At 36.8% G+C, this 72,089-nt stretch overlaps 1 protein-coding gene across 3 annotated transcripts; it reads left to right on the top strand.

Annotated features, from left to right (window-relative positions):
- The first annotated feature begins 45,085 nt into the window (after positions 1–45,085).
- sfpq (splicing factor proline/glutamine-rich) lies at positions 45,086–70,679 on the top strand. 3 transcript variants are annotated; one of them, XR_010897316.1, is made up of 12 exons: positions 45,086–45,808; positions 46,196–46,384; positions 46,473–46,774; positions 46,877–46,972; positions 47,293–47,489; positions 47,591–47,675; positions 47,753–47,867; positions 47,956–48,004; positions 50,386–50,495; positions 69,684–69,736; positions 69,821–69,899; positions 70,569–70,679. XR_010897316.1 is itself a non-coding variant. In XM_067411997.1 (10 exons), the coding sequence occupies exons 1-10, from the start codon at positions 45,242–45,244 to the stop codon at positions 54,386–54,388; spliced, it is 1,830 nt and encodes a 609-aa protein (XP_067268098.1). In that variant the 5' UTR covers positions 45,086–45,241; the 3' UTR covers positions 54,389–56,916. The 3 variants fall into 3 exon arrangements, 2 of the variants coding, with proteins under 2 accessions (XP_067268098.1, XP_067268099.1); XM_067411997.1 differs by lacking the exons at positions 69,684–69,736; positions 69,821–69,899; positions 70,569–70,679 and adding an exon at positions 54,269–56,916; XM_067411998.1 differs by lacking the exons at positions 50,386–50,495; positions 69,684–69,736; positions 69,821–69,899; positions 70,569–70,679 and adding an exon at positions 54,269–56,916.
- The last annotated feature ends 1,410 nt before the right edge of the window (positions 70,680–72,089 follow it).

Raw genomic sequence — 72,089 nt, 5'->3', positions numbered from 1 at the left:
CTTCTGCAAGATGTATGGTCTTTATTATTATAAATGAATCTCCCACACTATAAGAAACTTATAATCTGTACGCACTCCCACAGGGAGTGGGAGTGCCTGTTAACCAGCACACTTGAAATGTTCACATCTTTTATTCTTTTTGATTTTTATTAGTTTCTGCCTCAGAAAATTAATGTAATTTTGACTTTTTTTTCTCATAATCATGTTGTTTCTTGTAAATCAGACTTAAATTGATGTCATTAAAGTGAAATTACTGAACCTAAACATACGAGCTTGATAAAAATGCTAATTTTAGAAGAAAATTTCAGATGGCTCTTCATAGTCTTCATATGTATATCTGGTAATCCTTGATCCAGATATGTTGCATTTGTTAATTTGTTATGAGGCATTTATCCTTTATTAATCAGGATGCACATACTATTTAACCAAATACTCCATAAATGAGTTTTACCCTGTATATGAATTATAATAAATGACTTGTCAAGAGGATATAGGTCTCTCAGTCATTATAGGATCGACTGACCGTGAGAGATTAATTAACATTGTACTTATAATTACTCAAAGATCAGCAGGTCTATTGTTTGCAATGACAGCGAAATGTGTTTAGCCTCAGATTTAGGTCAGTGCGTTAAAAAGCATAATTGAGGTGCCAAATGAGCCTAATTAATGAACATACAGTAATTAAAACTCAAGGAAAGGAGAATCCTGTTTCTTGCGAAATGGAATATTGCAAAGGGTACTCGCTTGATCTACACAGCATACAGAGCTGAGATGCACCATTAAGTTAAAAACATATTTATCAAATGCGATCATGAGATCTTATCCCTAAATGTCAATGATTCGCCTGTCTATTAAACCTTTGACAAGTACGATCACAGTGAACATTCAAAACCGCATTGGCGCTGCCATGTATAGGTATAAAACAGCTTCATAAACAGTCTTTTCAACCACAAATTAGGGCTGGGCGATATGACCAAAAATATTATCACAATATTTTTTTTCCAAATCGTACAATATCGATATTTAAATAATAATAATAATAATAATAATAATCCTTACATTTATATAGCGCTTTTCTGGGCACTCAAAGCGCTTTACATATTGAAGGGGGAATCTCCTCAACCACCACCAATGTACAGCATCCACCTGGATCCATTTTATTTTTCCCTAAATTCTGTGATTTCCATTTTATTTTGGGGGGATTCTGTGTTTTATGATTTAACACAAATTTATAGAAACTTTAACAGTTTAATCAGGCTTCTAAAATACAATCACATGAAAATATAACAATGCTGCACAACAGAACTGTTTAAAATATGGATGAAAAAAAAATTCTTCCTTAGAAATAATAGTATTATTATTATTACTTTGAGAAGTACATTTTAGTATACAACAGTGATATATTTATATAGTTAAACTGAACTTTTATTTTGACGGTTTGTCGTGAAGATCTTTCAGTTTTAGTTTCAGTTTCAGTGTATATCAGTGTTGCCAAGTCCACAGTTTTCCCGTGGAATAGGGTTACTTTTATACTGTTGCTACAGGTTGTTTTTCATGTCCGTGAGTTGAAGCAATGCCAAATAACATGATATTTAGCCCCTGGAATACAAATTTTACCAGGGGAACCCCGCCAAATTGCAGATTTTACCCCCCGGAATGCCATTTTTACCGTGGGACCCCTGCGATTGGGCTAGTTTTGGACTAGTTTTGAGTAGCAATTGGGCGGGTTTTGTTGTGAAAACCTGGCAACCCGTAATTTTTTCACAATCTCAATATGTTATCATTAATTGCCCATCCCTACCACACAGTGTCATTATTTCTGTGTTACAATAATTTTAATTATCACAGAAGTAGTGAGAGAAAAGTTTATATTTCAGAAGATGTTTACTGTCAATCAAAATGGATCAAATCACCTTTTGAAAGTTCCTTGACGCCTCAAATAAAGATTGTATCAATTACATCATCACACCTGTAGGCGGCGACAACAAGTGACTGTTAGAAAAATGTATGTGTCATTGAATCATTCATTCAAGACATTCGTTCAAAAATGCTGTTTAGTTGTCTATTCAGAATCATGGGCGAATCATGATCTCTGTTTTCGTGCAGCTCTACTTTCTGTATTTACACTACTCACCCAATCAATATCAAGCCCCTCGCACAGGTAACTGTAGCCCATCTTTCACCGGATGTGATCCAGGTTCCCCAGCAGCGCTGTGAGTAACAATCCTTCATCAGTCTTGCTCTTCAGCACTACCGCAGGGAGGATCCATAATTACAGCATCTCCACTCCGACCTGCAACAACCACCTCATCTACAGTGACAGTAACAAGACGATGGCAGACATAATTTCCTTTGAAATAAATGAATGGTAAATAATTACTACATACCCAGAGAGGTGCTGGATGAGAAGAGGAAGAAAAGAAAGAAATGTGACAAGACAATCTCAACACCTCAAGGGGCAGAGGAGGGCAGGCACAAGGAAGAGATGGAGGAACTCTTTCATGGCCTTCAGGGATGTACATATCTGTTTGGTGTGACTGAACGCTGCTTACTTCTGCACAGAGTTCCACCCCTCTGTCAGCGCTACAATCCTCACTCATTCATCAAGAGAATCAAGAGCAAAGGGCCCGTGTACGCTGCATTAGCATATCAAAGCCTCTCTTAATTCTAATTCCATCTAAAGTAATTTTTAAATGAACATTGTTAACTGCTGACTAGGGCTAGGAAATTGGAGGAAAAAAGTATCTATGTTCAAGAGGAGGTGGCGGTGGTGTGATCAAAGGTATGTTAATAACTGTATAAAACAGCGAGGAGCTTTAACAACACTGAGCAGGAGGCACCAAGTAAAACCTTTTGTGGAACTTTACATATTACAATTGTGGCTTTCTAATTTATATTTATATATATATATATATATATATATATATATATACACAATTGTTTATTTATTTCTTATAATTATGACTTCATATCTCACAGTTGCAACATTATATATGCAACTTTATATTTATATATAGTTAAGACAAAAACTATGATTAACATGGAAAAGATACCTTTTATTGCGTGTCGCGGTGTCGCGTCATGTCTGGTTAGGACACAGTGTAGCGCTTCTTGTGTGTTTTTGACCTACCTGAGCTACTATTTGGATGGTATCCGATGAAAAAATAACATTATAAAAATAAATCACACAAAAAAAACTGCAAAGACTGCTCATTTTAATATCAGTCTCAGGTAAAAGTAAGATGCTTGTCAAGATTTTGCTGCTCACTTATGCAAGTTAAAGGATTAGTTCACTTTCAAATAAAATTTTCCTCATAATTTTCTCACCCCTATGTCATCCAGGATGTCCATGTCCTTCTTTCTTCAGACGAAAAGAAATTAAGGTTTTTGATGAAAACATTCCAGGATTATTCTCCTTATAGTGGACTTCAATGGCCTCCAGACGGTTGAAGGTCAAAATTACAGTTTCAGTGCAGCTTCAAATGGCTTTAAATGATACCAGATGAGGAATAAGGGTCTTATCTAGCAAAACGATTGGTCATTTAAAAAAAAAAAAATTAAATGTATATGCTTTATATAAACAAATGATCGCCTTCCAAGTGGTTCAGCCAAAACCGCACTTTCTTATTCTTCAAAAAGCTTACAATGTATGTCCTACACCTTCCCTATTCAACTTACGGAACGAATGCAGCGCCTGTTCCGTTTTTCCCATATGGGAGGCCTGGCATGCTGTGGTTCATGGGGTCGCAAAGAGTCGGGCACAACTGGGCGACTAAACAACAACAAGAATAGGGAAGGCGTAGGACATACAGCGTAAACTTTTTGAAGAATACGAAAGTGCTTTTTTGGCGGAACTACTTGGAATTTTGACCTTCAACCATTTGGAGGCCACTGAAGTCCACTATAAGGAGAATAATCCTGAAATGTTTTCATCAAAAACCTTAATTTCTTTTCAACTGAAGAAAGAAGGACATGGGGGTGAGTAAATTATGAGGAAAATTTTATTTGAAAGTGGACTAATCCTTTATTTACAAATAGCCACTTCTATAAACTCCCAAAGTTTACTTAAATGGGGTTTTTATAATTTAAATTTAAATTATATTAACAAATAATAAATTAAAAGATAGCCAGTAGCTGGCGATGTCATTTTGTAAAGAAAAACTATGTACTATAGACTGTAAACGTAATACACATGCGCATGACGTCACTGTTTTCACAAATTCACACGTAGACAATAAAGGTATTTTCAAAAACATGCACTTTCAATTTCGTTTTTAAAAGTTTGCATTTTCAGACCCCCTAAACGATGTTGTCATTTAAATGAACAGCCAAAACACATAAAAAGCATTTTTGTTTTTAGTTGAAAACGGTGTCATGTAAACGGCCCCTACTTAACCTCATGCTGTGTGTGCCCACTTCAGCAATCAAGCCATTTAGAGCACTCAATCCACTGACACATTTTTCAATTCTTACCTTTTAATTTAATTAGTCTCAGTGCAAAGACAAGGTCACCTCGGCTGTAGTTATACTGGATGAATTTCTGCTGTGGGTGCTGAAATCCCAAACCGCAGGTTAATGGGTCATTCACACAGGAAGTGTTCTTGTCTTCTGTTTATGCTAGATGTAAACATGCCGTAGCCCCACATTTTTAGGTGTCAAGTTGAAAGTAGTTAAACTATTGAGATGCAGCGCAAACGTAATTTACATATAGACATTTACTTTTCAATAGATTTTTTTAATGCACATAATGTGTAATTGCCTGTAATAGTCTTGATTTAATCAGAGTTGCATATTTAACTTCTGAAGAAAAAAATAAAAAATAAATAATAATAATATATTGTAAATAAAGCAGTGTTTCCAGCCAAGTGTCCAAAAGAAGAAAAATCATGGCAAATTAGCACAAAATAAAATTTGTGGCTTGTTTACTAAATGTTGGTTTGTAGTGCTATCACACATAATTATTCACATCTTAGGCAAAGTCAAGGAATTTATTCAGTAAAAGTAATTCCATTATAGTTCATGTGTATATGCATTCTTGTATTTTACTAGTACATTTTTTTAAACTTTATTTGCATCGGTTTATGCAGTTTCTCCAAAATGTGTGTAAAAATACACAGATGGAAACCTTTAAGGAAACAGCTAATTAATTTATTAAAGAATTACAAGAGAAAAATTTGGTTTGTTATTTGTTATATGACAAACAAATAATAAGATAACTTAAAATGTCAATGAAGTGATAGTTTTGCATAGCCAGACCTTCAGACTGATGGTAGAAGGTCTCCATAACCACTTTCATTAGCCAAGGACCGCCCGTCTGACTGACATGAATAGCAACTAATCATAGTTCGTTTTGTTCCGCGTTATGTTTAGGTGTTATAGAGTTCTTCAGTTTTAATAATAAATCAATAAAGATCAATGATTAATTTCGTCACATGTAGGCTTAAGCCCACTGTACAACATGCTGAAAAAGTTCAACTAAAGCACCAGACCCCAAAAAAGGACTGTAGATGCAATATTAGTTCATAATACACCTCTCCATGGTTTTAACTTTTTTATAGGTCTATAGTGAGTTGATCTAAAGTTATTCTACCCTTAAACCATTTTTTCTTATCTCTTTCATTTTAGCTGTAATCTTTCACATGTACATTATTTAGTACATTGCACAACCAAGAAATGGTAACAGAGGTGTTTCCACTATCCTTGGTCTGAATATCAAACAAACAACAGGGGAAGCCAAGAATAAACAGAAACAAGGTTAAAATTTTCTTTTCAAACACAACTAGAGATGCTCATGTGCTGTACAGTCTGATTAATACATGAGGTGGAATATAGAAACATTTCCGTGGACAGAGAGGTGAATTCAGCAGCCAGGCAGTTCTGTACACTGGCATCTTCACCCATATCACACAGCAAAACAGATGATAATGCAGGCGTCTGAATGAAACTGTTAATTAAAGCTAATCAAATTAGTATAACATTAAATTAAAGTGAAAGATGCCAAGCAGGAGGCTTTGCAGTTCAAAGATTCATTTTGAAGCATGAGAGGTACATTCAACTGAAGGAAAATACAATCACCTGGTTTGACTGTTGATATTTGAAGTCAACCCAAACAAACACACCCCTCCATTCATTGCTCTGACCCTAAAATGCACAAACACACAATGCTTCTTACTACAGTAACGTCAATAATCTCATCCATGAACATCATTTCAGATGATCCTTTTCCACAGACTGTAGACATGAAGACAACACATCCCATAATTTAGCGAAATCAAGGCTTCATCAAGATAAACCTTTATTTTGAATAAGCGCCCTCTAGCGGTGACAATTTACATATTGTGGTTTTAATATGGTTCTGATAACTTTTTTTTTTTTTTTTTTGAGTTTCTGTTGATTAAACAATCACCTTCATTGTATTAACTCAAATGTTTAATTTCAATGAAATTTCTTTTTTACAATGTTGTGGTTCTCGGTCCGATCCACTTTCAACAGTGTTTCTCAAAAATTGCCTATTGCTCCTTTAAGATATTGAATCAGAATCAGTGTTTATTCTTAAAAATTTCATCATAAACACACAAACCACAAGAAAATGACACATAAAGTAAAGCATCGCTTCAAACAACTGAGGAAAGACCTGAAGAGGAAAGAAACAAGGCCAAGAAATGACTGGGGATTATCCATCAACCCTCATCACGCCATGATTGCGCTTTTCTAACAAAGACATTCCCTTTTGAGTTTTATCTGCCAGTGTTGCCACACAGAGCCGGCTGTTTCACTTTTTTATGGTGTCATTTTTTACACATTCTTTTAGTGAGCTAATATAATTTTTTTTCTTCTTGTTCCTAAAAGTCTTTCATCAAGAGGTTTCTTTCTCATCACACCATGAAAGTCAGCAAATAGTACAAAAAAGCAGGAGAGAACAGAGATTGGTAACAAAAATGAGCTAATGGAATTGTTTCATGTTATCAAAGTATATTAGCTTATACAATAATTTAGGTCCAATAATTCACTGTTTGTATTATTAGTAGTGATGGGGATTATTTTTTTTTTTTTCATGTTTTAATCATAAACTCATTTAATTTTGATACATTTTCAGAAAACAAAACTTTGGTCACACTTTAGGGTCCAATTCTCTCTGTTAACTAACTATTTACTATGACTTTTGCCTCAATAAACTCCTAATTACTGCTTATTAATAGCAATTAATTACTGCTTAAATATAGCCATATTTGAAATGCCTCCATGCAGCTATTTCAGGCATCCAAGACCAAGTCCTATCTATCTGAATGGGGGAATCCTGAAATCTCAAAAACTGAACTCGCAATTAAATAACATATTTCAAATCAGCAACAAAATCTGTCCCATAAACGTTGTTTCTTATGCTCAAATAGCGTTAAAAACCTTATTTTCAGGCTAGACGAGCCAATGCACATGTGCAGTCCTAATAAGCGTGGGTTTTAGGTTTCTATGGGAACTGGAGCTTCTAACAGCAGCTGCAGTGACCAATGACTTTATCAATCAGCGATTGGCTCTTTTACTTAGAAGGTGGGACCTATTCCGCCATTCATAACTAATAGGAATGAACCATCTTTCTTAATAGTAAGGTAGTTGTTAAATTTAGGTATTGGATAGGATTAAGGGATGTAGAATAAGGTCATGCAGAATAATGTATTAATATGAATATGTGCTTTATAAGTACTAATAAGCAGCTAATATCATAGTAATATGCAAGCTAATAAGCTCATAATGAGAATTGGACTATAAACTAAAGTGTTACCAAAACTTCCTTTTTTGTTATATATTTTTTGTAGGGTTGTCAAAATAACGCGTTAATTTCGATTAATTAATCTGAGAAAAAATAACGCATAAAAAAAAATAACGCAGATTAATCCATTCCGTATTGACCTTTGAACCTGGAGCCACTCTCTCTGTCTTCAAAGTAAGCACCATCTTTGCACTCTCTCTTCCTCACACATAATAATCTAAATCAACTGACACAGTGCTAAAAGTTCGTAAGACCGAATCCATGTTTCACGAGGCACATTCAGAGTTTTTCCTGAATAACCGCTGGGTGTGAATAGAGCTCAAAAGAACGTCACCTCATCTTCTCTGAAAGGCGCCCTGCATGTGCAGCTGACATAAACCTCACTTTCAGTAAACAAAAAGAAAATCCTATCCAGTGGTGAAGTGTTTTCTGTGTTGACAAATCTTTTGTGATGTCCTAATAACAGTCGCGATTCGCACGCAACGCATCAACGTCCGCTAATGTCCAATTCGCGACCTAATGACTCATTTGAACAGATTCATTTTAATGAACCATGACAACAACTGATCTGTCCACACTGTCTATAATGAATAATTTACTCAAACAACTCTGAAATGAGAACATAAGTGTGCTTACCCCATTTAGCAAGAGTGGTTAGTAAAATTAGCCTTAATAATCCAGAATATTTTCAGGTTATTTAAATGACAATGTGTAGTAAATTAGGCCTGCCTATAAAATCAGTTAGTTTAGACTGGAGTGAGGTGAAACCAGAACAAAGCAAGTTGTTGTTAGCTAGGTGTAATCAATTGTATATGGTAGAAAATTATATTATTAGTTAATATAACTTCTAAATGCTACTTCTTAATACTTTTCAGGTTTAGCAAAAAAGCATCTTTTCTTACAAAGCTATAAAATCACAGGGCAAGAAAAAATTACAGTGAAAGTGATGGGTACTTTATTGTCAGTATCAGGCTCACAGATCACATGGGTAGGGCACTTTTTACTGTTTGTGTGGATGACCATGTCTGTCACCATCGAAGACCATTATTGACCCAGGAAAAACCCTGCACTGATTCATTTGAATTGAAATATTTAATACTTTCACAGCAAAAATTAGATTAATTAATCACAGAGTATGTAATTAATTAGATACAAAATTTTAATCGATTGACAGCCCTAATTTTTTGTTTTTTGGTGTAACCTGACTAAAGACTATTAAAGATCCGATAACCTTGAACAAACATTCTATTAATGTTATTGGAAGAATGTTTGTTCATAACTTTGAGAGAACCTTGCCAGAATGTTAGACAGAAAGTACTCAGAACATTCCCTGTTAGTTGGGTTTATGTCACGATATGGGGCCAGTTGCATAAACCACTTAGACTAGTCTTAAAAGTTAAGACACTAATGTTTTTCTTGAAGAGTGGTCCGTTACATAAAAAGGTGTCATTTGAATTGGAAAAATAACATTGATTACCCCTTGGTTAATTGCAAGTTGGTCAAACTAAGACACAGTCTTAATATAGTGACTAAGTTTATGCAACTGGCCGACGGTCTATATAAAAGAAATCAAATGCTTTCTTTAGTTTCGGTTTGATGTTTTTTCACTTAATGTACTATTTTGAGCTTTTCTATACACGAATAGGTAAGTTTAGTACATCCCTAAGAAGCCCATGAATGGCTGCTCTTAAAACACAGCTATTTCTGTACTCTGTTGTTGTGCTATACTTGAAATATTTATGCCGTCTGATGAAAGTAGCTGAGTAAGGCCCACCGTACGGAAATCAACTGCAAACCAGAATTTGCTTGGCAATCACCCTAAAAAAAAATCTCATGGGCAGGTTGTTTATTTCATATGACAGGATTCCAAATGTGTAGGATGGTAATGTGTTCAATATGAATTTGGGGCAAAGGTACAAAGAGAATGGTAATGAAGAGGGTACTCATCAGGGGCACTGAACATGCAGAAGATCCCTGTAGTTTGGTAAATCGTGTTACCGTGGAAAGGCAACATGTGCTGGGTAATGCGGAAGGCCATGCTAATGCGGCACAATGCACTTCTCATTTCAAGCTCCATTTGCTTGTCTCTGAGAGAGGTAGTGCCTCCTATCACACTTTTGTCTACCGTGGTGACACGGTGGCACAGCTACAGCAACACTGACACTTCAGGGAGATAAATGCCCAGTAAATTAACATATTTTATGATACTGAACTGAAAACTGTTTCGTCTTTTACAGGATTCACATAAACATCTGAAGAAGATAAATATGGTAATGTTGCCAAAGGGTGTCCAGACATGATAAGTAAGCAAACAGCCCCCCACACATGAATGTTTTATTTCATCTACGCTGCCATATGATGTTTTACTAACAATGTTCGGGAGGAGCACGTTCACATAATCTACCCAAGCAGCATGAGTGGAGGTATATAGGCTATATAACCGACTTACCTTACTTACTTCCACAACAGTTTTCCATCATCCTTCCTCCACCCCAACTCCTCGCACTCAATTATTCCTATCCCAGTCAGGGATAGAAGGGGGATTACTCTGGGTTTTGGCCAAATTCCGAGCTTGCAACCCTCTCCTCGGACAGCACGACAAAAATGCATATACAATATCTGATTATATGTAAGTGTGAACGCGTGAAGTTTTGAAGTTACCGTGGCCTACACATAAAGCACTTATAAAGCCACTACATTCTCTTAGAAAAAGAAAAGTTCAATGAGATCTATATAGAACCCTGATGGTTTTGTCTCAAAAGGTTCTATATAAGGAGAAATGTCTTAAATTATTACATAATACTTTCATGTTTAAAGGGTTAGTTCACCCAAAAATGAAATTTCTGTCATAAATTACTCACTCTCATGTCTTCCCAAGACCTTCGTTCATCTTCGGAACTGTCACGATCACCGTCAGTTCCTGTCACTTCCTGGACTACATTCCCCATAATCCTCTCTGCCAATCACCTGCACTCACTCCACCAATCACTACACTAATCACCACACCAAGCTTCCATGCATTACCTGGACTATAATAGGACTCTCATTCACACCATCCAATCGCAAAGTCTTGATTACACAGTGTATCATCTCCGAGCGTTTATATTCCTGTCTGCCTGTCTGTTACCGTTGCTGCCTGTTCCTGTTTCTTGACCCGTTGCTGCCTGTCCTGACCCTTGCCTGGTATAGCGTTCTGTGTATGATATCCACCTGCCTCGATCTACTGCCTGTACCCTGACTACGATACTGCCTGTTCCTTACTGTTCCTGTTTGTTCCTGTTTTGACCCTGCCTGTACGACCACTCTACTTTAATAAAATGCTGCATTTGGATCTCTGCCTCAGTCCCGCTTCGTTACAGAAGACTTCGCCGCAACAACGATCCAGCAGCTTTTCTGGTGAACCCTGGTCTGGTAGGAACACTGCATTATTGTTACTAGGGCTCAAGCAGGGCTCACAATCGCTGGAGGAATATATTGCGAAATATTTGGACATTGCACATTATTCAGACTTGCCGGACTGTGCACTCATTGACTTTTTCTGTGAGGGTGTTAATCAACCTCTCAAAGAACAATTCGTTTGTAATGGACCACGTTTCTCCCTCAGTCATTTCCTGGAGTATGCTTTATGGTCTGTTGGCTCTCCATTTACTGTGGGTGTCGCGGAGAATCATGTAATGGCTGCCACTAAGAAGGACACTCACAAAATGGCGGTCACAACCACAGCAACACCAGTCAACGTCTCCGCTGATCGCCCAGAGTCACGTCACATCTCCGCTGATCGCCCAGAGTCACGTCACATCTCCGCTGATCGCCCAGAGTCACGTCACGTCTCCGCTGATCGCCCAGAGTCACGTCACGTCTCCGCTGATCGCTTCGCTCTCAAGCCAGCCGGACGCTTCGCTCTCAAGCCAGCCGGACGCTTCGCTCTCAAGCCAGCCGGATGCTTCGCTCTCAAGCCAGCCGGACGCTTCGCTCTCAAGCCAGCTGGAAGGTTCGCTCTCAAGCCAGCCGGAAGGTTCGCTCTCAAGCCAGCCGGAAGGTTCGCTCTCAAGCCAGCCGGAAGGTTCGCTCTCAAGCCAGCCGGAAGGTTCGCTCTCAAGCCAGCCGGACGCTTCGCTCTCAAGCTCGTCGGTTGCAACGCTCTCAAGTTTGCTGGTTGCATCGCACTCAAACGCCCCGGATGCGATGGACAAAGTGGCTGCCTTGCCGGTGCCCTCGGGCAAGATGGCCGCCCATGCAATGAGTAAGGATGTAGGGGGCTTTCCAGCCAGTGAGTCCATTCCAGAGGCCGCTCCAGCCAGTGAGTGCACTCCAGAGCAGCCTGCTCTCCTGGTCAGTCCTGTCTTGGCCCAGAGGGCTGGGCTCAATTTTTATGTTTTGGCTGTCCTGCGTGCGTTGAGGATAAACTCAAGCTCTATGGACTTTGGAGCAGTCTGCCAGCCCGAGCAGCCCGCTGTCGTCCCAGAGCAGCCCGAGCCTGCTGCCGTCACAGAGCGGCTCGCTGCCGTTCCAGAACAGCCTGTGCCCATCCCAGAGCTGCTAGCTCTCCCTGACACGGCCACGGAGGCCGTCACCGAGCTGCCCGCTCTCCCTGACACGGCCACGGAGGCCGTCACCGAGCTGTCCGCTCTCACTGACACAGCCACGGAGGCCGTCAGCGAGCTGCCCGCTCTCCCTGACACCACCGCCCAGGCCATTTGTCCTGCCGCTGCCGCTCAGGCCATCTGCACTGCAGGCGCCACCCGAGCTCCTTGCCCATGAACCTGCCAATGCCTCCGTTGATTTCCCCAAGAACTTTTTTGGGGGGGGGCAGTATACCTAGGGGTGGGGAGCTTGTGGGTGGGGACCCTGCTCGGCCACTGCCGTCATCGGCCTTTGAACTATTCTGGTAGTTTATGGACCCTGACCCGCCGTGGTTACCCAAGCCGCCTGACCTGCCGTAGTTACCCAAGCCGCCTGACCTGCCGTGGTTACCCAAGCCGCCTGACCTGCCGTGGTTACCCAAGCCGCCTGACCTGCCGTGGTTACCCAAGCCGCCTGACCTGCCGTGGTTACCCAAGCCGCCTGACCTGCCGTGGTTACCCAGGCCGCCTGACCTGCCGTGGTTACCCAGGCCGCCTGACCTGCCGTGGTTACCCAGGCCGCCTGACCTGCCGTGGCTAACCAGGCCACCTTACCTGCCGTGGCCGCCCGAGCCACCTGACCCGCCATGGCTTTCCGACACTCCGGACTCGCCATGGTTGCCCGAGTTCCTGGACCTGCATTGGGGACCTCGTTCCTGTCTGCATGCAGGTCACCAATGCACCCACCCTCCCTCCCTAGCTGTTCCTTTTATGCCGCGAGGACGCGCCTTCCGGGAGCGGGGCGTTATGTCACGATCACCATCAGTTCCTGTCACTTCCTGGACTACATTCCCCATAATCCTCTCTGCCAATCACCTGCACTCACTCCACCAATCACTACACTAATCACCACACCCAGCTGCCATGCATTACCTGGACTATAATAGGACTCTCATTCACACCATCCAATCGCGAAGTCTTGATTACCCAGTGTATCATCTCCGAGCGTTTATATTCCTGTCTGCCTGTCTGTTACCGTTGCTGCCTGTTCCTGTTTCTTGACCCGTTGCTGCCTGTCCTGACCCTTGCCTGGTATAGCGTTCTGTGTATGATATCCACCTGCCTCGATCTACTGCCTGTACCCTGATTACAATACTGCCTGTTCCTTACTGTTCCTGTTTGTTCCTGTTTTGACCCTGCCTGTACGACCACTCTACTTTAATAAAATGCTGCATTTGGATCTCTGCCTCAGTCCCGCTTCGTTACAGGAACACAAATTAAGATATTTTTTTGATGAAATCCGAAGCTACGTCATTGCACCTTTCAAGGCCCAGAAAGCTAGTAAAGACATTGTTAAAATAGTCCATGTGACTACAGTGGTTCAACCTTAACGATGAGAATACTTTTTGTGCACAAAAACAAAACAAAAACAATGACTTTATTCAATTTCTTCTCTTTCCTGTCAGTCTCCTACACTGTTGACATAGTAAACACAGTGCTGCGCTTCCGTGTTCTATGTCAGAACGCCCACTGCCACCGGACCAAATTCTGCGTTCATGCCATGTCATAATTGCCATAATTTCGAGATGACAACACATGACATTCTACTTGGAGATGTTTACATCGTCGGACTGGGAATTATGCATTTCTCGCAACACTATCAATGTCTAAATGAACTGCAGCAGTCACATGGTACAAGTAGGAGTTCTCAGAAAATTCCCAGTTTACTAGTTATAATTGCAAGCACTATGAGGATGTGAACACTTTTTACAAGTTGAAATCTTGTAATTATAACATGGATATCTAGATATCTAAATGAACCAAAAATAGGATATGATTACCATTACCGTCTCCTTGCAGCAGATCTTGGTTTGAGCAACAGAGAAATTCCTAGGGTTTTTGACTCCTTTACACATTTTACCATCATATGTACTCACATACAACAAGTGCGTTTAGCTCATCAAACAGCATTGTTTAGGATGTTTGGTAACTTCACCCGCAAAATATATGTCATAAATTGTTTATATCTCTTAAGGTTTGGACTTAAAAAATTTTAGTGTGAATTCTAAGCGAACCAGAACTAAATTTATAATTTTCTTTTTTGGTTCAGAATTGGGCCAAACAAACCATTACTGAACTATAAGTGTGAACACACCCCAAAACTTAATCCATAAATTATCCCATGATTGCAACCCCTAAAAGGTTCTTTATATGAAGCACCTGACAGAATCCTTTGAGGTTCTATATAGAACCATTTCTTAAGACTGTAGTCACTACAGCAATAACACCTTGACAGAAAAGATTTTTTGTAGGTATCTGATTTGTTGAGTATCTAATAATAACTTATACTATAGGGGACTGTATCAGAATATGTTGCCAATATGACTTTTAGTGATGTTTAGTGGTAAATATATGTGATGATATGACATGTGCTGAGCTTAGGGTGACAATATTAGACAAATCAGTAGAAAGGCAAACAATATGATCATGATTGTTGCAAGATAATCATTTACTTTTGTTTCTTGCCTATTTCATCAAGCACAAAAACACTCATCTGAAGCACATAACATTCTACACTTACTGACAAAGTTATTTTCTCAGTAAATGGCAACTAAAAAAAGCATTCAGCTAATGATTTCAAAGTGCATTTGAAAACTGTTTTCAGCTTGGTTCTATAAAAGAACACATTGAAAACTCTGTATTCTGTCCTTGCAAACATTGTTCTGGCCTTCAGTTTAACACTTTAATTAGTCTTTTTGTAAATAATATAATGAAAGAACATGTGAGTAATGATTTGACTGTTGGGTTCACAAAAACCTTTCCATTATGTCAAAAAGTTACTTCTACTGGAGGTTTTATGTAGTTTGATTGGTTTAAATCATATGTTGAACATTAAGATAATGGTTCTATTCTCATTTAGCTTCATGTGACGCAATCACATCCAATCAGAACATGCTACATGTACAGTTACAGTATGATTTTACACCAGGCTTTTTCTTTCAAAAACATTTAAAAAAAATCTTACAGACCCCAAACTTTTGAACTACAGTGTATATTAGCATACAAACGTATGTTTGCACAAACAGTACCATGAAAAATAAACTAGTTTTGATTGCTTGTTGCTTTATCGTGACATACCTGGTTAGGACACAATGTAAGATGGGAGGAAAAAGAGGTTCGATCTTTCAGGTAAAAAAGACGCTATTAATCTCTGACAGAGATTCAGTCGAGCACCAGGCGCAAGATGCCATTTGTTTAAACACACAAGCTCACTTTTTGGGGGTTGTGGGTTCAAATCAGGTTAAAGAAAAATACAGTGAGAGAGCACAAGTCCAATGCTGCTTTCATTCCAAGGGCTCATATTTTGCACAGTGCACTAAATATTTAGACATTTTGACAAACAGCCCGTCAGCATAAGTCAGTGGTGAGCTGGCGAGACCCAAAAACAGAGCAGAGGTAAGTCTCTATGTTCCGTCCCACTTCTGTCGAGCCCACGGCCGTTATTAAAGCTGCCCTGAGCAGCACATTCAGCCTCGGCATCAAACGGAGTCTTTGATGGGAAGGGAGGATAGAGCTGGGCTGAATAAGTTGCTAAAATATGAAGGTTTCTCTTGGCAGCTCATTACGGCAGGCTGAATAATTTCCATAGCATTTTCAAGACATTGTTAAGTTTGTATCTATACACAGATGATCTGAATAAATTTAGAGAAGCTTTATATTACAGAAACTTTAAAAAAGGTTTCAGATGTAGCATTCTTTAAAAATACATATACAGAAAACATGAGAAGGCTTTCTGTAAAGAAAAAAAGGGTTTTCTCAAAAGGAAGCCTAAAATGACTTGCCCTAACTTTTTTTCGCAGTATGTTTGCCTGGGATTTCATCACATGAACTCTTAAAGGTAGTTAAGAAAGCATCTGATCATAGAAATGCGGATAGGTTTGCACTTATGCTCTGTCAAGGCACATCATGTTTATTTATATAGCACTTTATACAATAGATTGTTTAAAAGCAAGCAGCTTTACAGTATTAAACATAAAAACTGTGTTAGTGTCTCTTTGAATTACAACTTCACTTTCTACAATAAAGCAGCTCTCCAGTTCGTTTTTATTTTTATTCACTCCTGTCCTCGACAGACTTAACAGAGAAGATTTCCATGTCAATGAAGGCGGAGCCTCAAAGCCACACCCACCTATTACATAATCACCACGGACCAATGGTAGTTTGGAGGCGTTTACCAGCTTTGGCAAGCTGTTCCGAACTCCTGAAACGAATACCAAACAAACTTCATTTTAATTCGAAATGACGTCACACCAATTCGTTCTTCAATTTCGCTTGAAGTATTACTGCGTTCCAGACAACTCAGAATTGTTTTTTTCCCATCTCCTACTTGGAAGTAATGTCTGGAACGCTGCTCGAATTTGGACATCTGACCTGTGAACTCGGGGCCTATCAAATAACCTCAGCGAGACACGTCATTTGACATCACTTCCAAGATGGCGGCAAGTCTTGCTCCGAACAAGCATACCATAGAGCTACATTATGTCAAACATAAAAAAAAAAAAAACTTTATCATTAAGATTATATGATGATACCTTATTTATATTATTATATTATTATCAGCTATAACTGAAAAAAAAAAAAAAAAAATCAAACTTGACTACGGCTATGTCCGAAATTGCCCCTATACCCTTAAACAGGGCATTATTTGAAGGGGACAGCCATTTATTGTGGTGTGCGAAACCATAGTGAATGTTATCGAGTGCACTTATTCAATCCCACAATGCACCACAATAAAGAGTGCACAACTGATGTACACTCAAAGGCAAGAGAATACCCATAATGCACTCTGAGGGTCATGCCAAAAGTATTCTTGCATTTTGTCAGAAGATGTCGCCTGCAGATGAATCATTAGCCGCTTTTCCACTGTCGGGCCAGTGCGAGCCAGGGCTAACAGCGTGCCGGGCTGGGCCTATGGCCACAGACCTTAGGCACCGAGGCCAAAATCAAGTTGCGTTTCCAATGTCGGTCCGCTAGCTCTGCAGCACTGATCTAAAAACCGCCCTTAAAAACACCTCGCTTGATCAAACGTCACACAACCCAACCCATTTCAGCATGTAGACCATCACCTGACTATGATTAGCTCCGCCTTTCACCTCGACCACACCTCAAGCCCAGCTGGCCCGCTTTGGACCAAGGTTTTCGGCGGGCCGAAAAACCCGTGCCTTTGGCACCGAGGAAGCACCGAAGAGGCACGATCAAGCTCCGGAAGTGACAGTGGAAACGCGACCGGCCCTGGCACGCACTAGCACGCCCACCTTTGGCCCGGCAGTGGAAATGCGGCTATTCATCCGTTTTCCAAACCGCTGGTCCAATGTGGCTACAGCGTAACATTATACTTTCTAATTGATTATTAAACTGCTTAATTAAGGTTTATACATGCTAGTTTCCATGACAGAGTTCAAGATCAATTTTTCATTACTGGAACTGCTAGTTTTCTAAGATTCAAATGATTATTAAACAGCAAGCACAAACAAAAGCTTACTGCACACTATCAGTGGAGTAATGTAGGGAATAGTGAATGAGGGTATAGGGGTCAATTTCGAACACAGCTTAGAACTAACTGAGGTCTAAAGTGACATTTCAATTTGGATATTCCCACTTCCAACCTTATCTCAAACGCAGCATATATCAAGCCCTTTATTCTCAATGCAAGGGTTTCTATATAAAATGTTGAAACATTTGGCATTATCTACATTTGGTTAATTTCAGATATAATATTTACTCAAATGTTCTTTTAAATCAAGACATTCGTTTGATATTCGTACAACCCGGACAGGGAGGATTGTAACATGAATTTCCCCCACATTTACTTCTATTGGAAGGCAAGAAACATAAAATTAATATAAGCAAAAAGTGTAACAACCATCTAACTAACACAGGTGCACAACAAAAAATATAATAAAAATGAATAAATAAAGTAAAAAGTTGGCGCAAAGACATTGATCAAAAAAACAACTTGAAAATGAAGAAAAAAAAAGTATGTACTGCTACAGATGTCATAAATATTACATGTGGATATACTGTATTGAGAAAATGTTCATCCCTGTTGAGTTCATGTACTCCAGTGACAGAATATGATGAAATATGTGGCTGTATTTTGCTGGAGAACTAAAAATAGGTTAGTTGCACTGAGGTTCAGCCTTTGACCCCTGCAAATTTCCTTATGTGTCAATTACCAGCCGGATTGATCTTGATCATCTTCTCCAGTTGGCCTTTGTGCAAATCTAAGAATAAATGAATGCAGCTTTGCAACGAAATGTACATGCTTTTCCAGTTATATGAGGATAAAGATCTTATGGAATGGTATTATCATCACATTTAAATTACACAGATCTAGTTGCCTAGGCTACACAAACTGTATTTTATTTAACTTAAGTTCCCTAACTTTTGTGACCTTTCTGTATGCATTCTAATTAGAAAAAAAAAAAAAAAAGAAAAAAAGTAAAACTTTGCAGACTTTTTTTTTTTCAGATTTTTCCCTGTTTTATCTGGACTGGTGGTTTGTAAATGATCATGGTCTGACAGTGATTTGTTAGCTCTAATTGACTGTCAGATAAACTCAGAGATTTATTTCTGGCAGAGGTGACATACTAAGAATGATGTGCAATCCAGCGCTCTTGGTGCTGAAATAGTACTGAGAGAGAATGAGAACAATGCCTCAATCTCAGCCATTCTCACCCATTGAAATCCAACAAGGGACAAAGAAAAGAAAAAAGATATGAACATTGTGACTAATGGAATTGGTACATGGCCACAGGCTAAAGGAACAAAAGTGTAAATCGAAGCTGACAGATGCACAGAAGAATTATGCAGATGTGCTTATGACTCAAGATTTAGGGAAGCTGAGAACAGACACATGCATGTATGGTAACAAAACAAATCAAAAGTATAAGATTGCATAACTGTAAAAAGGAAGTGTATAACCTAAACAAATGTACATTCAGATATTGGGAAAATACAAAGCATTGTTTTTTTTTAGCATAATGAAATTTTCGGTAACACTTTATTTTAGGGTTTTTTAAATAGTTGCTTATTAGCGTGCATATTACTAGAATATTGGCTGTTTATTAGTAATTATTAAGTACATATTAATGCCTTCTGCATGACCTTATTCTACATTCTTAATCTTACCCAATACTACCTTACTAACTATTAATAAGTTGTAAATTAGGAGTTTATTGAGGGAAAAGTCATAGTTAATAGTGAATACATGTTCCCTATACTAAAGTGTTACCAAAATTTCTATATCTCCTGCTTTAAGTGGCACTGAGGAATGTGTCGCTTATGAAGTTCAATCCGTTAATATTAGTTAATGCATCTTTTACAGCATCAATGCAACTATTTTACCAGTATTAATATAGGTTAATGTAAATTTATAAATACACTTTTTATTCAAAGTACATTAACAAACTAATGTTAATTTATACAATGTAATATGTTAAAAATGTAGTAGTATTTTTAAACATCAACCAATAAATGCATTATAATGAAAGATTAAAAAAGTAGTTCATTGCTAATTCAAACTAATTGAACCTTATTGTACAGTTATTTATGTTTTTTTATGTAAGTTTCATACATAATGACATGTTGAGATCACATGACCAGCCAAAAACTATTAATTTGATCTTATTCTCTCAGAAAAAAAATGCATTTCAAAAAACTTTCCTTTTATATGTACCACTCAAGATATCTACCATTTCAACAAGGGCAACATGTTGGACAAGAATCTGAAATTTTATTGGTTAAATAAATAACATTTTTACAATTTCATTTGTTAATTTTAGCCCTGTTCTGCTAGGGGGAAATATACAATTTTAAAAGCCTTGAAACTAGTCAGTCATACCAACATTCTGTGAGGACTGGATGACATTTTCTTTGTGCTTTCAGGAGACGAAAAAAATAAATCCATGTGCTGCCATCAAGCAAAAGCCATGCCAAGAATTATATTAGCTGATACATCATCATTTTCAGCCTCAAGACATAATGTGCTCATGCCTGTGAGGTAGCTTACAGTATTGTGGACGCCATCAGCCAATGCCATTCAACATATTTCCCTCCACTCTCTCCATCAAAATATGCAGAGTGATAATGATGGACATTTCTGTAGGCAGCAGCACAATATAAACAAAGAGTCATTAACACAAAGGAATTGCCATAAATCTCTACATTGTAAACAAGGTCAGAAAAAAAAATTTTTGTACATTTTCTCTGCTAAATTTCAACAAAACTTGTGTGGCTATGAATAACATCACACTGAGTTAACATCAGGATGGAAGTCTGCAGGGTTACTTCAGGTTTTAAATGATGATAGTTATCCGCATTTGCACCAAACCCACCACTTCAGCAGGGCCGTGAGACAGCGTGGGCTTAGTTAAGCACTAGCTGACCCACTGTTGGCCATGAATCTTTCAACAGAACTATATTACACTTCCACAGTTGATGTGCTCGATCTGTGTGCTGAGCCATCCCTGTGCTGTATCCATTATTAAACACAGCATGGAAACCCACAGGGAGGGGGGGGGCAGCAGAGAGGTATTTGGGGTGCAGTACTCATCTTGACTGAAAGGAAAGGTTAGGAGCACAAAAAAACACCACCTGTTGTGAAACTAACCATACATTCTAACTATACATATTTATACATATTTATATAGTAGTGGCCAAAAGTGTGTGGGGGGGTTGGAGCTATTTGTTTTTAATGACACTACAAGTTGAATTAAACCATCAAAATATGAGGAAAATATTTTATCGTTTTTAAATATTTTAAATATGAGGGAAGAACAAACCACTTAACTTGGTTAAGGTATTTATCTGACAAAATTATTTGGCAAAAAAGGCAAACTACAGCTACAGGTTTTATTTTACTACGCACATAAATGCATACAAAACTCAGTAAAAAGCATACATTGAACTACAGCATAATCATTTATCATTTATTAACATTTTGTTGATTCTCTCTTGTTTTTGCATGTGTTCATAATTTCTTTGGCAGCTTGGCCAAAAATGATGGCCACACAATTTGGCATGTTTCAGCTATGCAATATGCTTACAAAATCTTTAACACATTTTAATAATATTTGAATAAAGGTTGAAGATGTCAATTTTCCTATACCGGACTTCACTTTTGGCCACTGATGTTTATTCAAACTATACATATTCAGTATATTTTTAAATGAATAGCAATAATAAATTTACAACAATAATAAAGTTATTTTTAAAGTATTCATCAGTGTTATAAGTAATATACTTTTTTACTCGGAATACATTAAATATTGTTAATTTATTTTAATTAATTAATTTAGTTTGTGAAACCTAATATAATTAAACACAAATTAATAAATATAGATGGAATTTTAACCTCTCTGTTTACTGTATGAGGCTAGGAATCTTATTATACATCTAAATGACATTTACACATTTAAATGAACAAAAAACTTCTTTAAAAATAAAACTGCATATTTTTTCTCTTTTTCCTTGCACACTAAACAAAAACCGTATCACTAGACAGTCTTATCTTGGACTTTCACAATGAACTGTTAAGTGTTTTTGTTTGTTAAGTGATAAATCCTTTTGCATAAAAAGCCAGGGTATTAATACACATGAGTGTGAAGCCTCTGAACGAAGGTATGGGGGGAAAAAACAAAAGACTGGGACCAGAGCCCATGATCAGACAGTTTTTCACAAGTGCTGATTGACGAGCTCTATTGAAATGCAAATGTTTCTACAAGCTTTTACTTTTACACTGGTGCAAGAGCTCCATACGCTTCCTTAAGCATTAACCTCTACTTCCATTTTTGTACATCCACAAATGACACCGATGACCTTTCAAGGATTTGACTGAGAAGCGAAATGTGAAGTGGCAGGTAATTACTCATGTGTGATGGCTGCCAGTCAATCTTGTTTCCCTAAGCCATTGTTATTTCAGCCCATTGCACTTCATGTACCTTCCTTGATGTATACAATTCTTTATGGTTTGAAATCCCGCTCCTTTGTCCTGTTAGCAGACAACAGCTCAATACTATTGAAAAACACAGCAGCTCACTTGAGCCATGAAGATAAATGCGACTAATGCAAGTAGGGTTTATGTAACCCCTTAGGTCCTATTCGCCCCGCTCTGTGCGGGCCTCGAACCCAGGTCTCTGGCAGGGGAGGCGGGCGCGCTAACAAGGAGGCTAAAGAACGCAGCCTCTAGCGTCAGTTGCCTCTTGAGGCCAGGGGAGTGAGTTTTAATCACACTGCGATTACTTGCTAGCCTTTGTTACACACACACACCCCCCCCCTAAACCTCACTCCCATCCGGGTCACAGCACCAATGAGATTTACTCACACAGTGACTATTCCTGGCCTCCGTTAGCATGATTTTTCCCCCCAAACCAGTTCAGCATAAATCCCTCCCTGCAACCAATTTCATTGACTGAGGTTATAGTGACGGGTAGGTTTAGGGATCAGTGTTTGGTGTAGGCAATCGTCACTGTGATTGACATGGCCAATGAAATCTTCAGAATCGGCTCCGGGGCGGGATTTCTGCTGAACTGGTTTGGGGGGGGAAATCACGCCCTCCGTTACACACACCCCTCGGAACCTCACTCCAATCCAGGTCACAGCATCAATGTAACCCCTTAGGTCCGACCTGCCCTGCCCTGCTCTGGCATCGAACCCGGGTCTACGCCGTGGGAGACGGGCACACTAACAAGGAGGCTAAAGACCGCAGTCTCTAGTGATAGTTGCTAGTGCACCTCTTGAGGCCAGGAGAGTGAGGTTTACACACACAGCAACACACACAACACTCATCCCCCTAAACCTCACTCCCATCCCGGTCACAGCACCAATGAGATTTACTCACACAGTGACTATTACTGGCCTCCATTAGCATGATTTTTTCCCCCCAAACCAGTTCAGCGGAAATCCCGCCCTGCAACCAATTTCATTGACTGAGGTTACAGTGACGGGTAGGTTTAGGGATCAGTGTTTGGTGTAGGCAATCGTCACTGTGATTGACATGGCCAATGAAATCTTCAGAATCGGCTCCAGGGCGGGATTTCTGCTGAATTGGTTTGGGGGAGAAAATCACGCCCTCCGTTACACTCACCCCTCTAAACCTCACTCCAATCCAGGTCACAGCATCAATAGCCGCTTTTCCACTGTCGGGCCAGTGCAAGCCAGGGCTAACAGCGTGCCGGACTGGGCCTATGGCCACAGACCTTAGACACCGAGGCCAAAATCAAGTTGCGTTTCCACTGTCGGTCCGCTAGCTCCACAGCGCTGATCTAAAAACCGCCCTTAAACACACCTTCCTTGATCAAACATCACACAACCCAACCCATTTCAGCGTGTAGACCATCACCTGACTACGATTAGCTCGCCTTTCACCTCGACCGTGCCTCAAGCCCCAGCTGGCCCGCTTTGGACCAAGAATTTGCCTTTCTTGGCACCGAGGAAGCACCGAAGAGGCACGATCAAGCCCCGGAAGTGACAGTAGAAACGCGACCGGCCCTGGCACGCACTAGCACGCCCACCTTTGGCCCAGCAGTGGGAACGCGGCTAGTGTAACCCCTTAGGTCCTACTTGCCATGCTCTGTGTGGGCATCGAACCCGGGTCTACGCCGTGGGAGACGGGCACACTAACAAGGAGGCTAAAGACCGCAGTCTCTAGTGATAGTTGCTAGTGCACCTCTTGAGGCCAGGAGAGTGAGGTTTACACAAACAGCAACACACACAGCACTCATCCCCCTAAACCTCACTCCCATCCCGGTCACAGCACCAATGAGATTTACTCGCACAGTGACTATTGCTGGCCTCCGTTACATTTACATGTACAGTAAAAAAGAAAAGATAAAGTTTAAAGACTGCAACACCTTATCCTTTAACCTTCAAAGGAAATTTTCAGCCTCGTAATGAACTTGCAAAAAAACACGTTCTGTATATTCCAGCTAAGCCCTTTTAACTTTTTGTCAACATAACTGTTCGTCGTCCCCAATGGGCGCTCAAGTCTTCGTCTCCGCTACAAAGGCAGAAATTTGCAAATGTAAAGAGTGCCTCTCCCCAGGGCACCAATTAAATCTTCCTTTGGCTGAACGACAGCATGAATTCCATCTTTTGGTTGCTTTTTCTCCATATTCTAAACTTGTAACAAACTCTTGAAATCTGCACAATAGAAGGCTATTAAAAACAAGAGCCCTGGTGATAGAGATGGAGGAAGATGCGATTAGTCACGCATTAGGCTTAAATTATAGAATCATTTCTGAATGCATAATCAAATATCTGGCACTGAGAAATCATTATCATATGCTTTGCATGAACTCGGGTTGTAGTGTATCCAGTGGACAGAGGCTCGGGAATGCAAACCAGATGACTTTCATACATGTCTTCCATCTGTGCACCAGAAATTAGTTTACCACGCTGGGCCACAGGTTGGGATAAAAATGAATATGCCGTATTTGTATTTACATTTACACCAGGAAGACCAATATGTCTCAGAGTACAAAAAGAGGCAGATGTATCACTCTACTCAAGCTGTTTTGTTTGTCGCCACTGCCTACAATCTGAAGAAGGCAAATATGAGATGGCAGCAGGTGGCTCTGGAGCATTGTGTTAGCATTCAGTTGAGAGACTAAATCCTGTCATTGAGACAAAGCGACAAAACTCATGACACTGATGCTTCTTCAGCATAGTTGTTTCACAGCATCAATCTGCCTTCTGGACGTCCATCTGTTTGTATGCTACAAGAAATTCGGATTATCCATGATGAAGTGCTTGAGGGTCAATGAAACATTTGACGCATAATTGCAGATGCTGATTGTTTGGATACAAATTAATGGACAAATTTACGAGAGGCTGTTTGTTGGCGCTGCCCGTGGCAAAAGCAAATAAACAATTCATTCAGTAACATTATGCAAATCACGTTTTCATTTCTTTTCTTTATGTTAAACATCTCTGAACAGTGTCAGCCTTGGAATTTTATATAATAAAAGGTGTGTGGTGATGTGTTGCTTTCATAAAATTCACAGCTTTAAAATTTTCTTGGCCAACGCCTATAACTATAATTGGTCTCCCATGTCTGAAACAAGGATTAATTTATCTAGCAAACTAAAAAGCTGTGGACACTGAATGGCTTTTCTTAGGTAAATGTTCTATGTGACGTTGTATAAAAGCTGTTTTATTCACATTTATTTAAACAGATTGAGCAATTACACAAGATATGATACCTTTCAGTAATTTGTACTGTATCTTTCAACATACCTTCAAATGTTCATTCATGTTTATTCTGTATCTAGTAGTGAAGTGGAAGGGATGATCACGGTCGCTGCCGCTTGAAATGAGGTGCCTTTACAGCGTCTGTTACACCACATCAAAAAATGTCAAAATGGCATAATTGTTTGAAAATTCAGGATAAAACAGACAGAATTTGAAAGATGACACTTTGTTTCCTAACGAAATTAACAAAACACAGAGCTTATTGCGATTATTGGTGGTCAATCCTGGTTAAAAGTGCTGGTTAACCGTTTGGGACTAATACATGACAATCCTCCAGCTCCTGCAGATTCTTCAGTTTTTAAGCATTTTTGCATATTCAAACCCTTTCCAGCAGTGAATTTAGGATTTTGAGATCCATCTTTTCACACTGAGGACAATTGACGGACTCAAACTCAACTATTAAAAAAGGTTCAAACATTCACTGATGCTCCAGAAGGAAATACGATGCATTAAGAGCCGAGGGGTGAAAACTTTTGAATTCAAATATCAAAGTAAATTGTACTTAATTTTTCTGCCGGGAAACATGCAAGTATCTTCTGTTGCTTCCGAAGGGCAGTACTAAATGAAAAACAATGATATTTAAACAAAATAAGAAAAATTGTGACATCTTCATCCTGTTCAAAAGTCTCTTAACTCTTAATGCATCGTGTTTCCTTCTGGAGCATCAGTGAATGTTTGAACCTTTTTTAATAGTTGAGTTTGAGTCCCTCAATTGTCCTCAGTGTGAAAACACAGATCTCAAAATCATTCAGTCACTGCTGGAAAGGGTTCAAATATGCAAAAATGCTTGAAAACTGATGAATCTGCAGGAGCTGGAGGATTTTTCTGAAGAACAGAGCTCAGTTTAACTGCTCAGGACAAACAAGAGACTCATGAACAACCATCACAAAAAAAAAAAACAGTCGTGGATCATCAGGTAACCACACAGTATTGAGAATCAATGGTTCATATACTTATGAATGGGGTTATTTTAATAAATTCAGCTATTGTTTTGTCTTGTGAACTAAATGTAAACATCTTTTATGTAAAATATCTTACTCAGGACAGTACTGAACACAAAATAACATGCATTTTTTTATTATCCCTCTTATTTTATTAAAATAATTCTCATTTTCACAGATTCTGCAAGGTGTTCACATACTTTTTCATGCCACTGTATATCATGTATTATGTTTTGATAATAAAATATTTATTATTATTATTATTATTATTATTATTTCACTTATTTTTTATTACTTATATTAATAGTTTGAATCAAATATGTGTCCCATTCCAGTCCAAAAAGTCTGGACTGGATAATTTATAGCCCAACAGACAAGTAAAAAAAAAAAAAAAAAAAAAAAAAAAAATAGAAGGTCATCTGTTCATCCAGTGAAGTGCTGAACAAAGAAAGAGAGAAAGAAGTCTTTAAATCCTTTTTGGATCACACGATAAGGAATAGTAGATCTTGGCTGTTGTTCGAAGCAGTGGGAAACCATGACCTTGCTTGAACCAAACTCCTTCTGCCTGAACACACTCTGTCCCAAGTGATCAATTTCGATTCATGCTTGTTCTGCAACATCATCTCAACAAAAGGAAAACATCTTGTATCCACAGTGTATACAGTTTATAAAATCTGCAGTGCACAAAAGTTTAATGTTAAAAGAATGAAAAGGAAAATATATTAGAGCCAGCATGGCTGCAGTCAATAAATATCACAGACAAGTTTGCTATTTGTTTTTCGTCAGACAGATTATAAATTCGGTCTGGGGATTGTGCTACAATATCAGGATTTAGCTGATATATAATCCTTCTTAGAACAGCAGCAGTTCAATGTAGATGCCTGATAGAGTCTATCAAAATGCCATCAGATGAGGTTTAAAAACAATGCAGAGTCACCAATAAATCAAGGCATTAATCTGACTACAACGCTCTATGAAGCTTGGGAAAATATTGATTATTATAAGTGGTCAAACCTCAAGTATAAGGACACATACTGTAGTTACTTCGTACTTATGTAAAGTCGACATGAAATTGAAGATGCAATCGTCTTTTCTTCACTATTGTGATTTATATCTGGGTGAAATGGCTTCTCGAACAAGAAAAAATGTAGGGCGGGATATGATTTTGTCCATTGGGAATTGATTGAATGGTTGTGGTTTGCTATTGGTCAACCTAATGTGAGTGACAGGTTGCCCCACCCTTGCACCAGTAAACATGTCATCAGAGAAGAGATATTGCTGCAAGAAGGAGGGAAAGATATTTTGATTGAAGATTAAGAAGGCACATGAATCGTAAATATTTAAAAAATAATGGGCAAGGATAAATCATTTACGCAAAATACTGCAATATTCCATTTAAAAAAATTATTTCATGGTGACTTTAACATCAAAATCTCTTTCTCTTCTTTTCTGTATTTCACCTAGCTTATTTATTAATCTTTTTTTTTTTTTTTTTTTTTTTTACTGTAGACAGATTGCTTGTGATGTTTGTCATTTGTTGCTTTGGATAAAATTGTCGTAAAATCACAAGAGCAGTTGCAATATGCAAATTCTGCCAGTGGATCCTGCCATTTCCATATATCACAGTCACCTTGTAAGCTTCATTCAGAAACCCTTGTTATTAGCCACACCGGTGGTCATTAAGTGGACTGCAGCAAATTATTGCTTGTGCCCAACAGTACAAGAGAATGAATGTGATTTAAGGCCCCAATATACTAACGGTGAAGTTATTGTTCGTTCTTTGCTTAGAAGTAAAAAGTTGGAAATACCTTTGCAGCAACTATTCTACGGCTTAAAAAGACAATAATATTGCTTTGTATAAAGCGTGTATCAACAGATAAAATTAAATGAAGTGATAAGAAAACTAAATAAATTAAAATGCATTGCCATGAAACTAAAAAAAAGAAGCTACATAAGAATCAAAATGAGTTAATAAAGTTAAACCAAGCACAAATCCTCAGGATAAGACAGTTCATATGACACACACACTTAAAAACAGCCATCAGCATCTCCTACATGGTCCCCGTGGTCTTCTAGAGTTTCAAATATCTCAAATTCTTCCCCCTTGTGACCTCAGAGAGAAAATTGCCTCCTACATCATTATCATCTATGCCAGTCGGCATGCAGGGAAGGTCAGACTCAAGGGGAAATGCACAACGTTTATATGAGAGTACATCTGCATGACTGCCACCGTTTATCTTTCCCCAGCACCTTAGAACTAATCCTCGCTGTTCACACCATATGAGAGGCAGGGTGAGCCACAGGGCAGGACCGTATTACCCCAAAGACATTTGCAAAATCTGAAAAGGAAATTCAGAGAATCGGAATGACTGAGATGTCTGACTGATGCAGCCCACCTGTTACAGATCTTCATAAAGTGTCTTAAAGCCATTGATTGCTGATATCAACAATCACTGAATATGTGAATGAAAATGTTCGTAACTGGAAAGAATTGTTGATAATCTAGAAGTTTGCTTGTATGTTAAACTTTCGGCTTAAAGCATTAGTTCACTTTAAAATAAAAATTACCCCATGATTTACTCACCCTCAAGCCACCCTAGTTGTATAACTTTTCAGATGAATACAATCAGAGTTATATTAATAATCACCCTGATGCTCCTATATAGCTTTATAATGGCAGTGCATGGATATCACCTGTTTGAAACTCAAGAAAGTGCATTCATCCATCATAAACGTACTCCACATGGCTCCGGGCGGTTAATAAAGGCCTTCTAAAGCAAAGCGATGCATTTGTGTAAGAAAAATATCCATATTTAACACATTATAAAGTAAAATAACTAGCTTCCACCAGACCGCCTTCCATATTCAACTTACGAAAAAAAAAAAAAACGTTACCTTGTTTTTATAAGATGAATACAGAAGGCATACGACGTAGCGTAAGCGTTTTGAACTGCGAGAGGTGTTACACTTTCTTGTGTAACAAGTGCACTAAAATAAAGTGTTAATGCATTTTTTTTTTTTTACAAGAAATCATTAAGGATTTAAGCTGAAATTGTCCAAAGCCCCATTTTAAAACCTAGGGCATTTTGGAGTGATTGTATATTTCATTTTAACATAATGACTGCATCTAGGCTTCAAAAGCTTCAAAGTTTTTATAAGCAGCTCACAGCATGAGAAAACTGACACATTTGTGAACTAAACTTGTCAAGCTCTCTGATTGATCAGAATTAGGCAACTGGGGGAAATGCTTGCCTTCCCAGTGATGGGTGCAGGGCGGTTCACTAAAGCATTTCAATAAACCTCAATAAATTCTGAAAAGTTTGTTAGAAGATGGAAATGTGCGATAACTCCCCTTGAGACATTCATTATTTTCTCTTGGGTGAATGTGCACATTTCATCAAGAAATAAACATAGTGATCAAAACCACTTTAATCTTTCAGACTTCTGCATTTCATAAGATTTTGGAGGAGTGTGCATTAGCATCATGCTTCTGTGTGCACATTTTCAGAGCAGTGCTCCATTAATGCAGCATTTAATGTGCTCTTTTGAATCATTTCAATTGCATTGAGACTTTACATAGTGCCCAAGTTCAGCATAGTATATTACGATTAACAAAATATAACTGTAATATAATTACAATGGTAAAGCGTTGAGACCAAAAATAAGGCATATCCACCTCTCTCAACATTTGTGTGTTTTAATATCCAAGGTTAGATGGCTCTTGACGTAATGATTGCTCTGATCTCTTGTTATCGTTCTCTGCTCACTCCCTTTTATCCTCTAATTGACTCACTTAAGGGCCATGTTGCGTTATTCAACTGTAGGAATAAATAGCACTTTGATCCCCCAACAATGAGCCCATGATCTTGAGGATAATACACCCATCATTCAGCTCGAGCATCTCCTCTTTTTCTCTAAAGATACCCACTCGACTATGTGGGCACACTCAATACTGTGGGTGCTCGAAGCCAATGACCTTCAACCAGTGCATTATCATTGACGTCTCACTGCTTACTTTGTACATCTCTCAATACGCTATAGATTAGCCATCTGTAAAATGTAAAACGAAGCTATTCAAAAGATTCCTTGGCAGCGTTCTGTGGAAGTGAGCTTTGATAAAGCAGATGTTAATTTAAAGCTTAGCTCTTGACACAGAGATTGTTTGCAGACCTTATAACCTCCAGAGACCAAACTATTTTGTGACTTCAGGGGACATTTAGCAAGGTGAAGCAGATGAAATTACACACATGAATTTCCTGTACCCCTAAACAAAGAACGAAAAAGAATTTTGATGTGAGAATATTGGGGCCTTAACACCTTCATTGAAAGGAGAAGAAGAAAAGATCAAAATGGGTATGCAGGCTTGAATCTGGATGTGCAGCTCCCCTTTTTTCCCCTTAGCAAATTCTGCTGTTGCTTTATCAACAAACAATCAGGCTGACAATATCATTCAATCTAAAGGAATATTAGAGTTGGAAACTGTTGTGAAGCCAGAACAGCAGCAAAGCAACAGACCCTGGTTTGATATCTTCTGCAACCCTAAAATTATAGATGACCTTGCCTCTTTAATGATATTTTTAATTGCAGTGCAAATCCCAACATGTTATGAGTCTGTTGTCATTATTTCTGTGCCTGCAGAGTTAATCACTTCCTGTGTCATTTGGGTTTTGACCTTAGCAATTAACAAACTACAAAGCTGATGTTTGAATTTCAAAGATGGTGGCAGTCCTTGAAGGTATAGTTCATCCAAAAAATTCACACCAAAACTTTGATCACCACTAACTGTTATTGAAGACATTTTGCTATAAATTTCTCACCTTGTGTTCTAAGAACAGAATAAAGTCTTAGAGGTTTCTGAAAGACGTGAGTACAATGGTGAGAAACTTCATTTTGGAGTGAACTATTTCTTTAAGTTTCTTTTCCTCTAAAATAAAAAAAAAAAAACAGTACTGTATCAAGACTTTACTAAGACTCTAAAGAACATACACCAGAGACTCTTTTTCCTATTTTAGCTCAAAATGACGGGGTGTAGACGTGAGTTCTGTAGTTCTACAGGAGAGTGTGCTACATGTTTTCCCCTCCATCACTGCATGGTTGGTTACACAACTCAGCAGCAGAGAAACTGGATTGTGCGCTCAGCCTCAAAATCATGGGCTGCCACATTCTAAAATAAAATCTTAAAAATATTCCCTCAGTACCTCAGTTGTGTCTTATAACCTCTGCCCCCAGTAACTCAAGGTGATTAAAATGACAACCTTTAATTTTCTCAATAGTAGGCTATAGTTACTGTAAGACTTCCCAACAATTGATTTTCATCTGCAATTATTCTTCAAGTTTTTGGCATTACGTGTCTCTAGCGACCTCGCATGGATTTTAAACTCCTCCTCCTTGGAGAATGAATTACTTAGCAAGACCGGATGACTTACAGTAGCCTATCCCCTAGTAGTTTTTTTTTTATTATTATTTTACCTGTATAGCGTAACTTTTCGCGTTCCACTGCACTGCTTTTCCATTGTTTGTCTATGTAAACATGAGGTGTTTGATTGTCTCACGCATGTCACTGTGCTTTAAAAACGTGGAACTTAAGTTAAAAGAAGCTAAACTTTCAAAAGCCCTTTCCTTTTTTCCGTTCCATGTTGATTTAAATGCAAAAACGCATTCAGCTTGAATGGTCTCTTCGATGTACAAAAATCACCATTACAGTCGAATCAGTAACAAGAGGTTCATTGTGACAATAAAGGGGTCATTCACACACAGAACATGTTTTTATGGTTAAAAATGTGAGACAGAGGGCAGTGGAACAGAAAAAAGCAAGGTCCAGAGATGTGTCATGCACAAGACGCTGTAAAAGACGCAAGACGTGAATACATCAATATGGAATGCAGCCAGTTCAAATATATGCAAATGTTCACATCGCCGATGTGTTTACGTGTGAAAATTTGCATATATTTGAACTGACTGCTGTTCCATATGCAGCCATTCAAGATCGTCTAGTGCGTTTACATTGAAAAACAATAGAAAAGTACACTTTAAAAAATAATGTGTTGGCTCAACAACAGCAACAAAAATAAAGCGACAGTTTGCATCTTTGGAGTTATGACAACTTTAAGTGAATTTACATTCAACCAACAAGCTACACTGAGTTAGAGGGACTTAATAATTTGTAGCATAACACACAAATTTTAAGTTGATTACTCAAAAAAATTAAGTTGCTCCAACTACCAGAGTTGTATCCCTGGAACTAATTAATCTTATCTATTCAGTTAAAATCAACAGCTAACATAGCACATGCTAACATAACTTATTTAACATTATTAATGAACAAGTAAGATATTACTTGACACTGGCATTAGCACAGTCATATAGAGTCAATGTATCTACTCTTCATGACAATGATAACCACAAAAACTTCAAGATTACAGAAACTCTTTTAAATGTCAAACATAACAGCATTAAACACTATAACAGGTCTTTCCCTTAACTAAAAACAAATAAATTAACACTTAATTTCAACATTTATTCTCCTTATCCAGTCCTATGCAAGTTTTTTGCAGTGGGATGGAAAAACGTGTTCCGCATGTCATGCACAACAAGTCATTCAAAAGTTGTGAGTTGCCAGCTCAACGATCAAACATGTCTGTCTCACACATGTTTACATAGAAAAACAATAGAAAACAGGTGCAGAGGAATGGAAAAACGTGTTCTGTGTGAAGGACCCTTACAGTAATATTAATACTGAGGTCATTACTACAAACCCGATTCCAAAAAAATTGGGACACTGTACAAATTGTGAATAAAAACAGAATACAATGATGTGGAAGTTTCAAATTTCAATATTTTATTCAGAATACAACATAGATGACATATCAAATGTTTAAACTGAGAAAATGTATAATTTTAAGGGAAAAATAAGTTGATTTTATATTTCATGGCATCAACACATCTCAAAAACGTTGGGACAAGGCCATGTTTACCACTGTGTGGCATCCCCTCTTCTTTTTATAACAGCCTGCAAATGTCTGGGGACTGAGGAGACAAGTTGCTCTAGTTTAGGAATAAGAATGTTGTCCCATTCTTGTCTAATACAGGCTTCTAGTTGCTCAACTGTCTTAGGTCTTCTTAGTCGCATCTTCCCCGGATCCTTCTTCTACGCAGCCATGATGTTATAATTGATGCAGAATGTGGTCTGGCATTGTCATGTTGGAAAATGCAATGTCTTCCCTGAAAGAGACGACGTCTAGATGGGAGCATATGTTGTTCAAGAACTTGGATATACCTTTCAGCATTGATGTTGCCTTTCCAGATGTGTAAGCTGCCCATGCCACACGCACTCATGCAAACTTATACCATCAGAGATGCAGGCTTCTGAACTGAGCGCTGATAACAACTTGGGTTGTCCTTGTCCTCTTTAATCTGGATGACATGGCGTCCCAGTTTTCCAAAAAGAACTTCAAACTTTGGTGATCCTCTGCCCATCTTGACTTCTGAGAGTCACTGCCACTCTGAGAGGCTCTTTTTATCATGTTGCCAATCGACCTAATAAGTTGCAAATTGGTCCTCCAGCTGTTGCTTATATGTACATTTAACTTTTCCGGCCTCTTATTGCTACCTGTCCAGACTTTTTTGGAATGTGTAGCTCTCATGAAATCCAAAATGAGCCAATATTTGGCATGACATTTCAAAATGTCTCACTTTCAATGTTTGATATGTTATCTATATTCTATTGTGAATAAAATATAAGTTTATGAGATTTGTAAATTATTGCATTCCTTTTTTATTCACAATTTGTACAGTGTCCCAGCTTTTTTGGAATCGGGTTTGTACATTGGATGGAACATGGAACTGAGACCCAAGATTACACCAGATCTAGTCGAATGAAACAAAAGAGCCAGAGACTGCGGTGTGATAAGTGCGAAAGTAGCAGGATGATGTAGAATATCTGGCCACTGAATATCGCGACTGACAAATCAGAATAAAGTATTCCAGACAGCCATGTAAAAAAAGACTGATCAAAAGACCCCCCGCCCTCATCAGCTTATACATGTGCTATAAAGAGTGTTCTGACAAACAACATTACTGTCTGCTATGGACGCTCTGACAGGAAGGTCTTGAAGAGCATGTTAAAAAGTGCCCAGTGGGCAGTTTTTACTATAACTAGTGACCACCTCCCTGCCATTGAAGACATCTACACTGTGTGGAGCAAAAGGAAGTCTACTTTCATCAGGAAGAACCTCACTCATCCTTCACACAGCTTGTGCACTCAACTACCCTCAGGATGGAGGGTAAGGATCTACCTAAACAACACAAAGACCTTTCTTTCTCTCTTTTATACATACACGACATTCCCATACAGACTAATCTGGATTATATGGGCCAGTAAATTCCACATCACATCATATTCATTGCACAGTCACAAAGTCACATTTAATAATTTATCTCTTTCAAGCAGCTTTACAAATTATTACACTCACTATAAAAGACAAGCAATTGATTTTTATATTGTAACAGGATATTGCTCTAGCTGATTTATGCTTACTTTGCCTATTGTTTGTATATAATCTGTATGTAGTGTGCCTCATGTCTATCTGTCTGTTGTTTCTAAATGCTAAATGTTTGCTCCAAGTTGTCCTGTCAACTACATTTGGTTTTCTCGCTGACTTGCCAAGGGAAAAAAAGACAATAAAATTGATTGCGCAAAGGTTAAGCTGCAATGGCATTCTATCTTGAGATGAAAACAAAACAAAGTGTAAATGTTGGTCTATTTGATTAAACCTTAATTAATGATAAAACAGTAAGTTTCCATATTTACAAACGATACTTTGCGATACTTTAAGAACTTTCTAAGCAAGGTAAAGTTAATGTTTTCCTCCATATTCAATGATTTTTGCTGAACATTTATATTAGTCTTCTTGTCAGACTGATAATAATAGGGACCATATATATAAATTCTCTGTGTTATTCAGTGTTATTTACTGTCTAGCAGTTATAGTAATAGCAGTTAATAGCCCTAATAGTCAGATTATTAATCACAATTATCATAATTCTTTATTGCCTGATCTCTCAGAAATTTGTTTTGTTCCAGTCACCACCATCAAGCACACCAATAAGACTATGACAATACTATATTATAATAGTAACCAAACAGAGGCATCAAATAACATGAGAACACACAGTAACAAAACAAGCACATCATCTAATTACATAAGAAACTGAATACATCCAAACCTATTTTGATGGCTTTTAAATGGTAAGATAAAGTGTATTTCTCTTGGGTATTTTACATGCTACGTTCATTTAGTGTCTCCTTGAAGCTGTGACTCAATATATCTGGCCCTAAATCTATCCTTGATGGTGCAGCACTAGAGCCATCAAGTGGCTGATAAGTCTTTAATATACAAACATAGTCTTTATATATGTATATATATATATATATATGGTTCAGTGGGATTATATAGAACCCTAGGGTTCTTGACTTGACTTGACAAAAAGGTTCAAGAAAAATGTCTTAATGATTGCACAATTCTTTCATGTTTAACAGGTTATTTCATTTATTTTTTCTTTTTTTTTCTTTTCTAGTGATAAATTATGTTTACAAGCTGTTCATAAAATTAATTAATTCATTCATAAAATTTAATTAAAAGTAAGAATGTATTAAAAATAAATCCATAAAATGATCCCATGATGGAACGCCTAAAAGGTTCTATGAAGCACCTGACAGAACCCTTTAAGGTTCTAATATAGAACCTTTTCTTCTAAGATAAGGGCTACTGATCTTTGCCCTTTTCAGCTCCTTAAAACTATGGGAATATCTGTTTGCAAATGATTCAAGAAATACAGTTTTTTCCATTACTGTCTTGTTCAAACACCAGCAATGTGTGCATTCATTTTTACATTAATATTCTGGACAAAATCTTGTTTTTAATGTAACAGCTGGTTGGCTGGGAGTGTAACTAGTCTATAATGTGAATGCACTTATGGTAATTGAAGTGATCCAGGAGTAAGTGAGCGAGAGTAAGTGTTTAAGGGCAGGGAAGGTACTTGAATTTGAATTGTAAGTGTTCATTAATGTTTGGTATAATGTACTTGCATGTCCTTGAAATATAAGTGTATCAGAAAAGTAGGTTTCTTTAAGAGTATTTGAAAAGCAGACAAAAGCAGAAATGTACTGTTAGTGCTCAGTACAAGTGTATTAAATGAGTGTATTGAGTTTGCACTGAAAGTACATTCAAATTGAAACAGACAATGTCACAATGAGGGTCAGCAACTAGACGCCGCAAACTTCAGTTTAAAGTAGAATAACTGCTTAAAGACATAAACCTAAAGATGAAAAGGCATCTTCAGGGCATGTTTAGCTTCAAGCTAACAAACTTTTGTTTGAAGATGTGTCAGATGTGAATGTTTAGATAAAGAAACTCATAATAATGAGCTAAACTGAACTTGTCACACTGAAGTAATTAACAAAAAAAAAAAGATAATTTAAATTGACAGTGCTGAGACTTAAAGATGCTGACACCCTCTTTTAAATTGAGTGGTTTTGCTCTGAAGCACCAACAAATGAATGTGTTCTCATCACTCTGGGAATTAACTCAGAGTGCACTGAGCAGAAACAATTGTTCAAAACAGACTAATTGATGTATGTGTTTAACATATATTTATTCATGTATTAGTTACTAATGGCAGTAATCATGTTTGTTTGATTTTCTCAAATGTGTCAGAAGCAATCAAATATTTCAGGCAAAACTCATTAGTAACCTAGAGCACATTCTTGTCATTTTTAAATGGTTAGACTTAATAACAGTAATAACAGTTGCCTTCGTTTCATAGGTTTCTTATGGTATTTCATGAAAGATGCAATGGAATGAAATGACCAACATAAATGCTGCGATCCACACAAAATTCTGCATAATTTTTCTTTTAGAAAAAAAGGGACAGGAAAAGGAGATCACCTCACCCCATGTTTAATAGCCTATTATCTTGTCTTTTATGTATTTAATTGTTTTATGCATTAATGCACCATTCAATTAGGTAAAAACATCTTGCTCTGTTAAAGCATTAAGCATAACCTGATGAAATGAAAAACCTTTCCTGAAATGTTAATAAAACAAAAAACAATTATGTATAAATAAATAGATCATCGCTGAAAGCGGAGGCCAGAGAAAACTGAAGTTCTTATGGGCTGATACTGTCCTCTAGTGTAAAGAAAAAATAATGCAGCTGCAGAAAGTTCACGTTTATGATTTTGTTAGACTAAACAAACACACCACAAACCCAGGTACAACGGAACTGATTTTATCTTTAAAGTTGAGAAAGTGTTTAGTACTATAGTGCCCAAAAATTTTCCAAAGTAAATGGGTCATTGACAAATAAAGCTTCAAAAAAGTTATTTTAAAAACTAATGCATTGCTTATTTTTGAGTCATGAACAATGTGTTTAAACAAGTTTCAGTTGATCAATAACATTTCAAAGTGTTTAAAATCATTTTTTTACTGTTTTTATGTCAAGTGGTACAACCAAATAGTTGTAAGTGGGTCATTGACGAATAAGGTTTTTAAAGTTTTGAATTTTTTTTTTTAAGTGTTAACAATGAGATTGTGTTTTTTTATAATCAATTAACGCTGCTTTTTAAAAGATGAAAATTTGTCACCAAAAAAGTCATTCGGTTTAACCAAAATTTCGGGTTTTGTTATAGCAAATTATGATATTTTCAAACAATGCTAACAGGTTGATATCTAGCTAGCTAGCTTGCAAAAGGACAATCGAAAATTTTATATTTAGTACAAGTTTTTAAAATATTACAGTATTTTCCATGTTTTATAGCGGTTGAATGACCTGATGTTTCGGGACATGCGTATGAGCAAGTGAAAACATTAATTTTTCAAATAGTTAAAAGAGAGTTAGTTACTTTGCTTCATGACCATGTGATCCTTTGCAGGTGTCTGAATGATGTCACATCTTGTCACATGATATTGACTGCATGACTTGATCCAGAATGGTCCCTTTATATTGGTTACTCTAAATGACATCAATGAAATTCATTTTTCCGGACATTCTTTCTCATAACAAAGCAAAGACTTTTACATATAATTTTAATACCATTTTGCACTGTTGATATATGATGTTATAAAATCATGCCAGAATAAAAAAAAAAAAAAAATATATATATATATATAAAACACAAATGAAATGTCTGTATTGGCCTTTGGATGGTTAAACCGAATGACCTTTTGGCACTACAAAATCTCCAAAATACCTTATATGTAGCAAAATATAATTAAAACCTGTAGGATTCAATAAAAGATATCTAGTTGTACTACCTTACATACTTTGGATGTCATATCTTTGTTTTTTATTATTATTAAGGCCTTTGGACAAAAAAAAAAAAACTCATCACATCATTGACCCATGAATACTGTAGTTGTACCACCTGACATGGAAAGTGTACCAACCTACCCATACTTGAAATAAGCAGTTTTTACCAGTAGATTTGAGAGAGATTTACAAAACTTTTCACTCAGCCACAAGGATCAGTTGGGGTCCTATATGATTTATCATGTTTACTGTTAATACCTTGTCGATTCATAAAAGTGCCATGTTTGCAGTTGTGCCACCTTGACATTCAAATTGCTGAACAAAAGTTGTTCAGTTATCTCAATATTTATAAAATTTGTTTATATGAAGGGTTTCAAACTTAAAATGATCCCATAGTCTTTAGTTTTTAATTTTTTATTACGCCATTTTAAATAGTTTTCTCGTCTGTTCATTTGTTCAGACAGTTACACCACCTGACATTTTGAGGGTTTAAGATAGCAAAATATAAAATAATATGTTTTATTTAAATGTACTAAAAATGAATTCAAACTAAATAGGTTTTATAGAATAAAGTGTATGTGTAATATTTTCGCCTTACCTTTCCTTGTTTCAGTCTGCATCTAGTCAAAAAGAGTTAGTATGTCAGTTCTTCCTAGCATTACTAGTATATAAAATTAAGTAGACTAATAAAAAAGTTTAAAAGTTTAAACTACAGCTTATGTAATTCTGTAGTGCTTGTTTTATGTTTGTTCTGAGACCACATGACTTTCTTTTACTCACCGGAATTCCTCCACGGCAATAAATACTAAAGCCTGTCAATCAACATTAGAGCTCTACCCTCAGGCTGAACAATGCAAGGACATTAGACCTCTGCCAAAAGTGTGACTCCATGTATTCATCGATTAGAATATAAAGCTTACAAAATGTTTATCACAAAATAGCGCTAAGACCTATACCTCCCAGACCTCCCTCAACTGAAATCGCAGGAAGTGGGAGTGTAACAGGTCTATAATTTGAACGTAGGCTACTTATGGTAAATGAAGTGATCCAGATGTGACTGAGTTAGAGTGTTTCTCAACCAGGGGTCCATGGACCCCTAGTGGTCCTTGAGATAATGCCAGAGGGTCCTTATAAAATATCTGAATATTATTTTTTGTATATTTTGACATTTCCCATAAAATAAGAAGATAATACATGTATAATATAACTGACAATATGACTAAATATATGTAGTAGTAAATTATACTTGACATAGACATTAATGCTACCACTGAGCCAATTTTATTCTGGGGTCCTTGAGGATGGTTCCAAATATGACAGGGGTCCATTACTGAAAAAAGCCATTCAACTCGTAATCTTAATGATGTTGTATTTACGCGAGCATGTCTATTATTACTGGTTTCAATTTTTATTGTAGCCTACCATCTCATTTTGTATTTTGGATACATGAGTCATTTCTGTTACAAACATGATATTGCATTTACTGTCTTATAAACAAAGAAAAGATAACCCTTCTTGGTAAATGCCTTCTCAGCACGGCAGTCAAGAGCCCCAAACCACACTGAGCAATTTACAGAATTTACAGAGCAGCAGATTTTAATACCAAGTTTAAACAGTGCATAAGTGTTTTAGAGCAGGCAAGGTACTTGAAGTTGAATTGTGGGACATTCTGCCAGAAACGTATCTGTCCTTGAATTGTTACAGTGAATAAAAAGTATTTCATCCAAAAATGTCTAAAACTGACTGATTCATTAGGTTCTTAGATATTTTTTTCTTTATTAAAAACACTTGAAAATTCCTGTCCTTGTCCTCAGCCAAACTGGAGCACTAGCTTTCATAGTTTTGTTATGATAAAAACTGTTATTTTGAAGAAAAAAACAACTTTAATAACAAGTTATCATTCACACCAATTGATTAAAAATGAAATTGAAATTATACATAAAAAATGAAATTATACATAAACTCTACAAATAAATACTATTTTACAATGGTCCCCTTGTTTTTGGTCACGTTTACATAAAATTTGAGGGTATGACTCAGAGGAAGTGACATCATTTGACTGAGGTGAAAGGTGAGTTATGTCATTGAATTGTATGATTTTAAGGTTTTTTGTTTGTTTGTTTGTTTTGAGGAGGAGGAGGAGGACGAGCTAAAGGGTCAGGCTCTGTCACGGTGAAACATCCCAGAAAATAATGAAACCGTTTTAAATCCAAAACATGTCTAAAAAGGTTATTGAAATTCCTTGCTTGCATGTTTTTATAGCAGGCTGAGTAATGGCAGTTTAAAATGGCCGACCGTCAGGCTCTGTCATATCCCTGCCTGACAGTCCTGTCATGGCCTTACAAATGAATGGCATTGTTCTTTTTTATTACCTTCATTGCATATAATATGGATTTAACACATGCCATAGTAAAACATTATTTGAATAAGTAGACATTACACTGTAAATTTGAAGCTTTTTATGCTCATCAGCAATTTTTTTTTAATTGTGCCTATGCCTATGTAGCACGGCTTTTGAGGTTGTACTTTGTATATTAATAATATTTAAATACATATATGTGTAACCCCTCTACCCAGGTCCTGCTTGCCCCGCTCTGCATGGGCCTCGAACCTGGGTCTCCAGCATGGGAGTCAGAAGCTCTAATGAGGAGCAACTGCTAGCTGGCCTCCATTACATATGGATATAATTGTCATTTATATTAGCTTTGAGTAATGATGACTGTAATTATTCAAATTCATACAGATTGTGGTTAGATGGCTCCAGTTGGTGCAGCTGAGAGACAAAGGCAATGTCAGGCATGACTAAATGCAGACCCTGAGAGAAAAGAGAAACATCTTCAGAAAGAAAGGGAGAGATTGAGGCAGAAAAAGGAAAGAAGGAAAAGTATTCACGAGTTGAATGAACGAGACCAAAGACATAGGCACAAATTATAGAGAGCGCAACAGAAAACATCTAGGCTTAAGAGAAAGGCCACAGTTCCAGGGTTAGAAAGGGCTACCATCATATATTACATCTTGGTAATAACAGGGCAATACCATGGTAATATCTACATTATTACCAAGGAAATTAAATGCAGTTTCCGTTATTACCATGTAATTTCCTAAGTAATAATGTAGATTTACCATCGTATTACTAAGCCGTAATATGATGTAGCACCAGTCACTTTACATTGTGCTATTCAGTTAAATGTCTATTGATTACATTTGCTGTGTCGTAAAATATACTTTATATATTATGAAGATATATTACACAGTGATAGAATAGAGTACGACTGTTAAATCATGTGACAGTATGTGTGATGTATGTTGTAGGCAAAAGAGAGAGGGTTGAAAGAAAGGAAGAAGCTCAAGGACAAAGTGAAAGAGCTACAAGGGGCCTTAGCAGCTGAAAAAAGATTAAAAGAGTGATATAAAAAAAATCAACGGGTGCTGAAAAACTTAATGCTTATCAAAACTTAAATAAAGAACACAAAACATAACTTTTTCTGCATCAACGAAATCCATAAAGTCAGTCCTGACACACAGAAAATTATGATATAAAAATGTATTTGAGGAAATATTGATGAATTAATCTCGTTAACTTTGTAGATGACGTTGTGGGAGTATATATCCACTATGTTTTTGTAAAAATCTCCTATGTAAAGGTAGTTCTTTTACAACTAATACCTGGCAGGTATTCTATGATATCGTTGTATTGATAAAGTTGCTTACATTACTTATAGGAATTACAAAACCATGTTAGATACAATCAGGGACATAAGACCAATAAGAAAATGCTATTTGTATCAAAGAATATGAGGTGATAAAAAACACCAGGGGTGAAATGCATATAAAAATGTATTTTATTCAATCATAAATACATGCTGAGATGGCATGATATGTGTTTCTCATAGTCCTCAATATGACTCAACGTTCAGATTTAAGAATAAGATCTTTTTCCCCCAAGATTTTTAATAAGTGGAAATGTACGTTTCTGGTAGAATGTCCCTTGTAAGTGTTCATTAAGGTTTGGCATAATTTACTTAATTGTGTGTCCTTGAAGACTGTATCAGAAGAGTATGTTACTTTAAGAGTATTTGAAAAGCAGACAGTGTACTTGAAATGCATTGGTTGTGCTCAGTACAAGTGTATTGAGTTTGCACTGAGAGTTCATTCAAAATTGAAACAGACAATGTCAGCAACTAGCCGCCACACAATTCTGTTTAAAGTAGAATAACTGTTTAAAGTCAAAAACCTAAAGTTGAAAAGCTTCAGGGCATGTAGTTTCAGGCTAACAAACTTTTGTTTGAAGATGTGTCAAAAAACTAAATTGGATTGTTGAGACAATAATGAGCTTAAACTACTGAAGTAGTTAACAAAAAAATGATCATTTCAATTGACAGTGCTGAGACTTACATATGCTGAAATCTTTTAAATTGAGTGATTTTGCTCTGAAGCACCAACAAATGAATGTGTTCTCATCACAATCAGAGTTGGTATAATGCATTAACACAGCAATTACAGCTGTATTCTTTGATACTACAGGCTGAGGCATAATTGAGTATAGCTTTTTTGTTGCATTGCATGTTTACGTTTAATTTTGAGAATGCACAGAGCAACTAATCTAATGAACTAAACTGTATGGTTCAGACTGAGAGGTACCCAGACTGCATGGGACTGCACTGTATAAATCTCTATTATCTGTAAACAATAAGATACGAGAGGCCGTGCTGTATTGTGAATACAGCAATCAAGACCGAAGAGCATTGTTAAGCACGATACAAATTGGAACATGCATAGGCTACAGCACACCTCGAGTACCTTATTGCTTTTTATAAAATGGATACCACACAATACAAACATTAAAGCCATGAATATAAATGTATAGTAGTAAAATCATTAAATGCCATTCTTCCACTAAAAAATAATCCCTGACATTGACAGTAAACTGCAAGCAAATGTCCCTATGTGTAACATAGGCCTACCTGATATCTGATGGAGCTTAAATTAAAACAGAGACTATGAACTGTTGTCATTTGTTGTGTCATTTATTTTTTTTATTTTTTACACAATTGATAAGCCCTTTTCCTCACAAACATACATCTGCTTATCTTTTAGCATGAGAAAATATCTCTTGCATTAAATAAAATGAATGGTGTGTGAATTAGGATGCTATTTTTTTTTTTTTTTTTTTTTTTTTTTTTTACCTGCTAAATAAATAAATTAACCTGGCTACTTTTGCTTAATCTCATCTTGAAGATAACAGGTTCATAACAGATAACAGATTACAAGGTACATAATAATATTTAGAAGGGCTTCCAGGTTTGTGCAATTGCACACACAGACCAGCCAATAGTCATGAGCCTGAAAACTGAGAGCCACACAGCACTTGATCACTGGATTTACAGAAATAACTTTACTTTAAGTGTTTTCTCAACATTGCATATCCTACGGAAGAGGATTAGGGCCAAGCAATAATAAAAAATAAAACCATCTCGAGATTAAAGTTGTTAAATTTCGAGAAAAAACTCGTTAAATGTCGAGAGAAAAAAAAGTAGAGAGAAAATTTCGAGAATAAAATCATTAAATTATGAGAATAAAGTCATTAAATTACGAGAAAAAATTTGTAATTTAACGAATCTGCTCTCGTAATTTAACGACTTTTTTCACAATTCATTCTCAACATTTTATCTACTTTTTTCTCGACATTAACGAGTTTTTTCTCGTAATTTAAAGACTTTATTCTCAACATTTTATCTCGACATTTTTCTCGAAATTTAACGAGTTTATTCTCAACATTTTATCTCGACTTTTTTCTCGAAATTTAACAACTTTAATCTCGAGATGGTTTTATTTTTTTATTATTGCTTGGCACTAATCCTCTTCCGTAACATGCAATGCATATTATTATAGGCCTAAGTATATTATTTCCATAGTGTATACTCAAAACAAGTTTGCTAAAGTATACTTGCTTTCCACAAAGAAATTGCTTTTACTCATTGTGTATTTGAGTATATTTTCCATCGTCCGACAAAAAAGTATCTCAAAATTTTCCTTAACGTTACATGTAAAAACAAAAGGCCAAGTACTTTTACGTACACTCACTCAGTAATGGTTGAACTCACGAACGCCACTAGAGCGCGCCAGTAACCCTTTGGATTGGATTTGGGGCGGAGGCTCTTGTGCACGTCATTCCTCCCATTTCTACTACCTTCCCACGCAACTAACGGCCATTTTACAAAGCAAGCGTTCAGAGTGCAGCTTATCCACTCCTCGTCGGCATTTATCGTTAGTTTTGAATATAGTGCGTTGTTTAATCTGATCTATCACCTTCAAAAGGCTTTTTAACTGTTTTTCTGTCCACTTTTGTGAAAATGTCTCGTGACCGCTCCCGTAACCGTGGAGGATTCCAGCACCGAGGCCGCGGAGGAATGGGAATGCGTGGTGGAATGGGAAACCCTAACTTTAGAAATCAAAACCAGCATCCTTATCAAAACCGAGGACCCCATATGGGTGGCGGATTTAAGCCGAATCAGGGAAATCAACCTAACCAGGCCTCTACACCACAGAAGCCGCAGGAATCCAGTCAGAACAAGCCAGTGGTCCAGTCACCTCCGGCGCAAGGCCCTGGCTTGGCCCAGCAGAGCAACAACAAAGGCCCTTCGCCACAGCAGACCGCCATCGCCGCTCCGCCGCAGATCCAGTCTCCACCGCCACAAAAGATCCAGTCCCCACCGCCACAGAAGATCCAGTCTCCACCGCCACAGAATAATGCGAAGAACCCAGACCTCGGTTCCCCACAGAACCAGCTCAGAAAGAACCAACCAAAAGGTGGGATAGGGAATGGTCAAAAACCGCCTGCTCCCGTGCAGAAAGAACCGGAAAAGACCGTACCACCGCAACAACAGAGTACCACGAGCAATGAGGGCATTCAACCTCAGGTAAAACAACGTAATTCTTAGAAAAACATAATTGTTGTTTTTAGTGAATGTATATGCGATTTGAGTAAGTTAAATTTATAAACGCATATTTTAAAACGCATTTTCTTTAGTACTGGGTTGCCGAGGCAGATCCGCCATTTTGTAGAAGCTTAAACAAAGGTTGGCCTTCCTACTGGTCCCACGCTGTTGCTGTAACTCCTGTTTATTCGCGTGTTTTGCTATAATTTTGATGTTATAATGTGGCCTAGCTGTTTGATAAATTTAGGTCACGAATGTGTTTGCATTGTAGAGACGGTTCGCAAGCATTGTGAAATAACATTTGCAATTTGTCGATCAAGTTTAGCCCCACGATAGATTTACAAGCAGACTTGGGTTTTTTTGTTTTAGGAGTTGAAGGCAACGCTATCTTTGCTGCGCAAGCCTGGAGAGAAAACCTATACTCAGCGCTGTCGTCTGTTTATCGGGAACCTACCAAACGACATCACTGAACCCGAATTCAGGAAATTGTTTGCAAAGTATGGGGAGCCCAGCGAGATTTTCATCAATCAAAGCAAAGGTTTTGGATTCATCAGACTGGTGAGATTTATAACTCCTTTAATGTACGTGTAAAGTAAGTGTTTTAAAATATGCACACAATTAATTTAGTCATTTTTTTTGTCTTCAGGAATCCCGTGCATTGGCAGAGGTTGCAAAAGCTGAGCTGGATGATATTCCCATGAAAGGCAGACCTCTCAGAGTTCGTTTTGCCACTCATTCTGCTGCACTTTCTGTGCGCAACTTATCTCCATTTGTGTCCAATGAGCTGCTGGAAGAGGCATTCTCTCAGTTTGGAGTGGTGGAGAGGGCTGTAGTTATCGTAGATGACCGTGGCCGCTCAACAGGGAAAGGCATTGTTGAGTTTTCTTCCAAACCAGCTGCACGGAAGGCTATCGATCGTATCAGTGATGGAGTGTTCCTTCTCACATCGTAAGATTAAGTTCTTATGTACAATCTGGCTAAATGGTAATTCATTGTACTGGATAGACTTGTAGAAAATATTTTTACATAATTTTATTATTTTTCTTGTAGGTCACCCCGTCCGATTGTGGTTGAATTGTTAGAGCAATATGATGATGAGGATGGTTTGCCAGAGAAGCTAGCACAGAAGAACCCCAGTTATCAAAAGTAAGTTCCAAATTATCACATTTATTTCACGTTCTCTTACTGGAATCGGTCTCTTGAGATTAGGAATCAATTTTGAGCTCTGGTGGTTGTAAAATATTTAAAGGCTTTTTATCATGTAAATGAAGTTGGACAGATGGTGTGGCAAGCATTTGTATGCAGGTGGTTTGGCAGCAGTAACAGATGTTTATTATACTCCACATGCTTAGTTTTGTAAGAGCTTTCTTCTTTCAAATAGTTTGTTTGCTTGTTTTATCTCTCCCCTTTGGTGTATTGGTCAAAATGATAGATACATTTGTTAATGGGCTTTGATTTGTCCTCAGGGAGCGAGATCAGCCTCCTCGGTTTGCCCGTCCTGGCACCTTTGAGTTTGAATACTCCCAGCGATGGAAGTCCCTTGATGAGATGGAGAAACAACAGAGGCAGCAAGTGGAGAAAAACATTCGTGAGGCCCGTGAGAAGCTAGAAGCAGAGATGGAAGATGCTTATCATGAGCATCAAGCGAACATGCTCAGACAGGGTGAGTATTATCTTTGAGTCAGTGTATTTAATTTTACAAAAAAAAAAAAGAAAAGATTTTGGGATGAATAATTGTTTTTGGGGTTCATTTTGTTTCAAAAGACCTTCTTAGACGTCAAGAGGAACTTCGTCGTATGGAAGAAATGCACAGTCAGGAGATGCAGAAACGTAAAGAAATGCAACTCAGGTATGTCTCATGTTGTGTATTGTGCTCAAAACCCTTGCTGTGATTCTAGTTAATTGACTGATTGTTCTCACCTACAGACAGGAAGAGGAACGCCGCAGGAGAGAGGAGGAGATGATGCGGCAGAGGGAAATTGAAGAACAGATGAGGCGCAAACGTGAGGAGTCTTACAGAATGGGTGGCTTTATGGATAATGTAAGTAGTGCAGTTAGAAGGCTCTTAGCATTTAAATGATATTGATTGAATAATTTCAAATAAAACCTTTTTTTTTTCTTTTTTACAGAGAGACAGGGAGATGAGAATGAATTCTAGTGGAGGCCTTGGATTGTCTGGTAAGATGCATTCTACATTAGGGCTGGGCGATATGGCTGAAAACTGTTTAATGATATCAGTGTTTCATATCGATAATTATTTTTTTTATGACCCATTTCAAATAAGGACCAAGAGAAAAATATATTACATTTAAACATTTTTATTTTAAACTTAACCTTCCTATGATCATAATCCCCTCAGTTATTAAGACAGAAATGTCAACAACCATGAAAAACTCAAATAATTAAAATGTAAACATAAGTCTAAAGTAGGGTGACAGGATTTAATGTTGCCATAAGCGCAACATTATAGTGTGGGCACCCACCGGCAGAAGAAATATTAATCGGCACATATGCCAAGTTTGCCAACCCAATGTAATGTAATATTTACATAGCATTGTAAATTTATGTCTCGTGTCCCGCAAAATCACATTTACTGTCCTGCAACCGATCAATAGTCAGGTGGTCACCCCAGTCTAAAGTCACAATGAACACTTTACCTCTTTTATTTACAATTTCCTCACTCGCTGTGGCACTCATTTTCTGCTTATCAGTCGCCGGTTACTGAAGAGGAATCCAGCACAAGACAACGATATGGCGCAACCAAAATTGATACTGTTACATGATTGGCTGTTAGTGTGTCACTCCTAATATTGCTAGGTTAACAGAGCGAGTACCTTTGTTAATGCAACCAAACTTGCTTCGCAACCTGTGTTTTCTTCCGACGAAGAATAAAAAATATAGAACGTTTTATCAAACACATTTTTTAGTGATATCGATCACGTGTCTATCACGATACATATTATTATCGTTTTATCGCCCAGCCGTATTCTACATTTGAAACCTTAAAATGAACATGAATGAACTTATTTGATTAGTTTTGATTAGTTTAGATGAGTTCACGAGACGAGACAAGATTTTTACACACTATTTTTAAGACATCCTCAATGGCGAAATACATGTCTAGAAAAAATATTCTGCAGGTGTATTTGAAATGTTTTAACTAATCATCTTATAATGAATGTCATTCAGTTCTACTTTCTGAGTATGAATTATCATATGCAGTAAAAGACAACAATACTCAAGTACTGTAAAGGGTTTTGCCACAAGCTCAAATGACTGACTTCACTTCTGTATGATTTCAGTCTCTTTAGACCTTACTGTACATGATTTATGAGCTTATACAACTTTTGACCTCCTAACTGAACTCCTTTCCACAAACTGATCATAGAAATAAAACAGTATAAATAAAAATGGTAACACTTTACAATAAGGTCTCATTTATTAACATTAACATATTAACCAACATCAACTAACAATGAGCAATATATTTGCTACAGTATTTACTAATCTTTGTTTGTTAGTTGATAAAAATAGTCATTCATTGTTAGTTCATGATAGTTCATAGTGTATTAACTAATATTAACAAATGAAACCTTACTGTTTGTGCTTAATAAGATTAAGAGAAACTGTTATTCGTTTCTATGGTAACACTTTGCAAGTTGAAACCATAATCGCACTCTCTCAATATTCAAAGTGCAAATAAGACCAACTTTTTCTTTGATAGAGAGCTAAGAGATGGTTATAACTACACTGCCCAGCCTAAAATAGCTTTCATATTGAGAGATATTTGCATTCATCAGGGAGCCGCTTTCAAAATGCGCACGCGTTTACTTTCACTTTCAGTGATCACGCGTACTCTTTAAATATGGAGCGGCGGCGACCGTTATCCAACTTAATTAAATGTTTTTTTTATTTAAACACAAAGCAAAAGGACAGTGGAGGCGTAATGTAAACGTAGTGGTGGCATATTCTTTCCTAATCATCCTAACACTGTCATTGCAACATCACGAGACTACTTTTCGCCTCAACGAGAAATCTCGTCACACTTTAGTCTCATGAGATCTCGTGACACCCCTAATTTTTATATATATATATATATATATATATCACCAAACTCTGTACACATATTGTTCTCATCAAGCCGGACAATTTTCTAATTTACATTCATTAGCACCAACCAACAGGAAGTCAGCTATTTTGGTTTGAATGTTAATTTTTTTTTAAAAACAGGCTTTGAATTTAATACTACTACTCCAACAGGGTTTATACAATTTACACAACTTTTTTACCTTGGTGCTAATACATTGAAGTTGTTTAATTGCAAACGAATTTTGGATATCTCAAATGGTTTGGCCATGGCGAGGCAACGAATTAATAGCAAGAAAAGGTGTGTGTGTGTATATATATATATATATATATATATATATATATATATATATATATATATATATATATATATATATATATATATATATATATATAATTTTTTTTTGTTGTTGTTGTTGTAGTAATGTCAGGCTTAATGAAACTAATGTGTGCCTTTTTAAAAATATAAACAGATATGCCGTTTGGGTCACCTAGCCAGAAGTTCCCATTGGCAGGAATGAATTTTGAAGGACACCAAGGAATGGGGGGACAAGCATCAGGGGGCATGGTGTCCAACGAAATGGTAATGTATTCTTGAGTTGAAAGTTGGAGTGAATGTGGTGGGAGTATGTGTGTGCATTGTGTGCATTGAATGCTTGATAATCTTTGAGTTGACCTGTTGTGATTCATAGGAACTGAGGTCATTTGGTGTTTGAAGGTTTATAAGTTAGGTGTGGATGGATCATTTGTAGACCCGTCAGTGGGAAGTGTTTTGATCCCTGTTGTGGTTTGATTGTAATCCCTCCATCTAGTGGCAGAGGTTGTTGTCAGCACTCAAGCTCAGCTCCCCTCACTTTCCTTCTCTTGTTGCTTTGCAAGTCTGTCTGTACTAAGGCCCAAGAATTTTATACACCTGCTTACAACATGAACTTGTAAGTCCTGTCTAAAGTGCACATAAAGACAGGCATGTTTGCGCTCTGTTTGATGTGTAGTCTTTGTATAAGCAATGTGCCATCTTTTCAAATACAAGGCCTGGTGAAACAATACCCTATAAAACGCTGTACTTGATTTTGTGGTGAAATACTTTTGTAGTTTTTTTTTTTTTTTTTTTTTTGGTTTGTTTTACTGTTGCATATCCATGTCATAGTCATGTCAGTGCTGCGATGGTAATCGCATGGAAATGCTATTTCCATGCTTGGAGCTCTTTTTTGTAATTTTGAGAAATTGGGCATTTAGTGCAGACAAACTTGAGCAACTTAATCACAAACTGATCAGGAAATGAAGTTACAGTAACTGAAAATGTGGCTGAGCTTTTGAGGAGCTGGTTGGAGGTGTGTTGGTTGGCATCCATACTTAAATTTGGTTGATACTTGATAGCAAGAATGGAGTTGGGTTTGACCCATATTTTCTGTAAAGTAAAGAGATTAAGAGTTTACTTAACCATGGCACACATTCTGTAATCTTCAAGAAATATTTTTTTTTTCTGGTGTGCTTTGGATATTTCTACTATTTTAATTCAAGAGTTTAAATATTTGTCTCAATACAACAGCTGTTTGTATTCGTTATTTAGCTAGCTACACTGAGACTTGCTATTTAAACCTTTTAAGTCCATACATTTTATCACAGGCCTTTGTATTACATATTTACCTGGCCCAAGCTTTTGCTGGGAAGCTGTGGGTTGCAGGAAAGTAATTCAACAGCAAGGTCAGCTTTTATAAATGGTTGGATTGTTGAACTTGTTGCCTGTGTGCTACTTTCACTTCAGTATTTTTATAGCTGAACCTTTTGATGCCCCAGTTAACAGGCAGTGTTATTAGAAATGAGGGAATTGGGGTTTCCTTCCGATAGGCTTCAGCAAATGGGAATGAAATATCTCCACACTTCAAAAAGGCATTTAATGAGTAGAAACCTTATTCATGAGCATGATCTCATCCTTTTGTCAGATATAAAATTCAATAATGGTTTCATTTGAACATGAGTGGAACTCACCCCTGGAATTTGCAATTAGCAGAGCAAAGATGCTTTTCTTTATTGAAACTGTGATCTTTTTAAGTGTCTGAAGGGAAGTATTTTGTCTTAAAGGTGCTCTAAGCGATGTCACGCATTTTTAGGCCAAAACATTTTTTGTCACATACAGCAAACTGCCTGTCCCCTAAACACACTAAAAAAACGCGGTCTCTGTAGTCACCACAAGCTCCAAAAACGGCAACAAAAACTACCTGGTGCAGCCTGGACCACGAAACATAATAAACATGCTCCAGCCAATAACTGACAAGAATGATTTTAAATGTGCATTCATGACTGTCAGGAATTGGGGAGGGGGAGGGGGGAGGGTCTAGCTAGCCTCTGTTTTGTTTGACAACACTTCGAACGACAACAGGAAGTTACTCCACCCAGGATCGCTTAGAGCACCTTTTAAGATGTTTAGTTGTATATCTGAATTAACTTTTAGTAGGTAAGAATCTGACATTTTTACCTCTTAAGCTACGTTCAGACTGTCAGTCCAAATCCGATTTTTGTGCATATCCAATTGAAATCTGATCAGATTTAGCAAGTCTGAACGACCAAAAATTACATGAAATGCAACAGGAAGTTACTTGAACATGAAATGCAATTTTAACTAATCTGTTTCGAGCTACATTCATATGTGGTAAATGTCAGTCAATGTTATAGGAAACAAGCTGAAAGTCATTGCATAAACAAGGTTATGTTGTTGCAAAGTGCCAGATGAGAGAAATTACAATATAACGGAGACATGTTTTCTGCTGTTGATCATAACGCAGTAGTCCAGCACATGGCGGCTACACAATTTCATACTGTAAATAAGACATCTGTATTGCAGAGGGGGGGGGGAAGCAGCATGGACACACACATCAGATCTGAACAGTTGGAACAATGTGGAAGTCAATCATTTTAGATTTGATTCCAATTGGATACACAATAGGATTTAAACTGACAAAGTGTGAATGTAGCCTTAAATTCAACACGAAATCAAAATGGACCCCATATACTTTCTTCAATACAAGTTACTGTTTTTGTGTATGTTATTCTGATAAACTCTTTGTAATATTTTATCAAATGTTATTACTTGCTCCACCTCAAACTATTGCCTTTTGGCTTATGTCACCAAGGCCTCTTAAATTTAGGCCTATGAGTGCTGGTTGTATTTTAAGAGAATACTCCTTCACTCACCTTCAAGTCTGGCATATTTAACTTTGCCTCCAAGTCCTGCCTTAGAATTTTTTTATTTATTTTTTTTTTTGAATATTGTTTGGCTTAAAGTGCATTTTTATGTTGACTTTAAAAAGTCAGCTGTTTTTGCAGGAAAAAATGGATTTGCAACAAGTGGCAGTTCTATTTTCAGATTGCCAATGTGCTGTAGCAATGTTTAATTTTAACTTTAACAACCCTATGCTTTTACAGTTTTTAAAGAATTGATCATCTAAAATTTGTAACAAATTTGATTCACTGCATCACATTTGTTGTCAGTCTAGATGGGCTAAACTTTACAGTTTAACTTTGAAAAAAAGAAAATAGGAAAATGCTGCATGCGTTTCTACTGTAAAAGGATGCAGTTTGTCACATTTGCAGACATTTTATTTAATTCAGTTAACCATCACGACTGCATGTTCGGACAAGTGCCTTAGCCTATGTCAGATGAACATCATAATTACAATAAATTGAAGTCAAATGTTTAACATTGAACTATGTGATGGCTAAATAGTTTGCAAAAAATAATTTTTATGATTTTAAAACCCAATCGTTACCAGTATTTCAAAAGCGATTTGTATAATTAAGTAAAACCATTCATAAATACTAAATCCATATGTTCAGAAATACATTTTAGAAAGATAATTAAAACGATTGATTGATTTTTTTTTAATTTCGTATTCGTAATGTAGGAGTCTAAAATTGCCCATATGGCTAAGAGGGTTTTGTCTAGTAATAAAGTACAAACCTCTTTGCCACAATCGTAAATTTGGGGCATCCAACAGTAAGCTCAACTTTGACACAATTTTGCTTCTAAATCTCCCATGCAAGTGGAGCTAGTTTAAGTATCCTGCAGTATTTATCTCAGCAGCGCTATTGGAATGCAATGTAATGGTATTTGACTAATGAATACATTACCCTCTCTTCCTTTTCCTATGTCACCTCTGGCACCTGTGGATCTGCGTGTTGGAACTGTTACGCCGATTGTTTTCCTTGGATCCCACTTAAATAATACTTTGCTCAAAAAATGAACTCATGGAACTCGTTACCCTTTGTTGCTTTTCTCCCATACCCATGGATGTAAACTCCATAATTTCTACAAAACTAAATCCCCAACTGATACATAACTGAAAATGGTCCATGTAGCGCAATGAGCGTTTCCCGCAAGGTGGGCCAGGTGGTCCAAGGGGCATGGGTGCTGGAAACCCAGGATTTGGCAGGGTCCGTGAGGAATATGATGGATCTGCCAAGAAGCCACGCTTCTGATCTGGCACTTTAAAAGCAAAGTTTGTATGTGGAATTCCAGAGGCTCGGTTCTGGAGTCATAATTGATGTATTTAAGTTTAAAGAATTTTCTTGCAATTTTAGCCTGAAAACTCATCCCATTTGTGGCAAGATTTTTTTTTGTCCTATTTTTATTTTGTATTCTTAATAGGTTTAATAAAACCATTGAAGTCAGCACTGGCTTAGTGCTGCCAACATGTAATCCCCTTTCTTATTAGTCTTTATCTTGTCATGTTACTTGTGTTATGCTGGTGAATATTGTAAATTTGTTCTGATCTTTCTATGGCTGTGTTCTGTGCCATTAACATTTAAAATACTACATGTACATTTTCAATAAAGAGTGCAGTTGGTTCTCCCAAACCCCATTCAGGTGTTGTTGGCACAATGTTTAATTTTCTGATGTGTCGGGCATCTAACACCTGACACATCTGACACATGTAGGCATCTAGTACATTTTCTTCATCTTAAAGGTTGTCGCTTGGAGTTATAGATACCTTTAGGGCTGCCCCCGACTAAATATATTTCTAGTCGACTAGTAGTCGTTCATTTAAGCCATTAGTCAGCCAATAGCATGTTTATTCTAAATGTATTACTTGATTATATACTGGTGGGGGTACTAAAACATAATCAGCCTTTATATGGCGTAATGTATAGCCTGCACTCAAACGCAAGCTTAAAGCTTGCCGTGAAGCACTGGCGTAAGTATTTATGATTGTGTCCGGAAAAAAGAGCAATGAGACATTATTAAAAAACCTAGTGTTTTGAGTCGGTGTTGGCTGCGAAGGTGAAGTTGACGATGCTGCCTCGCCATCTCCGCAGTATAGTGAAGGTGCCTATAGAGTGAAATGCAACTTTAATACGGATTACATACGTTTTTTTTTTTTTATATAGATATTTCTCATGTCTGAGGCAAGTAGTCTATGCACTACTTTTGTATAGGTGTAGAGTATCGGTTCATTTTTGTGATGTGCTCCAGTTCACAGAGACATAAGCTGCAGAAAGCGCATCCTGTTTGTTTTTCTTTATTTTACAAAAGCGCAACGCTTTATTTTGAGATTACACAAATACAAGTAGACCTTTTACAGTTTCAAATGATATATTACTCAAAATACTGTCATTTTTGGTCATACAGATCTAAGACACACACACTATTATTATCCTTAAGTGCAAGTGACCGGCATGCAGTAAATGCGCTAATACTTTAGCTTCCACGCTCCACACAAACGCTTAGATCTGCACCTAATAATAGCACACATTTATCTAGGTTAATGTTGGAGTGAGCAGCCATGTAAAGTTGCTATTACTTGCATGTTTCAAATGATAGGCCTTAATTGAGGTTGATGGATGATGGGCGAACTTGACTTTGCCACATCCTGTGGAGTTTTTTTTGTTGTTGTTGTTGTTTTTTTGTTGTAATTTTATTACCACTAAAGTAATAAAATTTGTCAACTAAGCCTCCTCTTATCGAGTAACATTGTAGTCTACTATTAGGGGGCAGCCCTAGATACCTTTATATTATAGTTAAGTTTAGGTTTATCATTGACAACCTGACAATTAAGTTAAATATGGATTGCTGGTGATATCAATTTAAATTTTTTTTTTCCCCATTTGGAAGTATAGCTTAAACAATCTGACTTGGTTTCATTTGTTTACAAAGTAGAACCCAGATTGGTTCCACCCAGAACACACATTGTTGATTTCAATCATAAATTATAGTAATTTTAAATTATAGTAATTTTTTTGCTTGCCGCAAAAGACAGGTTAACTGTGGATCACAATGGCAGAAAATTTATAATTCTGCTGAACTATTTAACACAATTGTTTTTGTTTTTCACTTTCTCTCCAGTTAATACTGTCAAAGCAGTAGTTTGAGATTTTTTTTTTTTTTTTTTTTCTGACACCTATAATTTGAAAAAAAAAAAAAATGACTTCAAACATGTTTCCAGTGCACTCTTACCTTCATCTTCCAATGGCTGGATAAACCATTAATCCCACCTCAAACTCACACCATTGGTTAAGCTGTGGGTTTTGAATGTGCCATAGTGATTGCAGGTTTTGGGAAATCAACTTTTTACCATTTTGTTGTTGGACATGGTTAATTCTGATGAAAGAGAGGAATCACACTGGGGGAAAAGTCATGGACACATTTTGGCTCTTGACGGAATCCTTGGAAAATTGGAACTTGAACAGAATCCTCCTGATTAATATTTGTTTTGCATCAATTTCTTATCCACCAAAATGTTCTGTCAAAATTCTTTTATCGTTGAAGCATATTGTATTAGCTTGTGCTGGTTTTAACCCTATGAGAAACCTGTTTTATTCAGGTAACTCTTGAATAAGTTTTTAACAAAGTTAAACCAAATAGTTTGTTTTTAAGGAAAAGTAAATTGTAAACACCTGATAGTTTTATCATGAATGTAGCCACAGACGCTGACATGGCGTATAAACAAACTTCTTTTGCACAAGATTGGGAAAACATTTTTTTTTTTTTTTTTTTTTTTTTTATAAAATCAAAGACTTTAAAACAAACCATTAATTCCTGCCATGTGTTGACAGTTGATTCTCATCAAATTTCTTTCAAAGAAAGTCTGTTTACTTGGAGGCCATATTTGCAATGCCTCTGGGCAGCTATTTTGGGCATCCAAGACCAAGTCTTACGTATTTTAATGGGGGAATCCTGAAATCTCAAACTGCTTGGCGAACTCACAATTAAATAACATTTCAAATCGGCAACAACACTTATGCTCAAATAGCATCAATAAAAAAAGTGTATTTTTTGGGCTAGACGAGCCCATGTCCAGTCTTAAGTGTGAGTGTCAGGTTTCTGTGGGAATGGCATTAATCAGGTTTTCTAATAGCAGCTGCAGTGATGTAAAAAGATTGGCCCTTTTACTTAAAAGGCAGAACCTATTCTGCCATATTGCGCATTAGTTTCTCCCATTCATAACTAATAGGAGTGAACAGTCTTTCTATATCTATAGTTTTTGTTCACAAGCAATGCCTAAGTTTTATGAAACCAAAATGGATTAGAGAAACAAACTAATTAGTTTTAACAAACATTATAAACCTATTTTGTTTAAATGATTTACATGTATCCATTTGGAAAGTATACTGCTGCCATTATAGGTGAATTACTCAAACCATTTTATGATTTGACATGATCTTATTAAGACTGGCGGGTGCATAGACTTTGTAAGCTATATCAATATATTCACAATGTAGGGTAAGCAATACCATTTATTTTCAGAGTGAGCTGCTGTGGAAAAGTGCAAGATCTAAATTGTCCTAAACATAACACTTGCTTTAAATGCTTCAAACTAGCTCGTAAGCATAGAATAATTAACCTACTCCTGACGTTCAAGATGTTTTCCTTACTAAACTTGCGTTTCACAGTATATTCTCATCTGTAAATGTTAGAAAGTTACACAAGTATTTGTGTTTTGCATTCTTATTCTGACAGCAAGAGCCTTCGCTAAACCTCTCTGAATGAGCACCGCTGTGTGCATGCATGTTAAACAGATGGCTTGCAGTAATTCTAAGAGAGATACATTTTACAAAAATTATTTTAGACTGTTTGAGATTTTACATATGGTATAGGTACTTTAATGTTAATTAGTAACTGTAAAGGGACTATTGTAATGGGTAAATCAAATGTAATATAATTACTGTGTTAAGATGAGTGAATGTTCCTCCAACCACTTAACAATTAACATGTCTATGCTTTTGTTTTTGTTTTCATTTTTAATTTGATTTCTAACTTTATGAAGTTTAATGTTGTTAGAATGTTTGTTTATATTAACTTTTTTGCACAATTTACAGCCTAGCCTACATGCATACAGTCACTGTATTTGTTTTCATAGCTTTCAATTTGCGCATTGTTGGGAGGACAACATTAGGCAGGATATGAGAACTTTTTTTTAATACTAAAAAAATCTTCTTATACAAGTAGAACTAGTGAAATTCAACTACCTGTGCAGAGGTTACAGGAACACAGATACTTGTTCACAAAGTAGCATGTAGTGATTTAATTTCTACCATTTAAAAGAATATCCTTCTCTAGTTATAATGGATATCAAATAAAAAATCATCTTCAAAAACATTGCTACTCTCATCTATGCTTGAAAGCACATAGTTTAAATGGTTTAAATTAGCAAAATAGTAAATTAGCAAAATTAGCAAAATACAAGAACAATTCTAAGAATAATGCAAACTATATATCAAAATGAGCAAGAAGCAAGGCTTCTGACTTGTTGTGGGCAATACTGTTTCTAGAAATAGTAGACACCTTTCTTATCTTTGTGAAACCTAGGTCAGTTAACTAACAGTTCTCTACTGTACTCATACCTGCTCTGGTAGAATAATCATAACACATTGCATTTTTCATATTAAAGCTTGACTTTTGATATTGTAAGATTTGTGAAACCTATAGGGCAATTAACAATAAGTTCTCCACTGTACTCATATTGCTCTGTTAGAATAATTATAACACCATTTTTCATATCAAAATTCTATAGTGTCACTGATTAATTTTTTTCTAATAATTAATATAATTGCTAAATTAATTTAATTGTGCTTTACATGATGTGAGACCTACGTTTTGGGCTTCATTTTTCTGTGAAGAGAAAATTATTCCTGAACCATGCCATTGGTCATTTACAAGTCACTTTATTTTGCTATTGCCTTTTGGAGCAAAGATACACAATTTCTTCTACATTCTTAATTTCTTTCTACATTTAAAACATGTAGAATTGTACTGTAATTATTAAAACAAATATTTCCTAGTTTGAAAGCCATGTGTAATAGGAATTGATGTTTTATTGCTAGTGTACATTTAATGTAACATTTTATTTAAATCACATGGCTTACGTAATTATGGTTATTTTAACATCAAGAATGCAGCAGGAAAAAGGTAATTTCACATACAGATTTTCCCAGATACATTGTTTGGTAAAATGTATTGTCTATTGTGTTGGTTTTCTATACATTTTCTTCCTTAACAGGTTTGTTCGTGACTTCCGAAGTATCTTCGAGTTTGGAACTGTTTTGGATTTTAGCCATTTATCCACTTAATCTCAGCCTCATACGGCATGCCCATGGACTGCTCACCATGCATCTAATGCATAATGCTCACAAAATGGCTTGAATTTTCTCAGAATACCAGGCTCTAGTCTGATTGGCTGGCTTTTAATTTTCAGAGTGCTTAGGTTTTTTTATCAGTCTACCTGGAAATACTTACAATTTCCCAGTCTTCTTCAATGAGCACTTCAGAGGAAGAACTAGTCGCTGGATTTGCCAAAGATTGTGAAAGGTCGAGGCATTAAAACTTGAAGAGCTTTGTTCAAGACACTTGGTAGCAAGTAGACAAGTCATCATTGACCACACCAGTATGTTACATCTTTTTCTTAGAGTTTTATCTCTTAAAACAGACCATGGTTGGTCACTTCATGTCAGTTTGTCACCCCTTTTGCTTTAGGTCATCTGTTTTTGGGCAGAAAGTGTGCCCTAATCCACTACAAAATATGACATTATGGTATGTAACCACTTATTTTTCATTGACCAAATCCTTGTTGGCCTGTTTGTCCGATTTGGAACAACCAAGTTTGTTTTGCTTCTTTACAATTATTAGTTTGGCTTCTTACATTTTTGTCCCAAATTTAGAGTATTAGTATTAATTTTAAAGTTCTAGGGCAGGATTCATGAACATTCAGAATATAGTTTTCATAGTTGCTATTTTGTTTTCTAACTTTAAAATGTAAAGTTTAGAAAATTTTGTATTACTTTTATTTTAAGATTGTTGTAAAGACAAACTAAAGAGGACCTTGAATTCCTGAAAATGATCTCAAAGTTAGGATAACTTACACTTGTCTTAAATCCCAAAAAGGTAAGGCAGCAGGCACACAGATACAGGATGCGTTTCACGGCTTGACTATAAGAACTGCCTGGGAACTTGACTGAATTGTAATTGTCCCAATCGGGTACACAATCAAAGCGCACACATAAAGCTTCCTCTCAGACTGCCAAATTCAGTTTTTTTTCCCATCAAATACAGTTGTCAAAATGCCTTGCTTGGCAAGCATCCATTATAGTCTATTATTTGTACAGATAATACACAATGCAGAAATTATGCTTGTAATGTGAAGTTAAGATAAATGCATCATGTATACCACTCTGCACTTTGAGAGGGATGTAAGACACATGCAGGACAAAGACAATCTCTCGTTTAATATCTTGGTCTTCTCCCGATGTTCCAAAGCAACTGACACATGTAAAAGGACTGAAGAGCAAATTTTTTTTTTTATCTTTCACAGGTGCAAGACAATCATGCTATATTTGATGTTGCGCTGCCAGAAAAAGCAAAACTAAATTATCAGTGTGTGAAATGTGCTATCCAATAAACTTGACGTGCCTTACCAAGTCTATCAAGCACATTCTGTTAAATAGAATTTGACGTACAAGTAAAAAGGTGTCTGTCCTACAGCATTTTTCTTATTTACCACAGTACCGATTTCTACTTTTTAAGTCTTAGTTCTGTGTCGAATGTACTTCTTAGTTTATCATATTTAGTCGACCTTTAGTCAAATAAATATCTGGGCGTTTTACTCAATGAAAACTCACAATTACGTCATGCTGCATACTGGTTAAATTATTTTGCTCTATTATAATCACTACAATTGTTGTCATTTTGAGATTTTTGACATTTTATCAGAATTTTTGCACTTTCAGAATGTCCATTCATACACATGGTTTGTTTTACTTTTTAAAGCTGGTTTCCTGATTTATTATAGGCTGTTTATCATATAAATTAACACTACAAAAGTGAAAACATTCTCTCAATAATTAAACACTAAAATTCCTAATAGTAATGCCAGTAATTCCAAATGACATTGATATTTTTCCATTAAAACAGGAAAAACCACAATCGCAAAAAATTTAGTCAAGATCCATGCTTGTATTTATTAGTTAATTACAGAATTAACTGCTCTTGACTGAATAACTTTTGTAACTTTAAGGATTTATGTTTTTAAATTTATGGTGAATTTACGGTTTTTAATTTACAGTGAAGACTATCCAGTTTTTACAATTGACTGACTTTATTCAATTTCTGTAGTATTTCTGCACCTGAATACTACTGTTAGACCTAAAAAAAAAAATTGTATCTTTATTCTATTGTATGTATTTGTGCTACTGCTTGAAATTTATTTTACTAGACTATAAATTTTTGTAAAAATTTGATATCAAGCTTGTGCTGTTTGAAAGCCATTGTGAAAAATACCCCATTGTAAAACACAAATACATACAGTGAGCAAACAATTCTTATTTACTCAGGTAACTTATTCTTTCTCATGACTTTCATGGAACATTTTCATGAATATTTGCCTCAAGTCATTAGTAGTTAGTTGGTTTTTACTCTGGTATTGAAATTGGAATTGAGAATTGTGAAATGTCACTGGTCTCTAAAATGTGGTTGTAACAACCTAATTTATTAGAATATAAGGTTACGTGGATCAAAAAACAAAAACCATTTATTTTGTGGTGGGACTAGTAAACATTTTGGCAGGGAAAGAATAAAATTTGAACTATATTCATTCTAGAGGATAAGAAAAACAGCACAAATGAGTGCAACAACAGAGCACTTCATCTTGAGACAGGCTCTTTAAAAATATACAGCACATTAAAAAAATGTCACGCTGCAGATTGATTGTAATCTACAGGCAGTGCAAAAAGACAGCCTTTGAGGTGTTTCGTGTTGAGTTAACTAGCTAGCACATTGAGTTATTGAGTCCCATAAAATTGGATAACATCAGAGCCTGTTTTATTAAATATTTAAGAACTTGAGAATTTTTCAAGAATTACGCTTAAGATAAATTCTCAGTAGTTTGTAAGAATGCTTAAGGAAATGTGGCATCACTTTACAATAAGGTCTCCTTTTACCATTAATGTATTAACTAACACGAACTAATTATGAGCAATACATTTGTTACAGTATTTATTAATCTTTGTTAATGTTAGTTAATAAAAATCTAGGTCATTGTTTGTTCATGTTAGTTCACAGTGCATTAGCTGTTAACAAATACAACATTTGATATTAATGTATTAATGTTTAAAATAAACATGAACTAAGATTAATAAATGCTGTAGAAGTATTAATTCTTAGTTCATGTTAACTAATGAAACCTTATTGTAAAGTGTTACTAAAAATGTTTTAATTAAAGAAGCTTTGTTAATCCGGCCATAGCTCTTAATTCTAGAATTTAATTACTGTGGTCTATAATTGTAGAATAGCCAATTTATTTTTGATTTATTGAAGTTGTTCTCTTTATGTGGTTCCTTTTTGAGCAGCTTTGTTCAGTTTAGACTACATTTCCTAGACTGCATTGTTGAGGGTCGAGATATTTTTGCCATAACTGTTTCCTTTTTATTTATTTTTTATTATTAAGGTAATGTTGGTTCAGTAAGAGATCTTTGAGTAATTAAAAAAGTGTGGAATTAACTTTTTTTTTTTCCCCTGAATTTATGAATCTAATCAAACCATCAAATTGCAGAAGCTGATTTCTTCAAGAAACAAGTGATAAACCATATAAGAACTGCTGAGGATTGTCCTTGATGTTGGCAACTTGGGGATTTTGTTTTGTCCTGTGACTCGTAAATCCACATTTACATTATACTTAAATTTGCTAGCGTTGAGGAAGATGAACTGTTTTCAAATTGCTATGCATTGTCAAACACAATCTATTATTTTGGAAAGACTACTTTAAACCAACCACTCAGTTTTCTAATGAACTTAAAGGGGTCAAGAACTGATTTTTTTTTTTTTTTTTTTAACATCAAAAACTGTCAATTTAATAAACGGACATTTTCTACTCTGATTTTAGCATATATCTTGGATGGGCCATGTCTGCTGATTTCTATATAAACGCCCACTGCTATGATTGGTTGATGTCTTTGCTTATGAAATAAGTTAAGTTTTACATATGGAGCTCGCTAAAACTTTTACTGCATTCTTTTATTGCAGTTTTTGAGATTAAACAATCATGAAAAGTGTTGCTTATAGCAATATATTTAGATCTACACCTGTGACACGAAAGCTTGCAGTTATGAGCATTGTAACCAATGACTGTTTTATGTGTTGAATGCATGATCTTGTCATTGCAGCTCGATTTCGATTCGATTTCAAATGCTTTCATCGTAACAGTGCAAACACAATGTAAATAAGAAGAGTTTTGCAGAGAGTCCAGAATTCAGTCACTGATAAGCTCCAGCAATTATAAAAGGGGTTATTTGATCGCTTTATGTAATTTAATCAGTTTATACTGTCTGGTCCGTATCTTACAGTAAAAGGGTGTTTGCAAAGCCTGCGCCGAAATTATGACTAATTTACCAAAGAATCCACTGTGAAATGTAACGAACAAACAAATAAAGCTCTACTGAGACATTCACATAGTTAATAACCATTTTCCTAGCATTAGGATGCTTTGGATGATAGTTATTTTTAGTCCAATGGTCCTGTATCTCTCTTCTGTCCTCGTCTCACTAACATGCCAGTGGGTGGGGCCAAAGGCGTGACGATGTAGAAGTAGGCATTGATCTGGTTCTGCAGAGACGGTCTTTCATCATAATTTGACAAAATTTGAAACCAATCGTTTTCTGAGCTTGGTTTCAATAAAAGCTGTTTTGGGACTAACAAGGAAGTTTTGAAACTTACACAAAGTTTTTATAGTACAACGACCTACATGTCAAAAAAATCAAGGAGAATTTGATTTCTCAGTCATGACCCCTTTAAGTATTCAGTGTTTAGACAGACAGGAGGCTTGTTTAGAAGCATCAGGAAATTAATTCATCTGAGTATTCTCCTGCATTTGCACCTTCTCAATCTTTTTAGCCTTCTTGGAGAAAAGCATTGAATGTATGGGAAGAGTTTTCTCATTCCCACTTGAAGCTCTTGTAGCTAGTTTCTTGGATATTTGCGGGAAGAGAAAGATAAAAATTAACTGGCTTCTCAGTTTTCAAGAACACTACACCACCTCCAGGCTTGGTAAGTGCAAATCGCATGATTATTTTACAGTCTGCCAAGTCCTGCAAGCAAACCATTTTAATTGTGTCTGTTTCAATTTAGCTGTACAGTTTACTACCATCCACCTTATTTATAAAGTAAGAGCGGGCATTGCCATATAACTTGAATGTGTTGAGGCTTCCAGTCTCACCCACTTTGCTATTTTAGCTGTACAAAAACTGGCTGTTACGCTGCTTGATATTAGAAACTGTTACTTATCAGACTATTTTAATTTTTTGTAATTGTGTTAAAGCTGTTTTTAGTGCAAATAATTTCATTATTTACATTTGTTATTCCAGTTGTTTCCAATCTCAGCACATTCACAGAAAATTTTACTTCCGTTTTGAAGAATAAGGTGGATATTTTTACTTATTTTTTTTAAACATTTTTAGTCCAGATTCACACTGGGGAGGAGAGGGATTAGGGGGGAAAAAATCACTAGTCAACTTCAGACCATATTTTAAGCGCTGGGTCACTCAATGGAAATGACTCACCCTTGTGTTATTCCAAACCTGTATTTCTTCCGAGTAACACATAGTGGACAGCATTTTTCAGGCTCATCAAAAAGCACTGTATAAGTCTGTGTGAAATGTACAGTATATTTCAATATATATATATATACTTACAATACATACTTTAGAAGTTGTAAAATACAGAAAAATTGAATAAGTGGAATAACCAGTCAAGATTCCATAGTCCTCTCAGAGTTGCCTCAATATGATTTAAGATGACTGAAAAAGTGGTTGACTAAGACAAATGTGTGAAATTTGTCAGATCAATGATAAATGTGACCGCAACTTTAAGCCCTGTTTTCACTTGGTATTAAGATGTTTATATACAGGTGTAAAGGCCCCGGTATACTTCAAAGTTCTTTTTCGTTCTTCTTTTAGGGGTAAAACGAAGTTCGAAATGCATGACCAGCGATATACTGTAAACAAACATCTGATGCCACCCACACTGCTGAGAGCGACGGTTATATGAATATGTAAATATGTGCCGTGCATTTTCTTCTCGGTAACAAAATAAACACAACAAAAATGAGAACATCAAGCATTTATTATAAAAACATAAAAGCGTCTGATCATAACAACATGGTTATGTTAGCGCGAGCTCTGCAAATTATCACTCCAGTCATGTCACGTCTTAAAATCAAGCAGCTTTACAGTATCATCATGAAAAACAGTGTTAGTGCCTTTTTTTTTTTTTTTTTTTACAAGCACAACTCATTTTGTACTATAAAGCGGCTATCCAATGTGTTCACCCATGGAGCTCTTACCTCAAACTCAAACACACGAAATGAATCAAAGAAGCGTCCCACGCAAGAGAAGGCGGAGCCTCGGCACGCACCTCCTATTACGTTATCGTCACGGACCAATGGCAGTACAAAGGAGTTTTGCAGCTGGAGCAAACTTTTCCTGATAGTTCGCTTTGGCAAGCTGTTTCAAACTTCCAAAAAGAACACAAAACAAACTTCGTTTTGGCCTGATTTTGTTCGAATTTACATCACATCGGTTCGTTCTTCGATTTCGTTTGAAGTATACCGGGGCCTTAAACGGGGTCTAAACTGGTTTGAGCTTGTCCACATTCAACCTCCTTCTGAGGTAGTTGAAAATGCATTTGACAGGATTGCTTTCGTAGTGTAAACGCTCATGGGTTGTCGAATGCGTTCGAACAGCCACAAGAGATCGCCCACTGTCCGCCTACTGACCTAATGTGTAAACATTATGGGAAACGCGCTAGCCAGACGGGATTTAAACTGTCGGCTGAAGACCCAAGTTTGGCTTAAAGACAAAGTTACTATGCACAGTAATTCCTAACATGCGCTCACCAGGTTCAGGGGCTTCTTGCGGCTATGAGAGCAGAAACGAAAGCTGATGCTCTCCAATGTTTGTTTGTTTTTTTCTCCATTTCCTTTTCAGATCTAAAGATTTTGGAGTTTGCACAGAGACGATAATAGTATAGTTTTCCAAAACCGGCACTTTGATACCTGCTTTCAAATGTTTGCATTATTTTTAGGCCCCAAATGCCATTGTCATGTAAATGAATGGCCAAATGCACGTTTTCCATTTTAGTTTAAAACTGTTGTGTAAAGGCCTCCTATAAAACATCAGGTATAAACAGGAATGTGTGTCTCTCTCGTCTACTTGTGTTCCGTTCGCACAACATGCATCTTAATACCAGGTGTAAATAGGGCCTTTGTCAGAAGAAGGCCACATTGGTTTGGAGTGACACAAGAGATTGTAAACGATACACTTTTAATTTTTTGGTAAACTTTTGACTTGTATCCAGCTTGGAGCCATTGGAATTAATTTTTATGTAGTGTATAATTTAAGAGACATTCTTAAAGTGAATAAATTCCTTACTTTTAAACATAATTCATTTTCTGACATTTTGATAAGCTAGTAGGAATTCACACAACCAACTTTTGCCAGTTTTTTTGACATCCCCTGCATGTAGTTAGCACTGTACACTGGGACCACGAATATCCATATACTATTTATAGTGTGACTTAGACTCTATGGTTAAGACTGTTTATCCCCTCGGCAGAATACAGTGGAAACTTGCCTTTTTCAGGCTCTTAAGATTTTAGCAACATGGCAAGAGCTTGTCTCTGTACTGTGTATTGAGTGAATGGTGGTGCTATAGCTGAGCATTAGGGGCCAGTGTCCAGCTTACCCACAGACTCCAGCAGTTGGTAACATTGAGGATTAGTTCTACAGATCAGTGGACAGTTGAGCCTGGACTTATTTGCATCAAGAGGTGTGCTTGCATATCACCGGAAAAGGTAAGTGATCTTGTCTTTGTTCCATGAAAATAAAGTACTACTTTTCATCAGCTGTGTTGAAATACTACCAGGGTTCTGGCATCACACTCCTGAAAATGGATTCACAGTGCAGAAATTTGTTTTTGTAAGCAATATTTGAAATGTGTTGGTACTTTGGCTCCCTCTGTGTGTATTTCAGCTGCTCTGTAATGTCTTCCTCACAGTAGCTGTCTTCGGGGACAGCAGCAGCATCACTGCTTCAGCAGGCATCATGCATTTTAACACTGCACACTAATGAAATATCAAGAACCTCACGATCGAGGGGGTGGTGGCATTCTATTGACTCAAGGTACTGTGAGAAGCAGTATTTTCTTTCTGCTTAGGCAGGGACGAAACAAAATACCGTTTGTTTATGATGAACGCTAAGGTGCTTTGAACTTCAATCTGAATGGAAATGTTCAGATAAAGCTCTTATTTTAGTTAAGACACAACAAATTTCACTGTTTTGTGTGGGGACTTTCTAAACGTGATTTTGCTTTTGAAACGGACTCCATTTCAGAGTAATTGCCTTTTTTTTTGTATACCAGATTTTACACTTTTCCCTACTTTTTTTAATTTTTATGATTATGACATAGATTTGCACAGATCTCAGTATTATAGAGTGCTTGGAAAAATCACAATTGCATTGTCATTTGGCAGCTGAAGTGAAGCTGCAAAATCTGCCGCAATTGCTTGTTCATTGCTTCTATACACACATACAGTATTCAGAAGTTTGGAGTCGGTCAGGTTTTTGTTTTTTGTAATATTTTTTTTAGTTCTCACCAAGGCTGCATTTATTTGATCAAAATGCAGTGAAAACAGTAATATTGTGAGATTATTACAATTTAAACTTATTCTTATATTTTAATACATTTATAAATGTAATTTATATAACAAAGCTGAATTTTCGGCATCACGGTCTTGAGTGTCACATGATCCCTCAGAAATCATTCTAATATGCTGATTTGATGCTCAAGAAATATTTAATGTTAATATTTTTGTGGAAACCGTGATACTTTTCAGGAATCTTTGAATAGTTCATAATTTTTTTATATATAGAATTTATTTTTTAACAATATAAAAGTCTTTCCTGTCACTGTCAGTTTTACAATTGTATTTATTAGTTTGTAATTAGTAGTTTCCCTGATAATGACTCTGATTTTGGGTGATGATTGGATTATCTCAGTAGACAATTTCTATTAATTCAGTTGTATTTTCTGATGCCAAGCATATTATATTCCACTACACACCACAGCAGACTTTTCCCTCTCCTATTCTCTCCAATCTCTTGAGTGCTTAAACCTTTCAATATGATCTGTTGTAGTGTGCAACAAATCACTATATTGAATATCCTTTAGGTTTTTTTTGTCTCATTGCAAAATGCATTTGTGCAGTTTAAGTAGTTCTTCCTTCTCTCTCTCTCTCTCTTCTCAAACCTGGCAGTCGATCCAGTCTATTTACTTCATAACTATTTGGTGTATATACATATGCATAACTATTGGGTATATTTATATATCACAGAAATACTGCCTCCACTCTTTATGAACTTTCCAATGTGGACTGGGGTGGGACATACTCTGGGTAATCAAAGTGCTTTAAAGTACATTTCTTTGGTGTTTTCCCTAATCTATTGTGTTCTTTTATTCTTCACAAAAGTATTGCACTCATGCCAGTGACTCATTCTCCAGCAGTGTATCGCAGCCATGTTACTGTATTGATGGTGCCCTAAATTCACTCTGGTGAGTGTGCGTGTGTATTCCTGCTCCTGTGGATGAACGGAGCAGATCTTTATAGCATATGTATAATGCTGGATCAGCATTTTGACTGTCTGGATGTATGTGTAGTTGTCTGTTTATCTACACTGTGATCCATTCACCTTGGTCCCAATCTGTCATTTTGATAACCCTAGTATGGACCATGAGTTTTCAGCTCTATGGAGTGTGATGCCAGAACTACCCTTTTGACCTAGCAGCTGCCTCAGAGAGGCAGATCTTTAACCCAACATCCTTATCTTTTAGAAATCTGCGATTTGTGTTTGAGGTGGTGTCGTCTGTGTGGAAATGAGTCCAAGTATCATTTACGCTGTACAGCAGCTGTTTTTGCATGAGATGAAGTAATATTTACTCTTCAGAAGTATTTAAAAACAAATTATTTAGCTGTTTAATATTCCTAACCACTTACTTACAAGTTATGTGCTTTTTTTCTTTTTCTTTTTCTTTTTTTTTTTCATGATTCGGGGGGATTTGGCTTTGGAAATAACTAAAGTAGCTATAATTCCTTTTTGTCTTCCATTTCATATATGTAGTGTTAGATGTTGTTAATGATAATAGCCTGCTTTGATTCAGTCACATGTACAGCATTTAGGGTAGGACTTTTGTGTATTGGTTTAGTTCTGCATCCTCACTGTCTTTCTCTTACTACAGGGACCTCAGGTGATTGAAGCAGGTTGAGAAGCATCATACAGTTTCAGAAATGGGTAAGCATTCACCAAAGACAGTGACAAGCAAATGATGATCCTGCATGTGTTTGCATGATGGAGTAAAAGGTTCTTGTCTTTTAGATCAACCGAGGAACCTGTTCTCCGAACTAATGACTTGTTCGGCAGTAGATGTTCCTGTACAGCTGACGATAATATGCAGGTTTGTGATGTTATAATAGAAAAATATCTTTTTAGATATATTACACCGGACTAGTTCATAAACAAAGGTCAGTTCAATGCTGGATTTGCACAAGATTAACATGGCGGCACATGCTAAGGGTTGAACGTCGATTAGTCGGTGCAACCCCTAGCACATGCTAGTCGATGAGTTGAATCAACACAGAAACTACATAAATTTATCCACTAACCATTCAGAAACGTCCAGATGCATAACTTCTTCATCAGTGTCTGACTCCAGTTTAAACAATGTAAGGCTGAACAATGTAAGTTACTGACAGTTGTCATTTTGGCTGCGTGAGATTCTCCAGCTTTGTTGTTGAGCAACCAAAGCGTGAGCTGTTAAAGCCCCGCCCTCTTCTGTAAATCGGGCTGCAACTCATCTGCATTTAAAGGGACACACACAAAAACTGTGTTTTTCTCACGCCCAAATTGGGGCAAATTTGACAAGCTATAATAAATGATCTGTGGGGTATTTTGAGCTGAAACTTTTTAGGAAGACATTTTGGGGACACCAGAGACTTATATTACATTCTGTGAAAGGGGGCATAATAGGTCCCCTTTAAATTTACTGTTTGTAATTCAAGATGAGAAAATGCTGTTATGGAATCAGATGACTAATTTTTACCTTATCTTTCTTTGTCCTGTATAGTCGTGTGGGAGTGAGACGTACAGATGAGACGTGGCAGCTGGGAAATCTTTACTGTAGCACTGGATGCATCATGACTGTATCCATATTTTTTTCTTTTAATAAACTGTCAAGATTTTCTGTTGTTGTTTTTTTTGTGAAAAATTTAAGATGAAACCATTGCAAGTTTTACCTGAAAATGCAGAACCTTGATCATGTAGCTAACTTTGATTTGGAGTTGTTTCTAGAATATTAGTATTTTGGTTTGGCATATCAATTTAATGTCTTTTTATTGAACTTACTGGCAAGATTTCTTTAAAAAAGAGCGAGGAAAATGACATGTTTAAGAGTTCTGCAGGTCTATAAACACAGACAGACCTCTGTAACCCAGTAGCACCCAGGCTGCTGTCCAGTATCAATTAAGGTCAAGGTGCTATGTTTCTCTTGTTTTATCACTGTTGTGTCCTATTGGCTGACAGCTACTTCTGGAAATAGTTCAAAAAGGAAAATAAACCTGCAGTCTGAGAAGTTTGGTGAGGTAAATATGGGTTAGGGTTTTTGGACCGTTTTTAGCAAACACTTAGGATTGTTAGTGTTATGATGGTCAAATATTAAATTCACATCCTTTTAGTCTGATCATTTTAACAGTCACTCAAGATGATTGCTTAATCACCATAAATATTTACTGACATAGCAGTTGGCAGAAAGTTTCATGTGATGCATGAATATAAGACTACTTGGATTTATGAGTATTCCGGTTGGGACGTGTTCCTTTTCAGGTAATTTTAAATCATATACTACAACATGCATTTTTTTTAAATTGTTCATCTGAGATACAGATCTCAATTTCTTTGCCAACGTTGGGATTTATTGAATTGAAGATGATTCAAAGGCAACCCTGACATCAGATATCTCCATGTGCCAGGTTGTCTGAAACGCTCAAGTCTTTTTGTGAGATGTAAGATGACAACGGAACGAGGGAAAGGGAGACCGGGAGGGAGAATTTGGTGGTGTGCGACCAATGGGCTTGCCTGATGTATTTTTAATGTGCATGAATGATTGATCACTGTATGCGGACACATGCACCCCTGAGGGGCGGCTGCAGTCCGTCTGGTGCAGACATGAGTGCAACCACGAGACCTTCTGGGCTGAGCGTGAACACTGTGGAGTTAAAGCATCAGTGGGCAATGCAGAGAAATCGCACTCTGGTCCGGACGTACCTGCTCTCCAGCTCTGTGCTCCCACTTCCTGGCTCACGGAGCAGAGATGATTTCAGGCTTCCATCATTGTCCAGATCAACACATGGTCGGACCACCATGGTGCCTCTCAGGTAAGATGATATCTGGCGCCTCGAAGTCTAGGGATCTATTGGCTGGGACTACAGGATGAATTTTTGAAAAGCCCTTAATTGTATACACTGGGAAAAATGTTAATCTTTAAATGGTAACTGCTAATTTGACTTGGTTTATTCAAGTCAAAAAAATATTAACATCACTGAATCCATCTAAATACATTGATTTATGGCAACAAAACCATTTTTATGCA

Source organism: Chanodichthys erythropterus, chromosome 15, assembly GCF_024489055.1.
Source record: "Chanodichthys erythropterus isolate Z2021 chromosome 15, ASM2448905v1, whole genome shotgun sequence".
Lineage (NCBI taxonomy): Eukaryota > Metazoa > Chordata > Actinopteri > Cypriniformes > Xenocyprididae > Chanodichthys > Chanodichthys erythropterus.
The sequence above is the reverse complement of the archived record's forward strand: the minus strand, read 5'-3'. Positions and strand labels throughout refer to the sequence as shown.

Coding starts and splice junctions, on each gene's coding strand:
- sfpq (XM_067411997.1), top strand. CDS start 45,242: ATGTCTCGTGACCGCTCCCGTAACCGTGGAGGATTCCAGCACCGAGGC. Junction 46,385..46,472: donor GTTTTGGATTCATCAGACTG/GTGAGATTTATA, acceptor TTTTGTCTTCAG/GAATCCCGTGCATTGGCAGA. Junction 48,005..50,385: donor TGGAGGCCTTGGATTGTCTG/GTAAGATGCATT, acceptor AAATATAAACAG/ATATGCCGTTTGGGTCACCT.